General features: G+C 44.5%; 1 protein-coding gene across 1 annotated transcript; it reads left to right on the forward strand.

Annotated features, from left to right (window-relative positions):
* Window positions 1–24,699: 24,699 nt before the first annotated feature.
* LOC122940828 (transient receptor potential cation channel subfamily V member 6-like) lies at window positions 24,700–59,392 on the forward strand. Its single transcript, XM_044297614.1, has 15 exons — window positions 24,700–25,178; window positions 49,424–49,521; window positions 49,635–49,757; window positions 50,137–50,277; window positions 50,404–50,502; window positions 50,730–50,905; window positions 52,849–52,995; window positions 53,090–53,302; window positions 53,391–53,477; window positions 53,561–53,637; window positions 53,730–53,895; window positions 54,335–54,401; window positions 54,969–55,237; window positions 56,304–56,410; window positions 56,692–59,392. The coding sequence occupies exons 1-15, from the start codon at window positions 25,048–25,050 to the stop codon at window positions 56,981–56,983; spliced, it is 2,193 nt and encodes a 730-aa protein (XP_044153549.1). The 5' UTR covers window positions 24,700–25,047; the 3' UTR covers window positions 56,984–59,392.
* Window positions 59,393–72,089: the final 12,697 nt, after the last annotated feature.

Here is a 72,089-nt window from a genome sequence, read left to right on the forward strand (position 1 = left end):
TTCCACATGTTCATGTCCCTCACTTATATCTTCCCGGAGTGTGGGCTTTAGACAGGACTTTACATAAAGGCAGACCTCTCTCCCTCTCCGGTTTTGGCTATCCTTTCTAAACAGACTGTAACCTTGTACATTAACTGCCCAGTCATAGCTATCATCCAGCCGTGTCTCAGTTATTCCCACTATGTCATAGTTAGACTGTTGGTATTCAGGGAAACACAGGGGTTAGGATAAGACCTACCTTCAGGCCCCCCCCCCCCCTCCCCCATACCCCATTTATTCTAAAACAAAAGGACACGGACACCGCTCAACTGTTTAAACTCTCTTTTGCTGGGTGATTGTCGGCCACAGCTCACGTTAAACAGGCACATTTAAACTCCTCCTCCAACCACTCCTTCTGTGCGGTGTGCCAACCCCTGAACACCAGAGGGCACGTGCGCCAACTCAGCTCCGATTATGCTCCTGTTCTCCACATTGCCGCCAGCTGTGACTTCCGAATTCCGCACCAACTCAGGAACCTCGAAAAAGAAAAACAACATGACCAACCAAACACAAGGCAAACCAACACCATCAAAGGGGAGGGAGGGCGGGCCAGCTTGCCTTCTCCGAAAAGAGGAAGAGGCAGGGGTAGAAGGGGGCGTATATATACCCCTAGCTACAACCACCTCCCCTTCCTGCTTCCTGGCAATACCACCCTCCATTAACCCCTCACATTCCTTTCCCAGCACCATTAACCCTGCCTTGCCCAAACCTGCCAACAGAAGAGCAGGGGGCCTGCCTATAACCTAGGAAGGGTAAAGGGGACACCACCAGTCCCTCATCACCCTCCCTAAACTGTCGGGTGCTCTCCATCCAGCCATGTGTCACAGTGTAGGGGGAGGGGAGGAACACCTAGCTCTCTTACATTTAGACCATTTTCTACCCCTATAACAGGCGTATAAAAAAAATAAATGAGGTGCGCCCGCCAGGCTGTCCCGTTTCCTGACTACTTTTTTAGACCTGCTGTGAGCAGGTAAAAGTCGCAGAGGACTTTTGCGCCACATTCTGCACCAGAAATAGGTCTAATATAAGCATATTTCTGGTTAGTAATTGACCCCCTGTGTTTTCATATTCAGGTAGATAACTTATTGAACACACCTCGTATATAGTGCTGAAACCCTCTTTAGGATATGGATATTAATTTCCAAGGTTGATTCTAGGTCATTTAGATCTCTTAACCCCTTAAGGACTCAGCCCTATTTCACCTTAAGGACTTGGCCATTTTTTGCAAATCTGACCAGTGTCAATTTAAGTGCTCATAACTTTAAAACGCTTTGACTTACCCAGGCCGTTCTGAGATTGTTTTTTCGTCACATATTGTACTTCATAACACTGCTAAAATTGGGTCAAAAAAGTGAATTTTTTTGCATAAAAAAATACAATTTTTACCAAAAATTTCGAAAAATTAGCAAATTTCAAAGTTTCAGTTTCTATACTTCTGTAATACATAGTAATACCCCCAAAAATTGTGATGATTTTACATTCCCCATATGACTACTTCATGTTTGTAGCATTTTGGGAATGATATTTTATTTTTTGGGGATGTTACAAGGCTTAGAAGTTTAGAAGCAAATTTTGAAATTTTTCAGAAATCTTCAAAATCCCACTTTTTATAGACCAGTTCAGGTTTGAAGTCATATTGTGGGGCTTAGATAATAGCAACCTCCCAAAAATGACCCCATTCTAGAAACTACACCCCTCAAGGTATTCAAAACTGTTTTTTCAAACTGTATTAACCCTTTAGGTGTTTCACAAGAGTTAATGGCAGATGGAGAAACAATTTCGAAATTTCTATTTTTTGGAAAATTTTCCAATATAATCAATTTTTTCCAGGAGTAAAACAAGGGTTAACTGCCAAACAAAACTCAAAATGGGTTGCCCTGATTCTGTAGTTTGCAGAAACACCCCATATGTGGTCGTAAACTACTGTTTGGCCGAACGGGAGCACATAGAATGAGGGGAACACCATATGGGTTTTGGAAGGCAGATTTTGCAGGACTGGTTTTGTTTATACCATGTCCCATTTCAAGCCCCCTGTTGCACCCCTAGAATAGAAATTTCAAAAAAGTGACTCCATCTAAGAAAGTACACCCCTCAAGGTATTCAAAACTGGGTTTAGAAACTTTGTTAACCCTTTAGGTGTTCCACAAGAGTTAATGGCAGATGGAGAAACAATTTTGAAATGTCTATTTTTTGGAAAATTTTCCAATATAATCAATTTTTTCCAGGAGTAAAACAAGGGTTAACTGCCAAACAAAACTCAAAATGGGTTCCCCTGATTCTGTTGTTTGCAGAAACACCCCATATGTGGTTGTAAACTACTGTTTGGCCGAACAGGAGCACATAGAAGGAGGGGAACACCATATGGGTTTTGGAAGGCAGATTTTGCAGGACTGGTTTTGTTTATACCATGTCCCATTTCAAGCCCCCTGTTGCACCCCTAGAATAGAAATTTCAAAAAAGTGACTCCATCTAAGAAAGTACACCCCTCAAGGTATTCAAAACTGGGTTTAGAAACTTTGTTAACCCTTTAGGTGTTCCACAAGAGTTAATGGCAGATGGAGAAACAATTTTGAAATGTCTATTTTTTTGAAAATTTTCCAATATAATAAATTTTTTCCAGGAGTAAAACAAGGGTTAACTGCCAAACAAAACTCAAAATGGGTTGCCCTGATTCTGTAGTTTGCAGAAACACCCCATATGTGGTTGTAAACTACTGTTTGGCCGAACAGGAGCACATAGAAGGAGGGGAACACCATATGGGTTTTGGAAGGCAGATTTTGCAGGACTGGTTTTGTTTATACCATGTCCCATTTGAAGCCCCCTGTTGCACCCCTAGAATAGAAATTTCAAAAAAGTGACTCCATCTAAGAAAGTACACCCCTCAAGGTATTCAAAACTGGGTTTACAAACTTTGTTAACCCTTTAGGTGTTTCACAAGAGTTAATGGCAGATGGAGAAACAATTTTGAAATGTCTATTTTTTTGAAAATTTTCCAATATAATCAATTTTTTCCAGGAGTAAAACAAGGGTTAACTGCCAAACAAAACTCAAAATGGGTTGCCCTGATTCTGTAGTTTGCAGAAACACCCCATATGTGGTTGTAAACTACTGTTTGGCCGAACAGGAGCACATAGAAGGAGGGGAACACCATATGGGTTTTGGAAGGCAGATTTTGCAGGACTGGTTTTGTTTATACCATGTCCCATTTGAAGCCCCCTGTTGCACCCCTAGAATAGAAATTTCAAAAAAGTGACTCCATCTAAGAAAGTACACCCCTCAAGGTATTCAAAACTGGGTTTACAAACTTTGTTAACCCTTTAGGTGTTCCACAAGAGTTAATGGCAGATGGAGAAACAATTTTGAAATTTCAATTTTTTGGAAAATTTTCCAATTTAACCCTTACTTTATTACTGGAAAAAATGGGTTAACAGCCAAACAAAACTCAAAATGAGTTGCCCTGATTCTGTAGTTTGCAGAAACACCCCATATGTGGTCGTAAACTACGGTTTGGCCGAACGGCAGGACATAGAAGAAGGGGAACGGTTTTTGGAAGGCAGATTTTGCTGGACTGGTTTACTTACACCATGTACCCTTTCAAGCCCCCTGATGCACCCCTAGAGTAGAAACTCCATAAAAGTGACCCCATCTAGGAAACTACGGGATAAGGGGGTTGTTGTTTTGGGACTATTTTAGGGGTAAATATGATTTTTGGTTGCTCTATATTACTCTTTTTTGAGGCAATGTAACAAAAAAATTCTAAAATTGTTTCTACATTCGCTATTTAGTTTGTGGAACACCTAAAGGGTTAACATAGTTTGTAAAGTAACTTTTGAATACCTTGAGGGGTGTAGTTTCTTAGATGGGGTCACTTTTTTGGAGTTTCTAGTCTAGGCTACATCAGGGGGGGCTTCTAATGGGACATGGTGTCAAAAAAAAAACTGTCCATCAAAATCTGCCTTCCAGAAACCGTATGGAGTTCCCTTCGTTCTATGCCCTGCCGTGCGGCTATATAGCCATTTACGACCACATATGGGGTGTTTCTGCAAACTACAGAATCGGGGCAATAAATATTGAGTTTTGTTTGGCTGTTAACCCTTGCTTTATTACCGGCAAAAAGGATTCAAATGGAAATTTTGCCCAAAAATTGTTGTTTTGGCACCGTTTTTTTTTTTATATTTTTAACACCGTTCATCCGAGGCGTTTGGTCAAAAGTTATTTTTATAGCGACGACTTTTACGCACGCGACGATGCCCAATATGTATGGCTCTCAGACTTTGGAGACACTAAGCAGGCATCCTAAAACTGCGGCCCACCAGATGTTGTAAAACTGCAATTCCCACCATGCCCTGCTGATGGCTGTAGGTTTTTCTGGGCATGCTGGGAGTTATAGTTTTACAACATCTGGAGGGCCGCAGTTTGAGGATGCCTGCACTAAAACTAATATTTTTTTGGGGAAAAAAAAATGTTTTCGTGTCTCCAAAGGCTGAGAGCCATAGTTTTTTATGTTCTCTAGTGGACTGTTGGGGATTATAAAATTTAGTACTCCATGGAAGTGTGATACTCCCTGAAGCAATCGATAACGCAGAGGCCCGGATGATCGGGGCACGTGTCGCACTGAGTGGTGGTGTCCTTCCGTATCCCCCTCCTGCGACACACTCTGCACTTTTTTTGGGTTCGTCCCTTCTTTCCAGTATGGGGGACCACACCTGGAAAGTGTTGGCCAGGGACGATCCGGGCGCCTCCAGTTCCCGAGGTACTCCGGCCTGCTCTTTCCCGGTCCGAAAAGATCAGGTCCTTGAGGACTGCCTCATAGAACTGGAGGAATGTCCCTGTGCTGCCAGCGCTTCGGGATAGTACAAAAGAGTTGTACATGGCAACCTGCACCAAGTAGACCGCAACTTTTTTGTACCATGCCCGGGTTTTGCGCATGGCGTTATATGGCGTGAGGACTTGATCAGAGAGATCAACTCCTCCCATATACCGATTGTAGTCGACGATACAATCGGGCTTGAGGACCGTTGCCGTGGTACCTCGCACAGAGACTGGGGTGGTGCCGTTACCGTGGATTGTGGACAGCATAAGGACATCCCTCTTGTCCTTATACCTGACCAGCAACAGGTTTCCACTGGTAAGTGCACGGGTCTCACCCCTGGGGATAGGTACCTGGAGGGGGCAGGCAGGGAGGCCGCGTTGATTTTTCCGCACGGTCCCACAAGCGAACGTGGATCTGGCGGCAAGGGACCTGAACAAGGGAATGCTGGTATAAAAGTTATCCACGTACAAGTGGTAACCCTTATCCAGCAGTGGGTACATAAGGTCCCACACGAGTTTCCCGCTAACACCCAGAGTGGGGGGACATTCTGGGGGTTGAATACGGGAATCTCGCCCCTCGTACACACGAAATTTGTAAGTGTACCCTGAGGTACTCTCACAAATTTTGTATAGCTTCACGCCATACCTCGCCCGCTTTGTGGGAATATATTGGCGGAAACTGAGTCTCCCCTTGAACGCAACGAGAGACTCATCAACCGCGACCTCCCTTCCAGGTACGTAGGCCTGCTGAAATGTGGCCCCAAAGTGATCGATGACCGGCCGTATCTTATACAGCCGGTCATAGGCAGGATCACCTCGGGGTGGACATGCTGCATTATCGGAATAATGCAGACATTTCCGGATGGCCTCAAACCGGGGACGTGTCATGACTAGAGTTGAGCGAACACCTGGATGTTCGGGTTCGAGAAGTTCGGCCGAACATCCCGGAAATGTTCGGGTTCGGGATCCGAACCCGATCCGAACTTCGTCCCGAACCCGAACCCCATTGAAGTCAATGGGGACCCGAACTTTTCGGCACTAAAACGGCTGTAAAACAGCCCAGGAAAGGGCTAGAGGGCTGCAAAAGGCAGCAACATGTAGGTAAATCCCCTGCAAACAAATGTGGATAGGGAAATTAATTAAAATAAAAATTAAATAAATAAAAATTAACCAAAATCAATTGGAGAGAGGTTCCATAGCAGAGAATCTGGCTTCCCGTCACCCACCACTGGAACAGTCCATTCTCAGATATTTAGGCCCCGGCACCCAGGCAGAGGAGAGAGGTCCCGTAACAGAGAATCTGTCTTCATGTCAGCAGAGAATTAGTCTGCATGTCATAGCAGAGAATGAGGCTTCACGTCAGCCACCACTGCAACAGTCCATTGGCATATATTTAGGCCTAGCACACAGGCAGAGGAGAGAGGTCCCGTAACAGAGAATCTGGCTTCATGTCAGCAGAGAATCAGTCTGCATGTCATAGCAGAGAATGAGGCTTCACGTCAGCCACCACTGCAACAGTCCATTGGCATATATTTAGGCCCAGCACACACACAGGCAGAGGAGAGAGGTCCCGTAACAGAGAATCTGGCTTCATGTCAGCAGAGAATCAGTCTGCATGTCATAGCAGAGAATGAGGCTTCACGTCAGCCACCACTGCAACAGTCCATTGGCATATATTTAGGCCCAGCACACACACAGGCAGAGGAGAGAGGTCCCGTAACAGAGAATCTGGCTTCATGTCAGCAGAGAATCAGTCTGCATGTCATAGCAGAGAATGAGGCTTCACGTCAGCCACCACTGCAACAGTCCATTGGCATATATTTAGGCCCAGCACACACACAGGCAGAGGAGAGAGGTCCCGTAACAGAGAATCTGTCTTCATGTCAGCAGAGAATTAGTCTGCATGTCATAGCAGAGAATGAGGCTTCACGTCACCCACCACTGCAACAGTCCATTGGCATATATTTAGGCCTAGCACACAGGCAGAGCAGAGAGGTCCCGTAACAGACAATCTGGCTTCATGACAGCAGAGAATCAGTCTTCATGTCATAGCAGAGAATGAGGCTTCACGTCACCCACCACTGCAACAGTCCATTGGCATATATTTAGGCCTAGCACACAGGCAGAGCAGAGAGGTCCCGTAACAGACAATCTGGCTTCATGTCAGCAGAGAATCAGTCTGCATGTCATAGCAGAGAATGAGGCTTCACGTCACCCACCACTGCAACAGTCCATTGGCATATATTTAGGCCTAGCACACAGGCAGAGCAGAGAGGTCCCGTAACAGACAATCTGGCTTCATGACAGCAGAGAATCAGTCTGCATGTCATAGCAGAGAATGAGGCTTCACGTCACCCACCACTGCAACAGTCCATTGGCATATATTTAGGCCTAGCACACAGGCAGAGCAGAGAGGTCCCGTAACAGACAATCTGGCTTCATGTCAGCAGAGAATCAGTCTGCATGTCATAGCAGAGAATGAGGCTTCACGTCACCCACCACTGCAACAGTCCATTGGCATATATTTAGGCCTAGCACACAGGCAGAGCAGAGAGGTCCCGTAACAGACGATCTGGCTTCATGTCAGCAGAGAATCAGTCTGCATGTCATAGCAGAGAATCAGGCTTCACGTCAGCCACCACTGCAACAGTCCATTGTCATAAATTTAGGCCCAGCACCCAGGCAGAGGAGAGAGGTCCCGTAACAGACAATCTGGCTTCATGTCAGCAGAGAATTAGTCTGCATGTCATAGCAGAGAATCAGGCTTCATGTCAGCCACCACTGCAACAGTCCATTGGCATATATTTAGGCCTAGCACACAGGCAGAGGAGAGGTTCATTCAACTTTGGGTAGCATCGCAATATAATGGTAAAATGAAAATAAAAATAGGATTGAATGAGGAAGTGCCCTGGAGTCCAATAATATATGGTTATGGGGAGGTAGTTAATGTCTAATCTGGACAAGGGACGGACAGGTCCTGTGGGATCCATGCCTGGTTCATTTTTATGAACGTCAGCTTGTCCACATTGGCTGTAGACAGGCGGCTGCGTTTGTCTGTAATGACGCCCCCTGCCGTGCTGAATACACGTTCAGACAAAACGCTGGCTGCCGGGCAGGCCAGCACCTCCAAGGCATAAAAGGCTAGCTCTGGCCACGTGGACAATTTAGAGACCCAGAAGTTGAATGGGGCCGAACCATCAGTCAGTACGTGGAGGGGTGTGCACACGTACTGTTCCACCATGTTAGTGAAATGTTGCCTCCTGCTAACACGTTGCGTATCAGGTGGTGGTGCAGTTAGCTGTGGCGTGTTGACAAAAGTTTTCCACATCTCTGCCATGCTAACCCTGCCCTCAGAGGAGCTGGCCGTGACACAGCTGCCTTGGCGACCTCTTGCTCCTCCTCTGCCTTGGCCTTGGGCTTCCACTTGTTCCCCTGTGACATTTGGGAATGCTCTCAGTAGCGCGTCTACCAACGTGCGCTTGTACTCGCGCATCTTCCTATCACGCTCCAGTGCAGGAAGTAAGGTGGGCACATTGTCTTTGTAGCGTGGATCCAGCAGGGTGGCAACCCAGTAGTCCGCACAGGTTAAAATGTGGGCAACTCTGCTGTCGTTGCGCAGGCACTGCAGCATGTAGTCGCTCATGTGTGCCAGGCTGCCCAGGGGTAAGGACAAGCTGTCCTCTGTGGGAGGCGTATCGTCATCGTCCTGCCTTTCCCCCCAGCCACGCACCAGTGATGGACCCGAGCTGCGTTGGGTGCCACCCCGCTGTGACCATGCTTCATCCTCATCCTCCTCCACCTCCTCCTCATCCTCGTCCTCCTCGTCCTCCAGTAGTGGGCCCTGGCTGGCCACATTTGTACCTGGCCTCTGCTGTTGCAAAAAACCTCCCTCTGAGTCACTTCGAAGAGACTGGCCTGAAAGTGCTAAAAATGACCCCTCTTCCTCATCCTCCTCCTCCTCCTCCTGGGCCACCTCCTGTTCCATCATCGCCCTAAGTGTTTTCTCAAGGAGACATAGAAGTGGTATTGTAACGCTGATAACGGTGTCATCGCCACTGGCCATGTTGGTGGAGTACTCGAAACAGCGCAACAGGGCACACAGGTCTCGCATGGAGGCCCAGTCATTGGTGGTGAAGTGGTGCTGTTCTGTAGTGCGACTGACCCGTGCGTGCTGCAGCTGAAACTCCACTATGGCCTGCTGCTGCTCGCACAGTCTGTCCAGCATGTGCAAGGTGGAGTTCCACCTGGTGGGCACGTCGCATATGAGGCGGTGAGCGGGAAGGCCGAAGTTACGCTGTAGCGCAGACAGGCGAGCAGCGGCAGGATGTGAACGCCGGAAGCGCGAACAGACGGCCCGCACTTTATGCAGCAGCTCTGACATGTCGGGGTAGTTGTGAATGAACTTCTGCACCACCAAATTCAGCACATGCGCCAAGCAAGGGATGTGCGTCAAATTGGCTAGTCCCAGAGCTGCAACGAGATTTCGCCCATTATCACACACCACCAGGCCGGGCTTGAGGCTCACCGGCAGCAACCACTCGTCGGTCTGTTGTTCAATACCCCGCCACAACTCCTGTGCGGTGTGGGGCCTGTCCCCCAAACATATGAGTTTCAGAATGGCCTGCTGACGTTTACCCCGGGCTGTGCTGAAGTTGGTGGTGAAGGTGTGTGGCTGACTGGATGAGCAGGTGGAAGAAGAGGAGGAGGAAGCCGAGAAGGAGGAGGTGGCAACAGGAGGCAAAGAATGTTGCCCTGCGATCCTTGGCGGCGGCAGGACGTGCGCCAAACAGCTCTCCGCCTGGGGCCCAGCTGCCACTACATTTACCCAGTGTGCAGTTAGGGAGATATAGCGTCCCTGGCCGTGCTTACTGGTCCACGTATCTGTGGTTAGGTGGACCTTGCTACAGATGGCGTTGCGCAGTGCACACTTGATTTTATCGGATACTTGGTTGTGCAGGGAAGGCACGGCTCTCTTGGAGAAGTAGTGCCGGCTGGGAACAACATACTGTGGGACAGCAAGCGACATGAGCTGTTTGAAGCTGTCTGTGTCCACCAGCCTAAATGACAGCATTTCATAGGCCAGTAGTTTAGAAATGCTGGCATTCAGGGCCAGGGATCGAGGGTGGCTAGGTGGGAATTTACGCTTTCTATCAAATGTTTGTGAGATGGAGAGCTGAACGCTGGCGTGTGACATGGTTGAGACGCTTGGTGACGGAGGTGGTGGTGGTGGTGTTGGTGGTACATCCCCTGTTTGCTGGGCGGCAGGTGCCAACGTTCCTCCAGAGGCGGAGGAAGAGGCCGAGGCGGCAGCAGCAGAATAGGCCGAGGCGGCAGCAGCAGAAGAGGTAGCAGGGGGAGCCTGAGTGACTTCCTTGGTTTTAAGGTGTTTACTCCACTGCAGTTCATGCTTTGCATGCAGGTGCCTGGTCATGCAGGTTGTGCTCAGGTTCAGAACGTTAATGCCTCGCTTCAGGCTCTGATGGCACAGCGTGCAAACCACTCGGGTCTTGTCGTCAGCACATTGTTTGAAGAAGTGCCATGCCAGGGAACTCCTTGAAGCTGCCTTTGGGGTGCTCGGTCCCAGATGGCGGCGGTCAGTAGCAGGCGGAGTCTCTTGGCGGCGGGTGTTCTGCTTTTGCCCACTGCTCCCTCTTTTGCTACGCTGTTGGCTCGGTCTCACCACTGCCTCTTCCTCCGAACTGTGAAAGTCAGTGGCACGACCTTCATTCCATGTGGGGTCTAGGACCTCATCGTCCCCTGCATCGTCTTCCACCCAGTCTTGATCCCTGACCTCCTGTTCAGTCTGCACACTGCAGAAAGACGCAGCAGTTGGCACCTGTGTTTCGTCATCATCAGAGACATGCTGAGGTGGTATTCCCATGTCCTCATCATCAGGAAACATAAGTGGTTGTGCGTCAGTGCATTCTATGTCTTTCACCGCTGGGGAAGGGCTAGGTGGATGCCCTTGGGAAACCCTGCCAGCGGAGTCTTCAAACAGCATAAGAGACTGCTGCATAACTTGAGGCTGAGACAGTTTCCCTGGTATGCATGGGGGTGATGTGACAGACTGATGGGGTTGGTTTTCAGGCGCCATCTGTGCGCTTTCTGCAGAAGACTGGGTGGGAGATAATGTGAACGTGCTGGATCCACTGTCGGCCACCCAATTGACTAATGCCTGTACCTGCTCAGGCCTTACCATCCTTAGAACGGCATTGGGCCCCACCATATATCGCTGTAAATTCTGGCGGCTACTGGGACCTGAGGTAGTTGGTACACTAGGACGTGTGGATGTGGCAGAACGGCCACGTCCTCTCCCAGCACCAGAGGGTCCACTAACACCACCACGACCATGTCCACGTCCGCGTCCCTTACTAGATGTTTTTCTCATTGTTATGGTTCACCACAACAACAAATATATTATTTGGCCCAATGTATTGTATTCAAATTCAGCGGGATATAAATTTGAGGCCTAGTATTTAGGCGCTGGGTGACCGGTATGGATTTAGTGACAGAATTAGACTTGGAAATGCACAGAAGCGTGTGTGTGAAGTTATTCTGAATGACCCAATGTGCACCTTGAATATTATATACCCTTTTTGGGATAGATTTCAAATAGCTCTGATATAGCAGGAACCACTAAATTATGAAATTGCTAAATTGGGAATTGTACTTCAACCCAGAACAAAAAATGTGCTTTGACGGGCACTAAATAACTTTCCCAGCTACAACAGTACAGCGGTAACGAGAGATTGAGAGGGATTTAAATTTGAGGCCTAGTATTTAGGCGCTGGGTGACAGGTATGGGTTTAGTGACAGAATTAGACTTGGAAATACACAGTAGCGGGTGTGTGTGAAGTTATTCTGAATGACCCAATGTGCACCTTCAATATTATATACCCTTTTTGGGATAGATTTCAAATAGCTCTGATATAGCAGGAACCACTAAATTATGAAATTGCTAAATTGGGAATTGTACTTCAACCCAGAACAAAAAATGTGCTTTGACGGACACTAAATATCTTGCCCAGCAACAACAGTACAGCGGTGGGTAACGAGAGATTTAGAGGGATTTAAATTTGAGGCCTAGTATTTAGGCGCTGGGTCACCGGTATGGATTTAGTGACAGAATTAGACTTGGAAATGCACAGAAGCGTGTGTGTGAAGTTATTCTGAATGACCCTATGTGCACCTTCAATATTATATACCCTTTTAGGGATAGATTTCAAATAGCTCTGATATAGCAGAAACCACTAAATTATGAAATTGCTAAATTGGGAATTGTACTTCAACCCAGAACAAAAAATGTGCTTTGACGGACACTAAATATCTTGCCCAGCAACAACAGTACAGCGGTGGGTAACGAGAGATTTAGAGGGATTTAAATTTGAGGCCTAGTATTTAGGCGCTGGGTGACAGGTATGGGTTTAGTGACAGAATTAGACTTGGAAATACACAGTAGCGGGTGTGTGTGAAGTTATTCTGAATGACCCAATGTGCACCTTCAATATTATATACCCTTTTTGGGATAGATTTCAAATAGCTCTGATATAGCAGGAACCACTAAATTATGAAATTGCTAAATTGGGAATTGTACTTCAACCCAGAACAAAAAATGTGCTTTGACGGACACTAAATATCTTGCCCAGCAACAACAGTACAGCGGTGGGTAACGAGAGATTTAGAGGGATTTAAATTTGAGGCCTAGTATTTAGGCGCTGGGTCACCGGTATGGATTTAGTGACAGAATTAGACTTGGAAATGCACAGAAGCGTGTGTGTGAAGTTATTCTGAATGACCCTATGTGCACCTTCAATATTATATACCCTTTTAGGGATAGATTTCAAATAGCTCTGATATAGCAGAAACCACTAAATTATGAAATTGCTAAATTGGGAATTGTACTTCAACCCAGAACAAAAAATGTGCTTTGACGGACACTAAATATCTTGCCCAGCAACAACAGTACAGCGGTGGGTAACGAGAGATTTAGAGGGATTTAAATTTGAGGCCTAGTATTTAGGCGCTGGGTGACAAGTATGGGTTTAGTGACAGAATTAGACTTGGAAATACACAGTAGCGGGTGTGTGTGAAGTTATTCTGAATGACCCAATGTGCACCTTCAATATTATATACCCTTTTTGGGATAGATTTCAAATAGCTCTGATATAGCAGGAACCACTAAATTATGAAATTGCTAAATTGGGAATTGTACTTCAACCCAGAACAAAAAATGTGCTTTGACGGACACTAAATATCTTGCCCAGCAACAACAGTACAGCGGTGGGTAACGAGAGATTTAGAGGGATTTAAATTTGAGGCCTAGTATTTAGGCGCTGGGTCACCGGTATGGATTTAGTGACAGAATTAGACTTGGAAATGCACAGAAGCGTGTGTGTGAAGTTATTCTGAATGACCCTATGTGCACCTTCAATATTATATACCCTTTTAGGGATAGATTTCAAATAGCTCTGATATAGCAGAAACCACTAAATTATGAAATTGCTAAATTGGGAATTGTACTTCAACCCAGAACAAAAAATGTGCTTTGACGGACACTAAATATCTTGCCCAGCAACAACAGTACAGCGGTGGGTAACGAGAGATTTAGAGGGATTTAAATTTGAGGCCTAGTATTTAGGCGCTGGGTCACCGGTATGGATTTAGTGACAGAATTAGACTTGGAAATGCACAGAAGCGTGTGTGTGAAGTTATTCTGAATGACCCTATGTGCACCTTCAATATTATATACCCTTTTAGGGATAGATTTCAAATAGCTCTGATATAGCAGAAACCACTAAATTATGAAATTGCTAAATTGGGAATTGTACTTCAACCCAGAACAAAAAATGTGCTTTGACGGACACTAAATATCTTGCCCAGCAACAACAGTACAGTGGTGGGTAACGAGAGATTTAGAGGGATTTAAATTTGAGGCCTAGTATTTAGGCGCTGGGTCACCGGTATGGATTTAGTGACAGAATTAGACTTGGAAATGCACAGAAGCGTGTGTGTGAAGTTATTCTGAATGACCCTATGTGCACCTTCAATATTATATACCCTTTTAGGGATAGATTTCAAATAGCTCTGATATAGCAGAAACCACTAAATTATGAAATTGCTAAATTGGGAATTGTACTTCAACCCAGAACAAAAAATGTGCTTTGACGGACACTAAATATCTTGCCCAGCAACAACAGTACAGCGGTGGGTAACGAGAGATTTAGAGGGATTTAAATTTGAGGCCTAGTATTTAGGCGCTGGGTGACAGGTATGGGTTTAGTGACAGAATTAGACTTGGAAATACACAGTAGCGGGTGTGTGTGAAGTTATTCTGAATGACCCAATGTGCACCTTCAATATTATATACCCTTTTTGGGATAGATTTCAAATAGCTCTGATATAGCAGGAACCACTAAATTATGAAATTGCTAAATTGGGAATTGTATTTCAACCCAGAACAAGAAATGTGCTTGAACGGACACTAAATAACTCGCCCAGCTACAGCACTAGGGACAGATTTAGCTGGATATAAATTTGAGGCCTAGTATTTAGGCGCTGGGTGACCGGTATGGATTTAGTGACAGAATTAGACTGGGATATGGCCAAAAAATGAACAGACTATTGCTGGTTAAATGCACTTGGTGTGACAGCTTCACCCTGATGTAGGCTTTAGCCAAAAAACAACCACACCATTGAGGGTTAAATGCACTTGGTGACAGGCGCAGCTTGCCCCTGATTTTGTATATGGCCAAAAAATGAACAGACTATTGCTGGTTAAATGCACTTGGTGTGACAGCTTCACCCTGATGTAGGCTTTAGCCAAAAAACAACCACACCATTGAGGGTTAAATGCACTTGGTGACAGGCGCAGCTTGCCCCTGATTTTGTATATGGCCAAAAAATGAACAGACTATTGCTGGTTAAATGCACTTGGTGTGACAGCTTCACCCTGATGTAGGCTTTAGCCAAAAAACAACCACACCATTGAGGGTTAAATGCACTTGGTGACAGGCGCAGCTTGCCCCTGATTTTGTATATGGCCAAAAAATGAACAGACTATTGCTGGTTAAATGCACTTGGTGTGACAGCTTCACCCTGATGTAGGCTTTAGCCAAAAAACAACCACACCATTGAGGGTTAAATGCACTTGGTGACAGGCGCAGCTTGCCCCTGATTTTGTATATGGCCAAAAAATGAACAGACTATTGCTGGTTAAATGCACTTGGTGTGACAGCTTCACCCTGATGTAGGCTTTAGCCAAAAAACAACCACACCATTGAGGGTTAAATGCACTTGGTCGCAGCTTGTGCTGGCGCACCACAAGACACAAAATGGCCGCCGATCACCCCAGAAAAATGAGACTGACAAACGGTCTGTGCAGCCTAAAAACAGTGAGCAATTGAGGATCAGCAGCTCAATGATCCACAGCTGCAGATCGATCAGTTAATCAAGTCCTTTGGAGGAGTTAATCTGCCTAATCTCGCCCTACTGTCGCAGCCGCAACCTCTCCCTACGCTAATCAGAGCAGAGTGACGGGCGGCGCTATGTGACTCCAGCTTAAATAGAGGCTGGGTCACATGGTGCTCTGGCCAATCACAGCCATGCCAATAGTAGGCATGGCTGTGATGGCCTCTTGGGGCAAGTAGTATGACGCTTGTTGATTGGCTGCTTTGCAGCCTTTCAAAAAGCGCCAAGAAAGCGTCACAAAAGCGCGAAGAAAGCGACGAACACCGAACCCGAACCCGGACTTTTACGAAAATGTCCGGGTTCGGGTCCGTGTCACGGACACCCCAAAATTCGGTACGAACCCGAACTATACAGTTCGAGTTCGCTCATCCCTAGTCATGACCATACTGTACAGTGGGGTCTGGTATAGGACGTCCCCACTCCAGTATTGCCTGACACTGGGTTTTTGGACTAGACCCATATGCAGCACGAGGCCCCAAAATGTCCTCATTTCGGCTGCACTGACCGGCGTCCAGCCACCGGGTCTAGACAAAATTGAGCCTGGGTTTTGAGCGACGAACTGTTGGGCGTACAGATTCGTCTGCTCCACCATCAGATTCACCAGTGGGTTACTGAAAAAAAAACTAAAATAGTCTATTTCAGTAAACCCCACTGTGGGAATCTGGATTCCAGGATTGCCAGCAAAATCCGGAATCTCAGGCTCAAAGTCCACTGGGGGACACCAGCTAAGTTCATCGGCAGGGGGCTCCGGTGAACTTATTTGGTGGGCCGGGAAACCAGTACGAACCCCAGGGCGGCTCGTACTAGGGTGGGCCACAGGATCCCTAGCATGTGGGGCCCCTGGCTCCGCCTGGCGGCGTCTCCGCCGCCTTGGTGGCTCATCGTCATCCGATGATGATGAGGAGGATGCGGATGATAAAAGGAATGTGGGGTCATCCTCATCCTCACTGGGGCTCTCAGAGTCGGAGGCAATCTGGGCATATGCCTCCTCGGCCGAGAACACCCGGCGGGCCATGGGTGTGTGTGCGTGTAGGTGTGCGTGTGTGGCAAACTTTATTATATGTGCGTGTGTGTGGGGGCAACGGGTGTTCGCGTACTAAAAAAGGCAAGAAAAAAAGGGCAAGTGTTAGGAAAAAAAGTTAAAACTTGCTGATCAGCGGTACAAGGCTGATCAGCGGTGGGGTGGTGGGGCGCTAACAGTGGGGTGGCGGGCGCTAACAGTGGACGGACGCTAAAAAGTGCCGACCAGTCAGTGCACGCAGAAAAAAAAAAAGGGGGCTGGTGGTGAAGTGGGGGGGGGGGAAGGGGCTGGTGGGGGGTGGGGGGACTGGTGGTGGTGGGGGATGGTAGGGGGGGCAAGTGGCAGGGGGGAGGCTGGGGTCTGATAGATGGATCAAAAAAGTTAGGAATAAAAGTTTTTTTTTTTCTTCTAACTTTTCCCTTCTTTCCCTGCCTAACGGTGCCTCTCCCTCACTGACCCTAACCTACCTGGGTGGCGATGGGTGCAGGAGGGTGATGGATGGCGATTAGGGGGACACAGGAGCTGGTGCTGGACGATGCTGCCGGGTGCTCGTGCAGAACAGGAAGAGATGGGGAGAGAGGAGCGCAGGAAGTTTGAATCTCGCGCCTCTCTCCCCTGCACCAATCAGCACCCTGGACAGCAGTGTTCAGCACCAGGGCCAGCACCGCCTCCTCAAATCCTCGGACTGCGATTGGTGGTGTATAATTACGCCACCGATCGCAGTCTTTTTCCGGTTCATCGGGTCACAGGACACCCGAATGGACCGGAAACGCAGAAAACCGCAGGTCTGAATTGACCTGCGGTTTTCTGCGATCGCCGATACGGGGGGGTCAAATGACCCCCCCCTGCGTTGTTACGGGATGCCGGCTGAATGATTTCAGCCGGCATCCCGTTCCGATTAACCCCGTAGTGCTCCGTTCCGTGCTTACGTTCTGCATCTCCGGATTTGCGGACTCATCGAAATGAATGATGCCAAATGACAACGGAACGGAGCCAGTGTATTGCGGATCCGCAAATGCGGTCCGCAATATGGGAACGGGACACCAATGGTCGTGTAAACGAGCCCTTAGAATGTTGTTGGTCACAAACTTGCCTATAAGGCTGCCTTCACACTCTGTGGATTTTGTTGCAAAATTTTCCACGACTGAAAATGAGTTCCATTCATCTGGATAGGGCTTGCAGAAATCCATGTGCTTGCTTATTCGAATGAATGGAACGGATTTTAATTTGCAGAAAAATCGGCAACTATTGTAAATTAGCAGCTTGCGAAGGTTCCCTAATGCAGGCTGTAAAGCTGACTGCTAGGCATCATAGGAAGCACCCCTGCCAGGAACCCCCCTCTCCCCCCAGGGTCATGCAGTTCTCCGTCTTCGTCTCCCCTGCCCTGTTTCCCTCACCAGTGCACTGAATCTGATATGTAAATTGCCAAGCGCAATTTTGTGTGATTTTGTAGAATTCTTCTCTAGTTTGGGGCAAATTTTTCCTACTCATCCCTGAGAACATTGAAAGGTTATAACCAACTTGTTGGAAGTTTTCATTATGCAGGTCTGTAGAGATTCTGACCAGATTAATACCCAAATACGTTATCACAGGGATCAGCAACCTCCGGCACTCCAACTGCTGTGAAACTACAACTCCCAGCATGCAAACATGCTCAGCTGTTCTTCTAACTCCCATAGAAGTGAATGGAGCACTCTGTGAGTTGTAGTTTTAGAACATATGGAGGTTACTGATCCCTTTGTTAAAATATTAGATTTCCTAGCAAAAGGGAATCTGATCTTCTAATCTGTGTTTTCTTAGGAAAAACAGGAGGAAGGAACGGCTGGTCTCCTGGAACACATACAGAAAATTTGTTCATGTATTTTTGAAATTTTGGATAGACCATCAATATCAAATCATCAGACAACCCCTTAAATACATTTGAAGAGAAGATTAACCCCTTCCCTACCACCATATGGCTATTTATGTTGGCGGTTGGGACATTAAAGATGGCACCCGCTCCTGAGCAGAACAGGCATCTTAGCCATAGGGTGCCTGCTGTTTCACGGACAGTTAGCACCTCAGATGCCATCTTAATGCTGAAACTCCGTAAGCACGTGGGATCGGGGGAGCCAGAGTGTGCTAGCAGCAGCCCCTGTACTCTTGCCTTGTCTGTGGCAGGGTTCTATAGAAATACATTAAAGCCCTCATAGACTCTGATGCCAATACCCTAAGGAAACTATTAAATAAAAGTGTAAAAAAAAAAAAAAAAGTTTTCATAAATATAAAAATTCTAATCATCCCCTTTACCCCCCATTCACATCATAGGTATCCAGGCGTGCAAAAATGGCAGTACTATTGAAATATAAAAAATGTAATCCCATACTTAAAAAAGGATAAATGGCTGATTCGTCATTTTTCGGTTGCTTCTCCTCCCACATAAAATTTTATAAAAAGTTATAAAAAAAGTCGTACACACCCCAAAATTGTATCATCGACTCGTAAAAAATAAGTCTTTACACAGCTCCGCACACATAAATAGAAAAAAGTTATAGGGGTCAGAATATTGAGACTAAAATATATATTATATTATTTTATTTTTTCCAATATAAAAACGCAATAAAAAAAACATGGTAAATAGAACACCATAAAACAAAAAAACTGCTGTGGAATTGCATTTTTCTTTCCAATTTCACCCCATTTATAATGTAAATAGTGCCATTAGAAAGAGTATCTTGTCTCGCAAAAAAACAAGCCATCATACAGCTATGTGGACAGAAAAATAAAAAAGTTATTGTTATATGCATTGGCAAGGCTGGAAGTAATTTTTTTTAGTGAGATAAAAAGTTTCAGTTAAGGGGCAGAATAAAAAAATAAAAGAAACATTACTCACCCTACTGTATCATTTCCCCATGGCTGTCTTTCGGCCACTTACCAGATCCCCACTGATCTCCGATCTCCGGCACTGGCAAGAGATGGCATCTGATACCTTCTGCCGTTTTCTGTATGTCAAGCCACAATTAAGAAGTCGGCAAGTCATCGTTGGAGGATTGGCAAGGTAATTATTGTTTCTTTTACTTTATTTACCCATTCTACCCCTTATTTAAAACTTTTTACCCCACTTGACAAGCCCTGTAAAGAATGAGGCCATTATTCTGTTAGGACAACCACGGCCTATACACTCACCTAAAGAATTATTAGGAACACCTGTTCTATTTCTCATTAATGCGATTATCTAGTCAACCAATCACATGGCAGTTGCTTCAATGCATGTAGGGTTGTGGTCCTGGTCAAGACAATCTCCTGAACTCCAAACTGAATGTCAGCATGGGAAAGAAAGGTGATTTAAGCAATTTTGAGCGTGGCATGGTTGTTGGTGCCAGACGGGCCGGTCTGAGTATTTCACAATCTGCTCAGTTACTGCGATTTTCACGCACAACCCTTTCTAGGGTTTACAAAGAATGGTGTGAAAAGGAAAAAACATCCAGTATGCGGCAGTCCTGTGGGCGAAAATGCCTTGTTGAGGTCAGAGGAGAATGGTCCGACTGATTCAAACTGATAGAAGAGCAACGTTGACTGAAATAACCACTTGTTGCAACCGAGGTCTGCAGCAAAGCATTTGTGAAGCCACAACACGCACAACCTTGAGGCGGATGGGCTACAACAGCAGAAGACCCCACCGGGTACCACTCATCTCCACTACAAATAGGAAAAAGAGGCTACAATTTGCACGAGCTCACCAAAATTGGACTATTGAAGACTGGAAAAATGTTGCCTGGTCTGATGAGTCTCGATTTCTGTTGAGACATTCAAATGGTAGAGTCCGAATTTGGCGTAAACAGAATGAGAACATGTATCCATCATGCCTTGTTACCACTGTGCAGGCTGGTGGTGGTGGTGTAATGGTGTGGGGGAGGTTTTCTGGGCACACTTTAGGCCCCTTAGTGCCAATTGGGCTACCTGAGAATTGTTTCTGACCATGTCCATCCCTTCATGACCACCATGTACCCATCCTCTGATGGCTACTTCCAGCAGGATAATGCACCATGTCACAAAGCTCGAATAATTTCAAATTGGTTTCTTGAACATGACAATGAGTTCACTGTACTAAAATGGCCACCACAGTCACCAGATCTCAACCCAATAGAGCATCTTTGGGATGTGGTGGAACGGGAGCTTCGTGCCCTGGATGTGCATCCCTCAAATCTCCATCAACTGCAAGATGCTATCCTATAAAAATGGGCCAACATTTCTAAAGAATGCTATCAGCACCTTGTTGAATCAATGCCACGATGAATTAAGGCTGTTCTGAAGGCAAAAGGGGGTCCAACACCGTATTAGTATGGTGTTCCTAATAATTCTTTAGGTGAGTGTATGTCCTGTTGAGGAACTTGGAAGTCATAGAGGGCGATCCTCTTCCCTCTTTGAGCCAGAGCAAAGCTCTGCTGACAAGCGTGCCAAAAAAAACAGACAGAAATTGGAACGGAAATACAAACAGGTAAAAATATGTAAAAACGCACCTTCCATACCAAAATGAATAATCATTTGTGAATGCTCAGGAAGGTAAAGTCAGATGAGGGGGGTCACATAGAAAATATTGACCTAACACGTTAAAGAAATTGAATGAATCGGTTTCCCTGGAACTGGATGTCCACTTTTGTGTGCATTGATGCAGTAGAAAAACACAAAAGTTGCAAAGTAAAAGTATTATTTATGTGACAATTCATGTTCTAGGGCAGGGGTAGGCAACCTCCGGCACTCCAGCTGATTTGAAACTACAACTCCCAGTATGCATACTTGCACTGCTCTTCTAAGAATAGCTGGACTGCTGCAGGTTGCTGATTCCTGTTCTAGGGCATGAAGCCATAAACCTTCCCTGAATTCACAAATTGCACAATAATCTTGGAATAGATTCAAATTTCAAAGTCAATGAAACTTTTACATTTTAGAACAACCAGATCAAGCAAATTTTTTTAAATGTTCTTCAGATGCGATTTGCACAAATTCTGTTGTTAGGATCCATCAAAAGTGCTTGGATTGTCCTAAAAAGTTGTGTATGACACTCTGGGGTCTCCTAGGGCGGTATCCGATCCCTTTCAAGCATTTTAAAGCCGAGATAGCATTAGTAATGTTGGTGGCAACAAACAGCCTGTTTAATAAAGCACTGCGCTGTCGGAATTTTTTATGCTTTTTTCAGGTTATGAAATTCGTTTACGCTTCGTTAACTGGTAAAAGGTGAATTGCGTTATGGTCTCCGTTACCACGGACCATAGCACAATTCTATGACGGAACGCATTCGGAATGCATTCATTCTGTCATAATAGAAGTCTACGGGCTGCATAATGGATCCGTCCCGTTTCCGTTATGCAGGAGAGGACCTTTTACCAGTAAGCGAAGCGCGAACGAATTTCAAAATATGAAATTCGCTCATCTCTACCTCTCATGTCACATCCATGTTAGACTATGACAAGGCAAAACAGGCAAAGGATCTGTTTACACAAGGTAATACCCCCACCCCATTTATACTGTAAGGTGCCTATAGGTTTCGATGTGCAAACATCTGACAGAGGAATGCCCACCATACCGTACACCAGGCTGACATCGACTGCAGATTTCTGGTTTCCTAGGTGCTTTCTCTCTGCCGCCCTGTGCGATTCCACTCCGCACAACTCTCAGACTATTACCAGCTGTGATACTAGTGATGTTCTGCCGCCACCTCATGTCTTCCACACACGTCTCATATTATTACAGATGCATCGCAAAACCCCAGCAATAATACATGTGAACAACGTTGTAGAAGGTTTTGATATTGTGTTTGTGTATGAGACATCTCTGCATATTGTCTACTTCCGGGGGTTTATTCTGTATTGTATGATTAGAATTCTGTCCAGTGCAATCTGCAATACTACGAAGAATTCATATTATTATTGTTGTTATTATTACTACTATTATTATATATTTGTTTTTCTATCAGATTTCTACATATGCATACATATTTTTGATACATTAAAGATAGAGACGAAGAAAGAAATGGGTTGATAGATGTAGACATGTGACTACTTCAACAAGAAGATAGAAGATAGATAGATATGAGATAGATAGATAGATAGATAGATAGATAGATAGATTGATTGATTGATAGATAGTGTGACACAGTGAGAGGCTTGATCTGGGAAAACAGGTATTGTCCTCCCAGCATGTGCTGCTGAGCTGATTTACAGCCAGGTGAGGTCAAATACTGGACCAGATTTTAAAAGCCCATCCAGGTTTTGGCAGCACCTGGCTGTCCTTAAATAGGCAGCTGTGCTCAGAAGCGAGGTCTCTGTGTTGGGATCTGGGAGCCTGGTGTCTGGATGAAGGCTTGCTACCTGTTTGGTATGAAAACAGGTTGGTGCTGTTATGGTCAAGGACTCTTTGAGGCAGAATTGCCGCATGGTGTGAATTACCACCAACACCGCAAGGTGACTTTGGTTGATTGTGACTGCTTGTTTTGTCACTTGCCTAAAGTGTGAATAAAACACTGAACTGTTTGGTCCAAATAACTTGTTGTTGCCTCTAAACTGCATCTGCTAATCCTGTCTACCAGAGCGAAACCCCACAATAGATAATAGATAGATATGAGATAGATAGATAGATAGATAGATAGATAGATAGATAGATAGGAGATAGATAGACATGAGATAGATACGATAGATAGATAGATAGATAGATAGATAGATAGGAGATAGATAGACATGAGATAGATACGATAGATAGATAGATAGATAGATAGATAGATAGATAATCTGTGGTATGTATACAGTGTGTGAACAATTTCTTCTCCCAATTAAACATACAGACGCAGCCAAACTAAACTAACGTTCTCTAACTTTACAATGGATTCAGTGGCTTTTGTCTGGAGAGAACAGTGTGACTTGTATCTGCAGAATGTCCACCATTGTCTCCCACTTCTTGCTACTTTCCTCCTTCGCTGCCTCTTTTCTGCGCCTTCTGCCTCCGCTCATGGATGTCTTTCTATTCTCCAATGTCTGTACGGAGACGACCCCTGTAACAGACCTGCTATGTATGTGAGTGAGGAAATGGAAAACCCCTCTAAATACAACTACATAAACCCAGTGTCGGACTGGGCTACCTAGGGCCCACCAGTAAAATATATTTTGGGGGCCCACCGTACGGATACATTCAAATATAATAAATAATCTAACAAGTTTTTATATGAACAGAGGCTGGTTGAGGTGCTGTACATAGAATATATGTATGGGGTGCAGTAAGTCTAATGTGTTATGTGCCACTTGTGCAGGGGGTGGGAGACTAGGGGCCCACCTTGCTCAGGGGCCCGCCGGGGGATTCCCCTGTACCCCTGTGGGCCAGTCTGAGCCTGCATAAACCCAATGCAAACCCGTCTTCTCCCAGTAGAGAACTTTCTAAGTGACTTCTGATGTTAATTAGAGATGAGCGAATCGAATCCCATAAAGTGGAATTCGATCTGAATTTCAGGATAAATTCGATTCGGCTCGAAGCCGGTTTTCCTCGTGCTTCGTGGTGGCGAATCGATGTAACCTGAAATAGTTTTTTAACCTCCTCCATTTGCTCGCGACGGGCCGCCAGCCGCCATCTTGATTTAAGATCTCGGCCGAAATCCTGTGCGTGGTGATGTATGACGTCACCACTCACCATGTCGGACGGCGTGATGACGTAATTTTTTGGGAAAATTCGGCGAATCAGCCGAATCGAGCTCTTGAAAAATTCGCTCATCTCTGATGTTAATGTCCTTAAAATTAGAAGCAGTTCTGTGAGATGAGAAACAGCAAAAACAGCGCCCCCCTCCGTGTCTGTGGGCTGCTCTGGTACTGCTGCTGGAACCGTCCTCATCCTGGACAACTTCTTTCCTTTTGATTGCAGGGAATCAGCTTTTATCATAGATGTAGCAGAGCTGATATTGCTATTTGGCATCATAACTTGTGCCGACCCCATTGGCGAGGTGGACAAAACATACGAAACCCAGCGCTGCTACATCTATTTGCCTTTTCTCACTTACCACCTCATGTTAAATTGTGGTTTGTGCCTTGTCAACCAGTAAAAAAAAAAAAAAACACCTCCCACCTTTGCTGTTTTTTTTTTTTTTTTTTTTGGGGATCCCATCCCCCATCTCTCCAGAAACAAAGCAGAGTGACCCACCTTCCCTCTGCTATTTGCTGTGGAGGGCTGTGTTTGCTATTAAACAGAGCAGCTATCTCTTTAATTGTCTCAGAGGATGTGTGATCATTGCTCTCACCCACAGGTAGAGGAGAAACCTCCCAAGTCTCTGCCTCCTTGCTAATTACAGCATGAGAGGAGATAGTTCTAAATGTAGTCCTGCATCCAGTCCTGGGTCACAGCTCTCCAAGAGCCCGAGCTCCTCAAGGAACCCACAGGAAACCTTGTTTTTAAATCTTTCACATTGTAACAAACTCCAAGGATTTTAGAACTTTGAGATTCTTTTATTTACAAATTTTCATTCCAGATTTTACCCTGAACTTTTTACAAATGTCCCTAATTTTAGGGCACTTTATCTAGTGTTTTGTTCCTTGAAGTGGGTCCAGACCCCTCATGAGTGACCGACCAGGTGTAAAGGAATGAAGTAAAGGCATCTGAGATTGATTTGCCACCACGGTTCGTGAGTCAGGAGGAGAAGGAAAAAGGGAAGCAGATTCTTTAATTATTTTTTTTAGGGTGACCCTGATTTAGCGATGGGGCTCTTCTACTGCGACAAGTCCGTTGGCATCACTAGTAATGTATGGAATGGGATTAAGTGCCAGATCCAGAGTCGAGCACCTGAGTGGCTGGAGCTGGACGAGATCCACATGTTACAGCAGAAGCGGTGAGTAGAAAACTGTCGGGCTCCTTTGTAAAGGGCTGGTATGTAGCCTAGCATTTTGCTTCTATTTGATTGGGCCCAGGAGCATGCAATCTAATTTCATATACAGGTTGAGATGTATTTGACAGGAGGCAACAGATCAATAGGTACTGGCCATGTGGGAGGTAACAGCTAGCTAGTTAAGGCTAGGTCTAGACGACGACGACGACGACATCATCTGTCGCGCGACAGATAGGGCACGACTACACTGCAACATTTTGTTGCACAAATGTTGCGCAACAATTTTTACAATGGCAGTCAATTGTGTCGCACTGCAACATGCGACTGAGACGTGCAGTGCAACACAATAGACTGCCATTATAAAAATTGTCGCGCGACAAATGCATCGTGTAGACTTAGCCTAAAAGTGGTGGTCTGCAATCTGTGGCATGCTGGGACTTGTAGTTACTCTGCGTCCATAGTGCCAAAAGTTGTAGACCAGTGATGGAAGGCTGAGTTTACGTGACCGTTTAGCTTTCCGTTCTTCTGATCCGTCAGAAGAAGAGGGGAAAAAAAAAACGGATCCTGATGCAAAAAAAAAATAAATACGGAACAGACACGGAAAAAAAAATACATTCGTGTGCATGAGCCATTATGGCAGGATCCTGTAAAAAAAAATTGATAAATTGGATGCAGTTGCATCGGTTGGGATCCGTTTCAGCCATTTCTATCTGAGATCCATTTTGCAGTAAATGGCTCAAACAGGTCCCAACCAGTGCATTCAGTTTTTTTATTTTTTTTTTGTTTGTTTTTTTACAAGATCCTGTCAAAAACGGATTCTATGCAAAATGGCTCATGCACACGAATGTATATATATTTTTTTTCCTTGTCTGTTCTGTTTTTTTTTAGCCCATATGAGGAACCATTCTCTTCAATGGGTATGAAAAAAAACGGAAATGACTCCATGTGCATTCCCTGCCCGTATGTCCGCTTGTCCATTCCGTAAAAAAAAAAATAGACCATGTCCTATTATTGTCCGTTTTGTGGACAAGGATAGGCATTGTTACAATGGATCCACAAACAAAACGGATGCAATACGGACGACACACAGATGTCATCCTTATTTTTTGCAGATCCGTGTTTTGTGGGCCGCAAAGTACATATGGCCCTGTGCATGAGCCCTAACTGATGCAACAGGATCCGTTTTTTTATCTTCTGATGGATCAAAAGAACGGAAATCTAAACGGGGATCTGAACTCAGCCTAAAATGTTTGCTGGACTTCAGGATTAGCATGCACTGAAACTGAAACTGCAGGCTTTCAAGAAATGATGGGGGTTGTAGACTCACAGTAGCTAAACGGTCATCAATTTAGGAGTAGAGATGAGCGAACTTCTGTTTTCAAGTTTGGCGTACAAGGTTCGGGTTATCTAAGAATTCCGTTATGGATTCTGCTACATGGACCATAAGTAATAGTCCGTGGTAGCGGAATCCATAATGGAGTTCCTAGATTACACAAGGCTGATTGACACCTGTGAGCCAAAACCAGGTGCGGGTCAGAAAAACAGAACTGGTTCCAAATCTTTCCATTATTCTCTATTGCTGTGTAGGAACCATTCCTGGTTTTGGCTCGCAATCACTGAAGGAAATCACTGATCAAACACTGTGGGTCATTTGTTAATGTAAAACTGGCATAATATGGACCCGGTTTTAGAACCTTTTAATGCCCATGTGACAATATTTTGTCGTAGGCAACATTTTTACACCATCCTTGCCACTTGGGAGTGGGACCAGGCTAGGGCTGCGCTATCGGCCCCTGCGCAATCACTTACATTTACACAATTTTTAGGCCTAAAAGATTATAAAAAATCCATTTCACTCAGGGAAGGGAGTAGATTTTTCACTCCATCCATACGGACAGCTGTAAGATGCGCTTAATGTGGGAAAAACAGCCAGTCTTTGTAAATGACCCCCACTGACTGCGTGTGCGTGAAAATCTGCAGATTTTCACAATGATCCCAGCAGAGGGTAAGGGAACGTTCAGGTTTCTGGATGCAGTTTAGGAAATCCAAAATCAGGAGTGAATTTTAAAAAAAGTAGTTGTGTATGTCCTTTTGTCCTTTTCTGAGTCACTCCTGATTTTGGCCGCCTGCAGACCTGTCCACGTGGCCGTACCCTAATGCGCAGTCGGACCTCGTTCAAACTTCAGTGATTCACGGACGTGTGCTGTCTGCGTCCTACATGGACTGCACTCAGATCCATTGATCTGAATGTGTTTGTTCACACTTCAGTGGAAAAATCACGGGAGCTTGCACTACTTTGGTCCGTGGAAAAAAAAACGCTGACCCAACATGGATGGCGTCCATGTGGTGTCAGGGGTTTTTCACAACCACTGGTAGAAGCAGCTCTGGAAATTTACATTTTTAGCTGATCAGCGTCCTTGGAATACGGATGACACATGGAGGGTAAATAAAAAAAAACAGACACAAATGTTTCACTCGCATCTTCACGGATGAAACACGGACTGATTTTCCACAGACGCCAAATGGACACGGAAATGTGAACGAGATCTAAGTGTTTGGTCAGTGATTGTGAGACAAAACCAGGCGCGTGCCAAAAACATAGAACGGGAGCAAATCTTTCCATCAGGGCACATGACCATTGGCTGTTTTGCGATCCGCAAAAGAAGGATACCGGCCATGTGCATTCCGCATTTTGCAGAACGGACCGGCCGGCCCCTAATGGAAGAGTCCAATCCTTGTCCGTAATGCGGACAATAATGGGACATTTTCTTTTTTGCAGAATGGCTATGCGGACATGGAATGCACACAGAATCATTTCCGTTTTTTTTGTGAAATAAAAGAAATGGAACACACAAAAAAAATTAAAAATATGTTTGTGTGCATGAGCCCGTATACCTTATCTCTGTGTAGTCTCCATTCCTGGCTATGGCTCACAATCACTGACCAAACACTGACTGTGTGAATGAGGCCTTATACGGCAGCTCTGTGAGGTCGGATTAAATTGGCTGATAAGTGTACATTCACATTTGACAGATTTTACCTTTTATGATGCCAATGTAGACCAGGTTTTTCTAACCTATGGCTATTCAGCTGTTGCAAAACTACAACTCCCAGCATGCAAGAGCCACAGTTTTGAGACTGCTGGAGAGCCACTGGTTAAAGGCAACTGGTCTACATTATATGTTGGCATCATAAAGAGTTTATCAAATTGTATAAAGTCTAGAGAACTCTCTGTGGACGTCGGGCTGATACATTTTACCTGCACTGATGCACGGTAATGAACTTGTCTAGACCGAATGCAAATGTTAAACTCTTTACAATGCCAACATATGGATGATGTAGGTCAGATGTCTCTAACCTGTGTCTCTCCAATTGTTGAAAAATGTCAGCTCTTGCATGTTGGAAGTGGTAGTTGTGCAATAACTGGAGCTCCTCTTGGAGACTGATGGTGTAGGACCAGGCATGCTCAACCTGCAGCCCTTCAGCTGTTGCGAAACTACAACTCCCAGCATACCCAAACAGCCTACAGCTACAGCAGGGCATGGTGGGAGTTGTAGTTTTACATCAGCTGGAGGGCCGCAGGTTGAGCATGCCTGGTGTAGACAGTAGTGTTGAGCGAACTTGTATTTTAAGTTTGGCGTCTAACATTCGGGTTATCGAAGAATTGCATTATGGATTCTAAATGCTATTATGGTCCGTGGTAGCCGAATCCATAACGCGATTCTTCAATAACCCGAACCCGAACTTTAGATGCCTGAACTTAAAACACAAAATCGCTCAACACTAGTAGACAGTAATCAGCACTGCTTGCCTACAGATGATCCCTCCATATATGACCTCACTGCGTCTAGAATCTACTCTATGTATTGATACAATGTGTTTGATATGTTTAAATGAGGACTCGGATATTGTGGCATCACTAGAGAAGTCACCTCCTGCCATTGTGTGACCACGTGTGGAAGGCTCTGATCCGTGGCGCCAGTAGATTGTAGTTTTTACCGTACAAATTGTCACATTATGCAAATATATCTCATTGAACTGAATCATGGTCCTCGAGGAAACTCCTGTGCCCACTAGCTCAGAAATTCCGATATTCTGGCACTTGTTCTTTTCTATGATAATCTAGAATACTTCATAGGGTCCAGGATTAAAGGGAAGTTACTATTGTGTATGTTTGGGCAAGACAAATTGCAAAAAATTGGTTTCTTGAATGTTGGTCTGTGCCTTTAAATGTCATTGAGAGCTCTTCATAAAGTTCCTCTTGGTTCTCGATCATTGAGGTTCCCTTGCAAACTAAGCTCATAAGTATATCATACAAAAATAAACTGACTGTAATATCAAATTCCTAATGTAAATGCTTAAAGGGGGTCTTCCCCATAGACTATCCCTAGTTGCTAGAAGAACCCCTTGTTAAGAAGCGTTTCCCCGTACTGGGACCTGAAGCGATCAGATGTAATCACTGAGGAAATCAGGCAGTAAGTGTTTGGTTTCTCTGCAGCACCCCCACAGGAGAAATGAAGCATTGCACCATGCCCATTCATATCAATGTGTTGTCTACACAAGGCAAGACCCAAAATGGCTTCTGCAGGGCAGCTCCATGTGACAGGAATTCCTCTTACAAAGTGATACTGACTTGTATATTAGGCAATTGCAATTGTTAGTTATGCAATTCACTCATCAGAGTAAAAAGCCTCCTAAGCAGGACAGGGTGTGTACGATCCTAGTACTTGGAAATTCGTCTCCATTTCTGTTTACCGAGCTAAATAAAAGTCTAAGAAAATGCCTTGGCAACCTGAAGTATGTACCAGCGTCTCCATGCCACCAGCCCAATTAGAGCTCCAGTGATGAGTGTTAGAGAAGGAATGGAGATGGCTCGATAGACGGTGATCTCTGGGCACAGAGAAAGATAACAGCACCTAAAGGAAGTGGATCTCTTACTATTCACACGTGGCCATAGAAGAGACTGTGCTGACCATTGCCAGGTGGAGATAAGGTTAGGAGAAAGGGAAAGAGAGGAATATTTAGAAATCACAACTACATACAGCAATGAGATTGCAAGTGTGGTAATCCCTGTATAATCATTCCATTCTAACATAAATGCTCTAATCATCCCGAGATTCAATTACTCCTCACTCTCACTGCGGCTTCCAAAAAGACCCCTTTGCTGCTCGTCTGGCAGCTGCTGCTGCTCTTCTGCTCCTCCTTCTCTCTGACTACTTCTCCCAATAACTTTTACAGCTCCTCTTTTTGCTCCTCTCAACCTACTCCTTCTCTTTTCTCATGCTCCTTTCTTCCCCACCTCTTTTATCCTTCCTCTTTTCTGACTGCTCCAACTCTCCTCTCCAGCTTCTCCTTTCTTCAGTTCTCCTCTCCAGCTTCTCCTTTCTTCATCTAACTCCTCTCCAGCTTCTCCTTAACCTCTCCTCTCCAGCTTCTCCTTTCTTCATCTAACTCCTCTCCAGCTTCTCCTTTCTTCATCTAACTCCTCTCCAGCTTCTCCTTTCTTCATCTAACTCCTCTCCAGCTTCTCCTTTCTTCATCTAACTCCTCTCCAGCTTCTCCTTTCTTCATCTAACTCCTCTCCAGCTTCTCCTTTCTTCATCTAACTCCTCTCCAGCTTCTCCTTTCTTCATCTAACTCCTCTCCAGCTTCTCCTTTCTTCATCTAACTCCTCTCCAGCTTCTCCTTTCTTCATCTAACACCTCCAGCCCCAGTGTTCTGTTTTTTTCATGTCTCCTCTCTAACCCTGCATGTCCTTCCTTCCTCTTCTTCTATTGTTTTGCTGCTCCTGGTCATTTCCTTATTCTCTGCCTGCTGCAACTTGCTCCTCTCCTACTGTACCTATTACTGAACATCTGAATTTTTTAGCAATAAACTGAGATTTCCATCAGCTCTGGTCTTTCACTTTTACATGACCACAAGTGTAAGTGATCTCTTTTTGAGCATTTTTTGGGATCATCATGGCAATGTTCATTAGAAGCGGTTGAGTATAAGTAGAGATGATCGAATCGAAGTTGAAAAGTGGAATTTGATCCGAATTTCAGGAAAAATGTCCTGACACTTCCTGGTATCGAACCGCATTTTTTCCTAAAATGGCTGATGCACGTGTCAGGACATGGAGCAAAGAACTTGAACACTTTTTTTAATTTGCTGAATAGAATTTCAGGGAAAGAGCATTAGAAGTGCAGGGAAAGGATAGGGAGGGTATTAGGGTATTACAGCCATTAACAGGGTGTATTACTAGGAAATATTTATATGTCTTATTAGCCCTTGTGTGGTGCAGTTATATGTTCTAAAGCCTTTTTTGGCTTGTATTAGTGGCAAAAGAAAAGTTATTTGCTGTTGTGTGGTGAAGTGAGAAAATTGCAGCCTTTTTTGGGGTGTATTAATTTCCTTTTTATTTACTTATTTGATTTAACAGTATGTCAGACAGAGAAGTGCCAGGCCCTGCACAGGGGAGTGGCAGAGGCCTAAATGTTTCTGGTGCAGGTCGCAGCAGAGTAAGGGGGCGTGGGAGCAGTGGTCACTTTGAGAGGCCTGAGCTTCCAGTGTCAGCTAGCGGACAATGGTTCACTCGCTCTCGACTAATGGTTGACTCGGTCATCCACTTCGTCCCAAGTGACATTAGACACCCCCAGCCAACAGTCGTTGGGTTCGTCAGACACAACCCTTAGTTGGCATGGCCTGGGAGCAGGCCCTGTGCCCTCACCTGTCCTCAACCTGCCTCTGTCCTTTTCTGTTCCCTCAGCCAGAGAAGTATTATATGCTGTGGGCTCAGCTCCACTATAAAGCGAGGACGAGCTACTAGAGGACAGTCAGCAGCTACTGGCCAGCCAAGATCTGGAGGAGACATCCGCCCCTTCCTCTGGTAGACGGGCAAGTAGTGATGAGGAGAGTGGTGTGGGATCTGGTGTTGCGAGTCGTCAGGCTCCTGGCTCAGAGACCGTTGAGGAGGACATCAGTGAGATGTGCAGACAGTACTCAATGATGATGTAGCCGATCATAATTGGGAGCCAGGTTACAAAGGGGCTTCATCATCATTGGGAAAAGAGGTAGGCAGTTTGCTCGTGAGGCAGCTCGCGGGGCCAGCAAGTTGGTAGCTTGGTGGGAGTCAGCAGGGTGGCAGCAGTAAGAGGTCGAGAGCCAAATGTGCCTGGGGTAGACCACCTGCTTCGCAGGAGCCTACCTGCCCGGAAAGTAGTGATGCAGGGGTTCATGGAGGCAGCGGTGATAAGTCAGTCAGTGCGGTATTGGGGGTAAAATCATCTACTCGGCGGTGTGACATTTGCCGAATCTGTGGGCAGAAGGTTAAGCATGGCCAAGGTGCCAATGTGGGCACCACTGCCCTGCGTTAGCATATGCAGTGTCACCATAAAGTGGCCTGGGAGAACAGTGGCTCCAATGTGGTGGTCCAGCCTTCCGCAGCAACTGCTGAATCACCCAGTGGCGCGCACCTGATTTCGGGCAGTCAAGGCTCCACCACCTCAGTCTAAGGGAGCTGCCAGTCTTGATGCTCCTGCTCCTCGCCCTCCTACTCCTCGTCAGTCATTCCATCAGCAATCGATCACCGAAGCAATTTCCAAGAGACAACAGTATGCGTGCACTCATCCAACGGCGCAGAAGCTGAACGTGCTCCTGTCCAAATTTGCTGGTGCTGAAGTCCATCCCTTTCCAAGTGATAAACTCTGGACCTTTCAGAGAACTGATAGGTTGTGCCGAGCTTCGGTGGAGAGTCCCAAGCCGTCATTTCTTTGCCAAAAAGGCAGTACCAGCCCTGCACACACATGTAGAACAGAAGGTGGGCCAGTCTTTGAGCCTGTCGGTATCTGCCAAAGTGCACGGCGTCGCCGACGTGTGAAACTGTAACTACAGTCAAGGACAATATATGTCCTTTATGGCCCACTGGGTAAATTTCGTTCCTGCCCTGCCAAACCAGCATTTTGGCCATGTTCAGCCTCCATTTTCTCATGCTGTTGTCCGCCTCTGCCTTTGCCTCCTCATCTTCCACCGTGTCTTCAGCCGCCACTGTAGGGACAATTCACAGTGCTCCTTCAGCATACCACATGTGCAGGGCACAGTGGTGTCGCGCTGTTCTGCCTCTCGTTTGCCTGGAAGAATGGAGTCATACAGAGGAGGAACTGATCTTTGTCCTTCATCAAGAAATCGAATCCTGGCTTTCTCCGCGACTACTCAAAATCGGAACCACTGTGACGAACAATGGGAAGAACATGGTGTCGGTGCAGCGTCAAGGAGGGCTGAGCCATACACCCTGCATGGCGCACATGTTCAATCTGGTTGTCAAGTGGTTCCTGAAGTCTTCCACCCATCTGCACAACATCCTAGAAATGGCCAGGAAACTTTACATGCACTTCAACCACTCATACAATGCCAAACACACCCTTTCTTGAGCTGCATCGGCAGAACGTGGTCCCGCAACATAGGCTGATATGGAACGTTTCCACCCATTGGAATTCCACCCTCCATATGTTGGACCGACTATATGAACAGAGGCCATAAATGATTTCTTGATGACCCAAGCGGACAGGAGTACTCCCCTGTGTAATTTCAATATCAGCCAGTGGCAGCTCAGGCGTGACACTTGCCGTTTGCACAGGCACTTTGAGGAGACCACGTTATTTGTCAGTCGCCAGGACTACGGGATGAATGATGTCATTCAACTGCTTCATTTCCTGGAACAGATGCTGGTACATCTGGCTGGTCAGAGGACTTGAGATGTTGCGCCTACTTCTCGTGGCCATATGAGCCCTGTGAGGGGTGAACGGGAGGAGGAGGACATTGGAGCACCAAGCAATGTGTAGCGAAATGGGTGGTCTTTACTACATAGGTGACAGGAGAGGAGGGTAGGAAGCAAGAGGGAGATGAGGAAGTCGAGGCAAATGACCCAGGCACATCGTGGCAGTATGCAGTGGAGATAGAGGCAGGGAGTCCCTCTGAGTCATTTGCGCAAATGGCCCGATACATGCTCACTTGCTTGGGTAGTGACAGCTGAATTGTCACTATTCAGCAGAGGGATGACTTCTGGCTCTCCACCTTGTTGGACTTTCACTACCGGTCCAAAATGGGGGCCTTTTTTACACCCGCTGAGAGGGAGGACAAACTTAACTACTATAGAGACATCCTATGTAGTCAGTTGGCCGCTGCCTATCTGCTTGATCGTCCATCCTCTCGCAGGACTGACCAGGGGGCCCTCTGTGCTCTAGTTCCACTGCCATAGTTGCTGTGGCGGGGTGGGGGGTAGGAGCAGTACCAGCTCCATCAGCAGCAGCTTGACTCTAGAGTCGATGATGAGCAGCTTTCATAACCCACCTAGTGAAGAAACTACTCACCATCAGCTAGACCTGGAGCAGAACATGAACAAGCAGATGGTGGCATACTTGGACAGCACCCTGCCACCCCACATTGAAGATCTGCTGAACTACTGGGCAGCCAAACTGGATTTGTGGCCGCAACTGGCAGTTTGCCCTGGAAATGCTGTCCTGCCCGGCCAGTAGTGTAGCGGGGGCGATAGTTATCCCAAAGAGAACTCAGTCTGTCCACCGAAAATGTGGAGAGATTGACCTTTGTCAAGAATAATCAGGCGTGGATCAGCCTAGGATTTCCACCCACCAATGCCTCATGCATCAGATTATATCATCCATGCTGCCTCACCCAAACCTTGACAAGAGACAGATTTCTTCTGGTTTCCTGCTTCAGCTACTATTCTGATGCTGCAACCCACCTGATGCCACACCTCTGATGCCAAGTGCTACTTCTTACACCCACCATCGTCAGCGGGTACTGTTATTGCCACCCACCGCCCCACCCTGTCACTGGGTCACCCTGTGATCTCCTGATGCTGCTGCCACCTCCACACTATGAGATTGTGCCACTCTGTGGTCTCCTCATGCTGCTGCAAGCTCACAACTCTGTCTTTGGGTCATTCTGTGGTCTCCTCATGCTGCTGCGGTTGCTGCCACATCCACACTATGTCACCTTGCCAGTCTGAGGCCTCCTCATGCTGTTGCTGCCACCTCCACACTTTTTCATTGTGCCACTCTGTGGTCTCCTTATGCTGCTGCCACCTCCACACTATGAGATTGTGCCACTCTGTGGTCTCCTCATGCTGCTGCAAGCTCACAACTCTGTCTTAGGGTCATTCTGTGGTCTCCTCATGCTGCTGCTGTTGCTGCCACATCCACACTATGTCACCTTGCCAGTCTGTGGCCTCCTCATGCTGCTGCCACCACACCACTATGTCACTGGGCGACTCTGTGGACTCCTCATGCTGCTTCTACCTCAACACTGTCAATGGGCCACTCTGTGCACTTGCCAAGCTGTTCTCTCACCCTCCCCACTCAATGACTGGGCCACTATTTTGGCCTGGTTGACATCATCACTTATTTGACCCTTCTTCTGATCTGTCAGAAGGAAGGAAAAATGAGACGCACATTGGATCCTGTCTGTGTAGCAGCTGTAAGGCCTGTATGGTCCCATTAGAATTGGCTTATAATTTGGTAGCCAAAAGCAGGAGTGGGTACAATACACAGAAGACATGCAAATATTCCATTCACAAGTCCTCTCTGCTTTGGATCCACTCCTGTGTTTTTTTTTTTTTTTTTCGCTTTAGCAATACTGATGGATTACTGACCAAATGCTGACCGAGTGAAAGCGGATGCTCAACAGACAGGATTTATTTTTTGGGGGGTTATTGTTCTGACTGATCATAGGAAGGGCAAAATTATCAGTGACGTCAACACAAACATACTGCTTGCTGACACCCTTCCCACTCTGTCGGGGGGCTCTAAGAAATTCTGTAGACATCTATGTGGAATCAGCTGACGACGGTGTAAAAGGAGTGCGCTTTTTTACGCTATAGTAAGATCTTGGGCCTCTGCACGGTTCTTTATTCCTGGCGCTAACATCGACATGTAAGGCTGAGTTCACACTTGAGTTATTTGGTCAGTTTTGGCCCCGTGACTGCCCAAATAAGTGAAGCGTGCAGTGATTTTAAGAGTGACGCCTGTAATCTGCGTGTCATACTGAGTCACAGTATTGTTTTACTGCCACAGCAGACTCCCTATGCGTGTTACTGCAAGACAGTGTTCTACACCACTATACAGGCTCTCTGCAGCCAGGAAATAGCAGTTTTTTTAACGCAATTCGCCACAAATAAATTCAGATCGAATCAAATCTTTTCGGAACATTTGGCGAACCAGCCGAATTGAATTTTTGCGAAATTCGCTAATCTCTAAGTATAAGGAGTTGTTCATAAAGGGGCACCTAATATTGTCCGGTTTGTGGAGGCTCATGCAATGAATAATTTCATGCAGTAGATGGGGGGAAAAAATAATATCCACCAGCATCTGGAGGAGAAATGTAAATTGTGCGATACCTGGCTGGCACACTGCGGGATCAGCTGATTGCCTTTGTCTGCCAAGATGGTTGTAAAGATAAGCTCGGAAGCTTTAAATGAAGTGAAAGTGTTTCAGGAGTTCAACATGGAAGTAATTACCTGTATGTTTGTGGGAAACCTGAGCAGCTGAGGTTACGAGAGGACAAAAAGCAATGTCAAAAATGTAAAACATTTACAGGAATGCAATGGATCTGTAGATTTCATAGAACTACAACTCCCAGCATGCTGGTGGCAAAAAAAAAAAAAATCTAGTATCAAGGTGAGCAACCTCTGGCACTCCAGCTGTTGTGCAACTATGACATCCAGCATGCACACTTGCTCATTTGTTCTCAGAACTCCCATAGAAGTGAGTTCAGCATGTTGAGAGTTGTAGTTTCATCTGGAGGATGTCGCCATAGCGAAGATACTGTACGTGCTAATGGACTACACATTCCAGCATATCCTGTACTGTAACCACAAGGGCCAGACTGAGGGGTTTGGTAGATGGTTGAGACCTGAGGGGCCCAGCGTGGAACCACAGCTTAAAGCCTCATGCACACGACCGTTGTGTGTTTTGCGGTCTGCAAATCGCGGAACCGCAAAACACGGATGGCATCCGTGTGCGTTCCGCAATTTGCAGAACGGCATGGACAGCCTTTAATATAACTGCCTATTCTTGTCCGGAAAGCTCGGACAAGAATAGGACAGGTTATCATTTTTTGGGCGGACCACAGAACGGAGCAATGGATGCGGACAGCAAACTGAGTGCTGTCCACATCTTTTGCGGCCCCATTGAAGTGAATGGACCGCATCCGAGCCGCCAAAACGGCGGCTCAGATGCTGACCATAACAACGGCCATGTGCGTGAGGCCTTAATTTAAGGAATAAAACGTTCCTTCCGATTTTTATTTTTTTCCCCCCACTAATCTTTAGTCTCTGGGTGGTGACCGTTTGGGCTACTTACTGGCCTCACTGCACAGGCGCTTTTTTTATTGTAGAGGGTAATATAAGCTTTATCTAGACAGAGTTCACACACATTTTATAATGGGCCAGTTGAAAGTTATAAAATCTGTGTTATCCATTTTATAGGCCTAGATGACGCCCAGTATTGGCCCGTTTCAACCATCATATTTTCTTTTATATGAGGGCAGAAAATATTTTTAACATCAGGTCACCAGAAAAGACCCAGAATAGAGATGAGCAAACCAGGCAAAGTTTGTTTCTAGTACATAAATGTGTGTTCCTCAGCACTATATATGCATTTTCTTAGGGGTACTTTTCCATCATGGAGAGCCCATGTCTCTTGTGCTTGTAGAAGGAGAACTTGCTTGCATGTTTCATTGAGAGAGATGTAAGATTTGTAGGATATTGTAATTCTCTTGTCTCAGTTGAAGGTGACTTTGGAGGTGTCTTTGAAGTTGATGCAAAATAGGGAAATAAAGTTGATGAAGGTGTTGTCTGTCTTTGGAATGCTGATGATGTATTCTTAGATAAATAGGGAGGATCTGAGATGGTAGGAGCTATAATTATACTTGCTGCAAAACAAAGGCCCTAAATCAGAGAAAAGCAGATGAGAACATTTCTAGTTGCAAGGCCTTAGGGGGAACCTCTGGATGGGTACTATTTCTATTATGAAGACCACTTGATGCACGTGACGACTATTGTAGCAGGGGCTGACTGGCAACTTTTGGCCCAGGGGGCAAGTAACACCCAGAGGCCCACTGAGCCCCCCTCCTGCTTTCCAATTTCCCCTGCCTCCTCCTGACCCCCCTTGCCACTTTCGTCAGCCATGTAAATTACAACACAGGAAAACAAAATAAACTAGGGATGCTCCGATATATCGGCCGCCGAAACACATCAGCCGAAAATGGAATTTTTGGTATAATGCCGAAAGTGTCATTTTCTGGCTGATACAGTGTTGCATCTGTGTATTCTCTCCTCCCTGCTGTGTGCTTCTCTGTGTCGCCCCCCCCCCCCCCCATGACACTTGAGGACTTTTGCAGAAGAAACTGTATATTGTGGGGCACGGTATATGCTTTATGTGTTTAACATACACAGTTACATATTTCATATGAAAACTTACAATTACTTGGCTTGGCCCTTGGGGATCTCGGACACCACTTCAACACTTTGGCCGGGGGCTCGGCGGAGCTGATGTGTTTTATCCTAATGAGAAAAATATCATAATAAGGATTTGGAGAAGAGGCAGAGAGATAGCAGAGCAGGGAGAGGCCGGTGCTGCTACTAAGGGGCTCAGACCATGGGGGAGTAATAAAGCCCACCATAATGCCCCCCCCCCAGTAGAAATAATTCTCCTTATAATAGACAGTGCAAAAAATACCCCCTTGTAATGTCCCCAGTTGAGCTAATGTCCCCATAGTGCCCCCTATAATGTGCCAGTAGCCATAGGCTGCCCTATAATGTGCCAGTAGCCATAGGCTGCCCTATAATGTGCCAGTAGCCATAGGCCCCCCTATAATTTGCCAGTAGCCATAGGCCCCCCTATAATGTGCCAGTAGCTATAGCCCCCCATATAATGTGCCAGTAGCCATAGCCCCCCTATAATGTGCCAGTAGCCATAGCCCCCCTATAATGTGCCAGTAGCCATAGCCCCCCTATAATGTGCCAGTAGCCATAGCCCCCCCTATAATGTGCCAGTAGCCATAGCCCCCCCTATAATGTGCCAGTAGCCATAGCCCCCTATAATGTGCCAATAGCCATAGCCCTCCTATAATGTGCCAGTAGCCAGATAGGGCCCCCCTATAATGCGCCAGTAGCCATAGCCCCCCCTATAATGTGCCAGTAGCCAGATAGGGCCCCCCTATAATGTGCCAGTAGCCCATAGGCCCCCCACTATAATGTGCCAGTAGCCAGAGAGGGCCCCCCTATAATGTGCCAGTAGCCAGAGAGGGCCCCCTATAATGTGCCAGTAGCCAGATAGGGCCCCTCTATAATGTGCCAGTAGCCTATAAGCCCCCCCCTATAATGTGCCAGTAGCTAGATAGGGCCCCCCTTATAATGTGCCAGTAGCCAGATTGGGCCCCCCCTATAATGTGCCAGTAGCCAGATAGGGCCATCTATCAGTGACAGAAATTAGAAGAAAAAAAAAAAGTCAGTCAGTCAGACTTATACTTACCTCCTACCTCCAGCACCTTCACTGAAATACTCCCGTCCTGCCTCCAGCGCTGCTGTCGATGTCCATACTTTACAGCCGCGCAGCGGCTCATTCAGGCGGCGCGATGACGTCATTGCGCCGCCTGCGCCGGTCCTGCTGCCACTCTGATAGGGTGCCGGCAGCACGCCTCCCCTGCTCCCCGTCTCACTCCGCAGGCCGCAGTACTGAGCCTGACAGACTCAGTCACAGATCATTCCGGCCCAGCCGGCCGGCCAGGACAATGAGCTAACAGAGAGGCCCGGGGGGCAATTGCCCCCCTGCCCCCCGGCCCAGTCCTCCCCTGTATTGTAGGCTAGACAACACTCCTCTGGATTTCTGGGTAAAATATATGCAAATTATCATGTTTAACATCTGCCAGTGTCAGATAGGTTTAGGAAAGCTAATTTGAATATCTTTCCCAGCAACCCAGAGGGGGATCACATGGCCTACAATACTCTCTATCTCTCTATATCTGTCTATCTCTCTATCTCTATCGTCCGCCCAAAATGAATCACCAAAAATTTAGGTTCTACTGAATCCCGAAATGACAGAACCAGTCCACTTATCCTTAACCCAGAATAGAACCTACTAATTAAACGGGTTTTCTGAGATACTTATACTGATGACCCATCCTGTCCGGCGGTGGTCCGACACCCGGGACCTCCACCGATAAGCTGTTTGAGAAGATATTGGTGTTAACAGAAGCAAGCACAGTGCCGTACATTGTATAGTGGTTGTGCTTGGTATTGTACTCAGCCACATTCACTTCTATGGGGCTGAGCTGTTCTTAGGCAATGCGACCAATGAACGTATGGTCACATGGCCTAGGTGACCGTACCTTTGCCTTCTCGAACAGCTGATCGGTGGGGGCCCCGACTGTCGTACCCCCCCCCCCCACCGATAAGTATAAAAATCTCAGAGAACTCTTTAAGACTATAAGGGATATTTCTCAATCCCTGCACATCAGAAAACTGTTTGTACTGCTGGTGCAGATTTCAGTTCTGGCACGTGGACCAGCAATGAAGCTTCGCAATTATTAAGAGGTGTGTACGTCCTAATAAGGCCTCATGCACACGACCGTGGTGTGTTTTGCAGTCCGCAAATCGCGGATCCACAAAAAACGGATGCCGTCTGTGCGCATTCTGCAATTTGGTGAACGGCACGGACAGCCTTCAATATAAATGCCTATTCTTGTCCACAAATCGCGGACAAGAATAGGACATGTTATATTTTTTTTAGAGGGGCCCCGGAACGGAGCAACGGATGCGGACAGCACACTGAGTGCTGTCCGCATCTTTTGCGGCCCCATTGAAGTGAATGGGTCCACATCCGAGCTGCCAAAACGGCGGCTCAGATGCGGACCAAAACAACGGCCGTGTGCACGAAGCCTAACTGTGATGCATCTGATGCCTGCAAGGGATAGATGAAGACTGGCAGGCAAAATATTGATCTTAACCCCTTAGTCAACAGCCTGTTTTTGGCCTTACTGGCCAAGCAATATTTTTCACATTTTCATTATCACAATCTAAGAACTATAGCTTTTTTTTTTTTTTTTTTCCATCAATAAAGCCATATGAGGGCTTGTGTGTATTTTTTATTTTTGTTTGTTTTTTGCAGGACAAGTTGTTGACCACTGCACATGCACCAATGACATCATCCTCTGCCCGAATGAAGCTGAGGGTCTCCCTTTCAGGTGGAGGAGGAGATCACCAGTACAAGCGCAGTTGTTCTCTGCAGTGCTTGGGAAGAAAAAATAGATTTACTGCACATGCGCCGATTGTGTAATCTACAATACACGAGATTGCAGGGCCAAACATGATACCTGTCCATGTCAATCAAGCAGAGGGGGTCGGCTATCTGTGCAGAGCTCTGGTGGTCCGAGGGGAAAGTGCCCATCCACAGTGCACCCAAGACATAGTTTACGCATTAACAAAAAGTGAAATTACTCAGGAATGGCACAATGGATCTGCGTAATTGAGGCATCATTTCACTCGGCAGAATCAACCCTGCCAAGAATTTTAATATGGTTGGTCCTGCTAAAAGATGCTCTTTAAAAGGGTTGACCCATTAAAGCAACTTATTCCCTGTCTACAGGGTGGAGGATGTGTGTGACCAGTAGGGTCCGACCGATGGAGACCCTGTTGATTACAAGAACAGGAGCCCATGTTCTCATATATAAATGGAGCGTCAGACACACGTGTGTCCGCCTGTATTCAACTCTATGGAAACAAGTGAACATAGGCCTCCATTCTCATGGTCCCCCGCGGGTCAGACACTTATATCCTGTCTACAGTTCTTGTAATCAAACTACCCCTTTTAAGTCGTCCTTTAAAATTATCGTAATACAAAGACCAAGCCCTGTTCTGTATCTCTGTGCATCACTTTTTCCCTGTGAAGAATAGAAACCCGTCCAGCCTCCTTTCTATATAATTTTCTGGAAAATAGTAATTTACATAGCTGGAAGATGTTCAGATGAGCCGGGTCATTACGTGAGGTAGACTACTGATTGCGCAATGTTTTTGGATTAAGTCGCTGTACAAAGACACGATTAAAACCTCTGCGAATGATGCAAGATACAAGAGCGGAGCTAGTATTAACCCTTTGGTGACGGATGGCCATATCTCCCCAGTGCTCATTAAGGAGTTTCCGTGCCCTCAAAACACGACAAACTGGGATGATTAGGGCTTACTGATTCTAGGGGCCCATGGAAACTTTTTTTGTGGCCTTATGCCCATGTGCAGCGTCACTCCTCCTTTAATAATGGCCTCCCCACCAGTAATTTGCAATCCATCCCAATTACCGTAAATTGCACTGTACACGTAATATATCAAGGTAACCTTTTTAGGGATATTCCTATCTGATAAACAGTAGTTCAGGCATATTGCTAGGATATGCCATCCCCTCATGACCTGTAGGCGTTGTACCCCTGGGATCCCCCTTTCATCCTTCAAGTAAATGGGGCCAGCTGTAATTCCCTGCACAGCCAGGTGGCGGGGCACCACTGATAAATCTGCTAAATCGGTCCTGTGGACACTTCATCCGAAGCTTGGTGGAGACCTCTCAGAATGAGATGGCCCATCCTAGAAATATGCCTTAAAGGGGTTGTCTGTTTGTCCTATATTGATGACCAATCTGAATAGGTCATCAATATCAGATCAGTGGGGGTCCAACTGCCGGCAACTTTTATGAAGACAATGCAGTGCTCGTACAAGCTCTGTGTTCTCACTCTTTACCTGCTCGTTGTTATCGGATCGCAGCGGCACGGAGTGTAATTACAGCTCCTCCGTCCCATTCACTTCCATGGGACAGCTCTGAAGTGAATGGGACGCAGGCGCCGTAATTATACTGCTTGTTGCTGCAATCTCGACCGAGAGCAGGTAAACGTGAGGAGAACAAAGAAAGTTCAACATACAGAAGTGCACTGCAGATTATCATCATGCAGCAGATGATAAAATAGTACATAGTATCAGACACAGTCCCAAGTGGATTACATAACTGGTAAATCTGGTAGCACCCAGGTGACATCTTCTCTGATTGGAATAATTTCCATTCCTGCTCCATTGGCCCCAACCTCCATGACAACTTCTCTCAAGGTCTGCAGAATTTGCCACTCGGACATCCTTGTTTCTGCAGCCTCTACAGCAATATGATCTCTTCCTTCAATATTGATATCCTGCTGCTACCACCAGCTGCTGAAACTCACATGTGACTGGATCAGCCATGTCTCCTTTAAATCTACGCTAAGCTTTTCACCAGAAGAGAAGTATTTACCCAGAATGGATCAGTTTTCAGGCCAGATTATTACAGAACTAATATTATTAAAGTTGCTACATCTGGTCTTGACTCCTAACATTCCGCACAAGTGTTTACAAAGAGCGATGTATGAGAAGACTAAATATTTACTAACCTGAAATGTCCATTAGATGTCACCTGTTTTGCATCAGTCCACCACTCCATTGACTTCTATGAGACTGATGGAGAGCCATCTATACCTGCCCCATGGGAGTGAATGGAACGGTAGACCAACATGTGCACATCAATCCATTCACATAGGGCAGGGATGGCCAACCAAAGGCTCTCAAGCTGTTGCAAAACTACAACTCCCAGCATGCCCAGACTGCCTACAGCTATCAGCCTACAGCAGGGCATGGTGGGAGTTGTAGTTTTACAACAGCTGGAGAGCGGCAGCTTGGCCATGCCTGACATAGGGGACTTGGGGACCTCTTGTTCATGGGATCTGATATTTATCACCTATTCTGTGTATAGGTGATAAGTAATGTTTGTTGGATAACCCCTTTGAAGTTGCATATATGTCCTATCACTTGATTACTCCATTTAGATTTGGCAAACTAATAGATTTTGTTTTTCATAATCAGTGAATCCATTGTCATTGTTTTTACTGGTATGTAATCCATCAAAATCTCATTTTTTTACTTACAAACGCCAGTAGATCCAGAGGAAGGCAAATACCACCGATCAGATTGTCATAGACTGAAATAAACTCCTTCCTGATCCCTACCGGAAACTGGACGGGTCCTGGACTAAAGGTGGCCATATACATTGGTAGTGTTGAGCGCGAATATTCTAATCGCAAATTTGTATTGCAAATATTGGCACTTCGAGAATTCACGAAAATCTAGGATATAGTCCTATATATTCAAAATCGCAAATATTCTATATATTTTTTTTTTTTTTAATCAGTACTACGGCTTCTTGCTTGTGGGCCAATGAGAAGGCTGCAATGTCTTTGTCTGAGCTTAGCAACATCCCTGGCAACCAATAGGAAAGTTTCCTACCCCTTACTATATAAGAACCTCCCCAACAGCCATTTTCTGCTCTTTTTATTTATTTATTTTTAGTTCTGAGAGAGAGCGAGAGCAGTGTCATTGCTGTGCTCTGTGCTTTCATCTGGATCCTTATTCAATTACATTAGATAGTTAGTTAGTTAACTCATAGATATATATATTACAGATAGTTAGTGGGAGATAGTCAGTGTAGGTTAGATAGTGATATAGTGTAGCTGATAGGTTCTGCTGTCCATAGATACATGCTACAGACATAGTGCTGTAATGTCACAAGAATACTTAGTGCACCAATCAGTAATATCTACTCAGACCTGCTAAAATGTGAAGTTTCATGTATTGCGAAAAAAAATATGTGCATCATTAGTGCTGATTTGTGCAATCGGGAATATATTGGAGCACTACATCTCCATATAAAGCTGTTATGCCATGCATGCGAAATGTAATCAAAAACAGTGCTGTAATGTAAAATTACTTACAGTGATCAGGAGTTCTTTCTCACACTCATGAAAGTTGCTTCTAACCATTTTCTCCAGTCTCGGGAAACTTCTAGCAGCTTGACAAATGTAGCAAAAGTGACCCACGCCTGTATTGCAAACTATATTGCCGATTTTCGCAATCAAGAAAATGACTGGGGATTTGCGAATTTATGGCGAATATTAAGCCATAAATTCGCAAAATATTGCAAAAACGAATATTGCCTATGCCGTGCATCACTATACACTAGATAGAAGTTGGTTGATGGTTTAGAAACAGTTAAAAAACATCTGGTGAACATTAGTTTTACGGACACAGTCACACAGATTAGTCCATATTGGCCGTTAGTCAGTCAAAGAAAGATCATTCATGGATGAAAGATCTTTTGTCTGTTTACCAGATGAAAAAAGCAAGGCTGACCTCTTTTCTGACCATAATGGTCTGTTATTGGTCAGCTAAAACGAGTGGTCATAGTTAAATTTCACCCAATGAATGATTTTGTTTTTGTTGAAATCATCCATTTTGATCAACTTTAGACTAATGCGTATGGCCAACTTAAGATTCTACGTTACTACCAGTAGCCCTGTATATTGTGTTTTCTCATGGAAGATGTCAAACCCTACCTTTTTAGGTGGTTCATGACATTGGGTTTAAGTGGGGATCCAGCTTCTCATGGAATAAAAAAGGTTCTTTATTGGCTCATCATATAAAATCCACCAAAATCACAGGAAAATGACATTAAAGTGACTCGTTTCAGGCTACAAAATCCAGCCCTTCATTGAGATCCAGCCCTGTCTTGATGAAGGGCTTGATTTTGTAGCCCGAAACGTGTCACTTTAATGTAATTTTCCTGTGGAAGCTGGATTCCCCCTTTTTCCATTGGATATTATATAAGGCCCAGTTCTGGCCTTTTTTCCGTTCTTCGTGGATTGAAGATAGAGGTGAGAGCTGCAGCCACTTTAACTATTGTTTATGACATTGGGTTTGGAATCCATTTGTATTGTATATTTATATAAAGATACCACTCACTCAGCATCTGCTTCAGTAAGATAAGTCAATTCAGTTCTGAGAAGACAGGAATCTTTTCTACCTAAACACAAGGACCCTAGTGTACAACCCATCACTGGCAGATGATCCACTTGTCTTCTTTCATGAACATACGCCAACATCTTCAAAGAAAATAAAATAATGTGGCCAAAACCAAGACCTGTCCACACTTCCATATTTTATATGTACGGGGCTGGTGATATGTGTTATCTGCATTGTAACTCTGTTCTATGACTCTGTTGGTGGTGTATGACTTTATTTGGTATTTCTGAGCGTAACATGCTCTCTTTTGCTTGTATATCACTTTATATGGTCACTAACTTTACACACAGCTTTACATAAAAGTACAAGTGACCATAAGAAACTTTGTAATATTTCTTATCAGTGAGAAATGTCTACTTCTCATGTTATTAGCTTTTTACCTATCTCCCACCACCACCACCAAGTCACACTCCTTGAGATGCTGTTGAGGATGTGAAAAGTGTTGTGAATTTGAGAAACCCCTCAAGCACTACACAAAAGTGGAACAATTTCTCCAAGTTGAGGTCATAGACCTGTAAGACGAATTAGAAGAAATATCTAACTACTGGCCACATCAAAGCCATCAGATGACGTGGGAAGGGTTAATTGACTATAAGAGAGTGATGGTAGACCAGCAGATGACAAACCTCATTATTATAATATAATTTAGTGGTTTTATGTAAATTTTTCTCCGGATAAACAAGTTCCGGCTATTTTTACCTTGGAATTGAATGTGTGTGCTGTAATTCAGAGCAAGCAGGAATCCAAAAATGTCCAATAAAGGCTCCTGCTCGTGGGTGACCAAGTGACTAAAGTCAGCAGTCAGCTGTCTCCAAAATGGCCGACTGCTTCTCTGACCGCTATAACAAATCCCTCAATAATAGTCATGTTCTGTTTTGGCGGCTGTTCACATCTCGTTTTTGCACATACTTTTAGACATACAGTAAAATAAAGTGTCCAAATATATGCAATTTTGTCATTATCTATCTTATTTTTAACATATAAGCTTGACAGATGTTCATATGTTTATTTCCGGGTTTTTTACAAATATATATTTTTTTTAAATAAAGATTTGAAGTATATCAAAGTAGGTAGGAGGTATCAGGATAAAAATAGATGTGTTTAGCGGATGATAAAAGTATTGTCTTATGTTTCCATCTGTCTCCCATTCACTTCAAGGTAACAAAGTATACGTTCCTATATGTTTTTTTTATTATTATTATTATTTTAAATTATTTTTTGGCAGGACAGAAAAGCGTTGTATGCCATGTTATTCCATCCTTCAAAAAAAGGACAGAAACGTAGACCGTGACAAAAGTATGCACTTTTGAACGACATTTGCCCAATTATACTCTATGGGTCCATCAATCCATACATTTCTATATGTTTTTTTCTGTTTACAAAAGTACTAACTGCAAGGGTTTTCAAATGTCGCGTAGTAAACTCTATTAGAAAATGTTATGATATAATTTTGAAAAATTTTATGATTTGAAAAAGTTTTTGAAGGAACCTTCTACCCTATATTGCACACTATCACGTGATACACAGCAGTTCCGTATTTCAATATTAGGTACAGCAAAATGTTAACCAAATGCTAATTCCCCCTTACCTTCCAAAAAAAAAAAAACATTAAACATCTACCGCAGGTAGAGAATTTTTAAACAAGCAGGAATCTTAGGTAATTCCATGCTGCCGGCTACTACAATAAACCAACAAGAGGTTCTCTTATCTTATCTTCTCCTGCCTAACACTATATCATACACCTGGGTCAATGCCAGAAACAATTTTGCAATGAAACATGTAATAACTCATGCAAGTAATTAGTAAGGACATGCACTCAAGAAAATACTAATAATCACTTTATAAATTCCATTTCAGTTGTAAAATTTTTATAATTTTTTATTTATTTATTTTGGGGGGGGGGGGGAAATCACAAATGGTTAATTTAGTTATTTTTCACATTAATATTTAAAATCTTTCATTCTTATCATCATTTACACATGGCTCAAATTTTAAGTCGGTGTCAGACTGGGGTTCCTGGGCCCGCCAGAGGAAATTATCCTCGAGGCCCAATCCCTATATCCTCCATAAATTTTAACCCCTTCCTGACACAACCATTTTTCAGAGCCTTTTTTTGCTAATCTTACATGTGTCACTTTTTGTGGTAATAACTTTTTGGAATACTTTTACTTATCCAAGCAATTATGAGACTGACACGTCATACTTTATTTATAAAGAATCCAAAATAGTTTTGTAAATGTGTGTGTGTTTGTATATATATACACCTAACTCCAATTAGCTCTTGGAGATGTCATTAGTCTAGGGGTTCACATACTTTTTCCACCTGCACTGTGAATGTTTACATGGTGTGTTCAATAAAAACATGGTAACATTTAATTCTTTGTGTGTTATTAGTTTAAGCAGACTGTGATTGTCTATTGTTGTGACTTAGATGAAGATCAGATCACATTTTATGACCAATTTGTGCAGAAATCCATTTCATTCCAAAGGGTGAATATACTTTTTCTTGCAACTATATATATATATATATATATATATATATATATATATATATATATATATATATATATATATAACATTTTTAAAGACTTAGAATTTTAAAAGCAATTTTTCAAATGTTCAAGAAAATTTCCAAAACCCACTTTTTTAAGGACCTGTTCAGTTCTGAAGTGAATTTGAGGGGCGTACATAATAGGACTGACTGGCCAATTGTAGCAATCGGGGTTTCAGGCGGAGATACAACCTGCCTGGGCCTTTTATCTAAGATATCTGCCTCCTGGTTTTTCTTTGGGCTGTGCTGATCCAGAACTTACTTTCTGCAGTGCCGTATATGGACATCATGTTTCGGGAAGGGTTTACCGTTTTTTTCAATCAAAGAAATAGGTCCTAGTGGCAAGTGACTGGCTCCAAAGGCAGCCAAATAGGTTTTGTCTCCGGGATGTTTGGGGTCCATTATGTTATCGGGGCCCATGAGAGGTACTGGTACTCTGTTGGGCCAGTCTGACCCTGTTCTTAAGGTTTAGGAATGTTTGAGAAGTTGTTAGCCTTGAAAATTTTTCTAAGATCAGAAAGTGAAATTTGTAACCTACTAGATAAAATATCTGTTTTTCTAGGGTTAGTGGTGTGGGATACTGTGGTATGATTCTGTATTTGTCCCTCACTGACTAGATCCTACAAGGCTGAAGTGGTAGGCCTTTATAATTCCTGATGACCATATCGGCGATGGTTCTCCAAAGTGTCTTTTCTTTAGGGCTTCAAGTTTCTTAAGGATGCGCCCATGATTTCTGCGATTGTTTAATCACTTTTTGTGATGCATTTGTCTTTTCTTTCCCAGGATCCGAGAGTCTCCTTTACTGAGTGCAGTCAAAGACAATGACATTGGGGCTCTCAGGAAACTACTGGAATGCCCATCAACTGACCTGTATGTGAGAGGTAGGTGGGTAGAGCTGTTTGTAAATGTAGCCAAAAGCAAAAGTGCAGTTGGCAGTCAGAAGCAATCAGAGTCTTTGAGACTTATGTCCATTATGTTGTTCTGTCTTTATCAGGAGCGGTAGGAGAGACCGCACTTCACGTGGCTGTTTCTTATGATAACCTGGAGGCTGCTAAAATAGTTCTAGAGGCTGCACCAGATCTGATTGACCAACCCTTCACCTCTACCCTTTATGAAGGTCAGATACTTGCCTTGAGTTTATGACAAATCATGATTGTTTCTCAGTGAAATCCACTGAGATAGTAGGGGCCTCCAGTATATTTTTGTGAACCTTTTTCACTTTTAGAATGTCTTTTTATAGGGGGCATACAATTGAATTTTTTTTAATTTTTTTTGTCTCATACTAAGTCCCAAATCCTCAGTTTACCTTCACACAGTCATAGAATTACATGATAAAATTCTATATATCTGTAACCACAACCAGGGGGATATTGCATGCATGTTTTATCATGACAGCGGTTGTCCAGTGGGAAAAATGTTGGAAAAATGGAAAAGGGCTCATAGTGTGTTTAAAAACAATATTTTTTTATATATACATATACTTTTTTTTATTATAGGACAAACAGCACTTCATATTGCAGCTGTCAATCAAAACGTCAATTTGGTGAAACTACTGATTGAAAAAGGGGCTGATGCCTGTTCCCCCCGAGCCATCGGCACCTTCTTCTCTCAAAACTCGGGCAACCTATTTTACTTTGGTTAGTGCAACTCTCGGCACCAAGCAATTATTTGTTTTCTTAAGCTTTTTCCTAGGTTTCAAAAAAATCTCTCAAATATCACAAATGTCTTTTGAATATCCTCTCTTCCTTTCTGTTTGCTTTTAGGGGAACACATTCTGTCTTTCGCTGCTTGCACTGGCAACGAGGCCATTGTCCGTCACCTTATCGAGAACGGAGCCAGCATTCAGGCTCAAGATTCGCACGGTGAGGACTCATTTTTAAGACTGTATCATGATAATGCTCTGTTCAATATGGTGGAGCAATCATGGATAACTGTCGTTGTATCTTACCGTTTATAATTATTGTTGCTGTAGTTTCTGGAAATAAGTGGTTTTCACCTAGTTGTTGCTTTGGTGTCCAATGTGTCTTTATCTGATTATATCTGCATCAGTAAATATAATTATTATCTATAATATTTTTCTGTTTTGTAGGTAATACCATACTCCATATTCTGGCCCTACAACCTAACCAGACCTTTTCCTGCCAGATGTTCGATCTCATACTGTCCTATGATGACAAAGAAAACAATGATGTGGACCTTCTAACAATCCCTAATTATATGGGTCTTACTGCCTTCAAATTATCTGCTGCTGAGGGAAATATTGTTGTAAGTAGAGCTTTTTGAATACTGTAAAATAAAAATGTATCTTAAGGGCAAATGCAAACAGCAGAACCCTGCAAATGAAACCCATTTAAGCTCCTGGATAGCGAGTCATATTACCTCCATGCCCTGCTGTACATGCTCAACTGGTCTTCATGTGCTTCTAGAAAAAAAAGTTTTCCTGTATGTAATAGGGTCCGATTGACCTTGCCACATTAGTTTTCCTGCTCTGTATATATGGCATTCCTACTGTAGTAAAATGACCAGTATTATGACCATGCCTGTGTGAATGCCCCCCCCCCCCCACCACCACCCCACCCGAGTGAATATGCTTGTAGTAACATTTGGGATATTGAGTCATATTGTGCTGGGATACATGAGATATTTAGAGGTGCCATTTCTAGCTTCTGTGGAACAATCTAATACAAATGTTCCTGTCCTGAAGGATGTGGACGTCTATAAAGTACATCTGGTAGCTATAGAGATACTATTCAAAAACTTGGCTAAAATGAGGGTAGTGCTCAAAAGAAAACAGTTGCTAAACCTGGTGCTCGTACCCCAAAAAGCTTTAAAATTTACCATGCACACCATCTCTCAAGATACCACATAATGTGAGATTTTATTGTGCTATTTCTATTCTAATGCAGCCAAATCCCTCACGCTTATGGTATTTTTTAGTATTGGTGTATATTGACCAGGGGCATAACTAGCAAAGACTGGGTCCCATACCAAATTTTTTAATACCCCCACTCCCCCAGCAACTTTCCCACAACCCCACCTCTTGGAGCTAGACAAGACTGCTCATGCTTGCCATAGGACCCCCACCCACTCAGTAGTAATGCCCCCTTAGTGGCAAATTCTTCAAAATTTCGACTGCTTTGCCAAATTTTACAAAAAAATTTGCTTTGTCACGCAATGCATTTTTTTTTGTAAGTGGCGGGTGTAATGATGGTGAACGGCAATTGAACCCTTTAGATGCCACGTTTTATCTCTGATCGTGGCATCTGAGTTCAATATTAAAGCATTCTAGGGGTTGCTCGTAAAAAAAAACAAAAAACATTCAATTAGCTCATCCATTTGAACATGATGAGGCTGCTCCGGCCATCTTGCGTGAAATCACACCACGATGGCCGACGTGGTGAAGTCATATGTCACAGCGAACAAGATTTTGCGAGGGATGTTTAAGCATGCCAGTTATGAGTGATTGTTTTTTCTGCCTGGATTTTGTGCAGAAAAACTGTAGTGTAATACAGTACCAGCAAAGTATATAAGGGTACTTTCACACAAGTGTTTTTGTTTTCAGGTATTGAGTTCCATCACAGGAGCTCAATACCGGAAAAAAACTGATTAGTTTTATCCTAATGCACTCTGAATGGAGAGCAATGCGTTCAGGATGCATTACTTCAGTCCCTCTTACATTTTTTGGACTGAGAAAATACCGCAGCATGCTGCAGTTTTCTCTCCGGCCAAAAATTCTGATCACTTGCCGGATCCTGCATTAATTTACATTGAAGTGTATTAGTGCCGGATCCGGCATTAAGTGTTACGGCAAAATGGATCCAGCTTTCCGGTCTACGCATGCGCAGACGTTTAAAAATGCTAAACAAATTAATACCGGATCTATTTTTCCGGATGACACCGGAGACACGGATCCGGTATTTCAATGCATTTGTCAGACAGAACCGGATGCGGATGCCATCAGTTTGCGTCCGGTTGAGACGCAACTGCCTGCCGGAATCCTCTGCCGCAAGTGTGAAAGTACCCTAAGATAAGACAAATCTAATGTACACTTAGTTTTGTTTTTCTTAGTTGCGGAAATTGATTTCTTGTGATATATAATTTTATTTATTCATTTTTTTATGAATCTCCAAAATCCATTAGAAGAACCTTTTAGAAATGCTTGTCTAGAAACATGACTTTACTGTTTATTCTCAATCTTCACTTCTCAGGTGTTTCAACATCTATTAAATAAACGGAAACAGATCCAGTGGAGTTTTGGCCCAGTGATATCCGTCTTGTATGATCTTTCGGGGATAGACTCTTGGGGAGAAGAGCAGTCGGTGTTAGAACTTGTGGTGTCTTCCAGAAAGAGAGCAGTACGTATATCTGTTCATCAGGTTTAACATGTTTGTTGCCCTGGCATGATGTGTGCATTCTTTAATATGGTCTTGCACTTAATATTTCTTATAGGCTCGCCATATCCTTGACCTTACACCTGTGAAAGAACTTGTCAGTCTGAAGTGGAGGAGCTGTGGACGACCATACTTCTGGTTTTTGGCGGCAGTCTATGTCTTGTATATGATCTGCGTGACTATGTGTTGCATTTACAGACCTCTTAAACCCATTCCACATAAGTCGAACGTGTCTAGAGATGCAACCATCTTAATTCAAAAACCTCTTCATGTAAGTGAACATAGAATGCATAGAGGTTTTGGAGTTTTGTTTCCTCTTTCATTTATTTATGACTGATCTCTTTATTGGATCATGACAGGAGTCGTACAGGACCTACCAGGATGACCTTCGTCTTGCAGGGGAACTAATTAGTGTTTTGGGGGCAATTGTTATACTACTGCTTCTGGTAAGAAATCCTCCCAAGTCTTCGTGATTTACCTTTTGGTATGTGGCTACTTCTAAGAAGTTTATTAATTTTTTGTTTTTTAGATTCCTGATCTGCTCAGGGTTGGAGCCACAAGATATTTTGGACAGACTGTCCTTGGTGGTCCATTTCACATAATCATGTAAGAACATTATAGTTAGTTGGGGGACATGTTTTTGTCTATATGCCTTTTGGTTTAGATTTATTATCCATAATCTCCTCTTGCTTTCATAGAATTGTTTTTGCCTCTATGGTATTGGCAGTTTTGGTCATGAGGTTGACCAACAGTGATGGTGAAGCCATTCCTATGTCCGTGGCACTGGTGCTTGGCTGGTGTTACATCATGTATTTCACACGTGGTTTTCAGATGCTTGGACCATTTACCATCATGATACAAAAGGTAAATCTAATAAAGATATTTCACTATAGATTTTACCCATCACAAATACTGTATAAATTAATTTCACAGAAATTTTCTATTTTCATTTGCCTCCACCAAAAGCACAAGAATACATCTTAGTAGAGATTCAGATTTTTAATTACAGAGCAATACTTCCCCCAGACATTGGGGTCCCTAAATAAGGGGATCTGCATTAGACCATGGACACAACTCCTGCATCTCTGAGGAATAGGGTCAGCACACAAGTGCAATTATCTCAGAATAGGAGCTTTCAAGGTGCAGGACCATTTTGATGGTTCTCTTTCATAAAGTTCCTGGCAATCTCCTGTTGACCTATTAAGTAATTTTGAATCTGGAAAAGAGACACTCGTTTTCCATGTACCAAAAGAAAGTCTAAGTGAATACATACTGATTCTGATCTTCTAATTCTATTTTTCAGATGATATTTGGAGATCTGTTGCGCTTTTGTTGGCTAATGGCTGTGGTTATTCTTGGCTTTGGTGCTGGTGAGATTCCATTTTTTGTCACTTTATGAATTTGGTTGCGGGTCTTTGTCATGAAACTGAGAAATATTTCCTCAATTAAAGATTCAAGTAAAATCTTTGTAAAATACATCCCTCCTGCTTAGTCTAGTTCAGATTTTTTTGTGATGACTTAAATTCCACAACTGGCCTTTTCTTTAAGTGGACCATCTCCCTAAAAGGCAGTTTTTACAGCAATTTAAAGAAATGGAGCCAAAGAGGTTTCATTGTACATCAGTAATTCCCTAAGATCCCAGATTTTTGCATTAATGACAGACGGAAATTGAGGAGGAAAAAAAAACAGCATTCACTAATATCACTTTGAGTGATATGAGTTTCAAGTTTGCCTATTCAAACTGTTTTTGCTGCGGGATTTGAGAGTAACCGATTTGACATTGATGTCCTTTGCTGAGTATAGACCATCAATATCCTAAACCTGGAAAACTCCTTTAAATTTGAGCTTGTGATTCCAAAGCTGCAAGGGAGCAATTCAATTAATGGACATCAGATTGCTGAACTGCAAATTCCTCATGTTATTCTTCTCCTCTCTAGCTTTCTTTGTGATATTTCAAACTGAAGACCCTGAAGAACTGGGACAATTTATGTCATACTCTATATCTCTGTTCAGCACATTTGAACTCTTCCTGACCCTCATCGATGCTCCGGCAAATTACGGTGTAGACTTGCCATTCATGTTCAGTGTTATGTACTCGGCGTTTGCAGTAGTCGCTGCTCTTCTGATGTTGAATCTTCTCATTGCCATGATGGGGGACACACATTGGCGTGTGGCTCATGAAGGAGATGAGCTATGGAGAGCTCAGGTAGGTTGTTGCATTAAGTCCAGTTTCTCAAGAGATAATCTCACTTATGTGTCTTCTCTCCCTTGCCATTTGCACCACAAACAGAAGTCTGGGTAATGGTCTTCCACAGATATTGATATTGTTGTGGCATCAATAAGTGTTTCCTTTCACACTGTAAGGGCTCATCCATGGTCATAATATGGCTTTATTGGCCCAGGGCTGTAATATGACACCTATAGGAGTCTATGGAACCATACTGTACCTCCATGGAAGTCCAATTTAAAGTAGCATTGTATAGTGGCATATGGAGTTCCTGTTCCTCTACAGTACTGAGATGTAGGCATTGTGTTTTCTGCCATATTGTCTCATGTGCTTGATGTCATCAGAGCTCTTTCAGTTGAGGAATCTAAGACACGTCCATGTTCTAGCTTCAAAAACATGAATATTTTTGCAATAGGCAGCACACAGATGGCATTCATAGTGTGTCCTTTTTTTCTCATCAAGACATTCACTTGAATGGGCAAATTTAGTTAGAGATCACCCATCCTCTCTGAAGTAAAGATTATATTTGGTGAGGATTATTACCAGGAGGATTGAAGATTTATTTATACAAGAATGGACATTTTGGCTTTTTTGCAGATTAAGCGTGTTTTTTCCCATGTGGCTTTCCGTGCAGAAAAAATCCCAGCTTAATACATTACCAGCAAAATGTATGAGATTAGACAAATCTTATGTACACTTTTTTGTGCTGAAATTGACCTGCTGTGCAGCATGGTTTGTGATTTTAAAAAAAATAAGTTTTTTTTTGTGTGTGTCTGTGAATTTTACCCATTTAAATGCAAGAGTGAGGTCCTCAGAAAATCCACATCACATCCGCTCCAAAAACTGCAAGTAACACATGTGGTTTTTGGTGTGGATCTGGTGAGGGAAAGGCACAGAAATCCATATGAGAACTGCACAGATTTTTGTTTTGAAGAAATGTGATGCAGACTGGCATATGGAATTCCACTTTTGATGACTGCTGCCCATTGTCTCCTTTGTGGAAATTTCTCACTTTTATCTAATTTTGTTGTATGCATTTTTTCAGGTTGTAGCCACAACTATAATGCTAGAAAGAAAAATGCCAAAGTCCCTTTGGCCTCGTATCGGCATTAGCGGCAAGGATTTCGGTTTAGAAGACTCGTGGTATCTCCGGTAAGTGACCAGTGTGCAAACATAAAACGTAAATCATTTCAGTGTATTGTATGGTATGTAAGCTTCATATGGCTTTGGCTGGTTCAAAAAGAAGTAGAATAACTCCTTATTCACACGATCAGTGGTGTGGCAATATACGGGCCCCGGCTGTTTTTGTACCGATTGGCTATTTCCATAACTCCGGCCACCCCTTATAATTTGAATTCTGGTTTGAGCCATGGAATGGAAATAATCTTTATAGTTAAATTGACATCTATAATTTTTATCTTCTCATTTGACAGAGTCGAGGAGCGCAAAGATTTAGACAAGCTCAAAATTACAAGGATTACAGATGCCTTTAAAAATAATGAGGATGATGAAGATGCAGAAATTGAATCTTTGGTAATGGATCTCCCTGGAGATGAGCTCAAGACTAAGAGGGTGTCTATAAGTGAAACTCCCGCTTTGCTCCGAAAATTTTCTCAGAGAAGATCGAGCAAAGGTTGGCATATTCTTAAAAGAGCCTCAACTGGCCAGCTACAAGGCAAAGTCAACTATGCCCTTGATATCGATGAGGATGTGTACGATGTGTAAGGTGAATGCTTCTTTTATACTGAACAGACTCAAAGCTCTGCTGGATCTAGGTTTAATCTGTCTATACAAGGAAAACTGATCCTTACTGCTTTGTATTATTTCAAAACTTGGGTAACCTAGGCTTCACTAAAAGAAGAAAATCCATCTGACAATGTTCAAACTGAGTATATCTCATGAATCTTGGAATGTCTATGGCTTATGAGGAGCAAGGAATCTTCCCTGAGCAACATGAGGTTTGAATGTGACTCATCGTCCTTGGATAACCCTGGCTACTTGAAGAACATCTTGCCGATTATTCTATCTAGATTTATGATGTTGGATTTGTTCTTGCAAACACACCCAAATCCTAATTCAACTTTTGATTAAAAAACGTTAAGTAATTTAAGCTGTTCAACGGAGACTTTCACTAACCCACCTAATGAATTAAATCTTACAGTCAATCTCGGAATGCCATGAATTCTTCATCACCATGGTCTTACCATTATGTTTAAGTAAACATTCCCTGGTGCCATAATCCATGGATGGAGCTACTGTATAATGGAAAGAACTTGACCATAGGCTGGCATGTTGTATCAGCAATTAGCACTTTAGGTAAACTCTTTCGAGAAGACATTCCCAATGAAGGAGGCATGACTGTCTTTACATCCTTTTTCTTGTTACATGAACTCTTAAAATAGATTGAGAGGTTAAGATTTTGGGAATGTCCCCCCCCCCCACCCATATGCTTGAGATTGATGGCTTGATTGTCAGAATCAGTTTCCATGTACATGAGATTTTACCGAGTATAGACAGGCCATATTAATCATCTAAGTTCTTTGTAGTGTTTTAGAAGAAAACCAAACCACCAGGTGTCTTTCCTTGATACAGGACATATTGTGTGATGTTTTAAAAAGTAAAAACTGAACTAGAACTCATACACATATGTAGCATAAATTAATGTATATGTAGCAGACCTATCTTGTGAGCTCTCAGCGGGCATGAAAACTTTTAGTTTGCCAATTACTTTAATGCTCATGCTTAAATGGTTGTCCGCTGACTGCTCATTTGCCCAACAGCTATCCCTCCAGACCAACATATAAACATGCATGCTCTGCTTAGGTTAGGTTTACAGGTTTTCTGAATGATGAGAGGTTCCTCACACCTCCATAAAGTATCTGGCATCACACGACTAATCATGGTCTATCGGGGTCTATTATATATAGAGAGAGTGTTATCCTTATTAGTTCAACAGGGGTTACCGATCTATTCCGTGCGATGATGATCCCGTCCTTCTGTCCTCCACCTATCCAGAGGATAGGTCATCAGTAAGAAGATATCATAAATTCCTTTTAAAGGCTAATCAATAAGTTATTATTTTTCATCACTACCACCCCAAGGTCTTCGTCTTCTCCTTGGACATGAGGATCCAGCTGCTTCTCTTTTAGGAGAACATAGCTATGTAGACCATGGGATTTTCCACCACTCCCCATTCTTGATTGCTGTTATGGTGCTCATGTATAGGAATGTCCTGTGCCGAATTAGACCACCAATGATGATAGAACCAACCTAAGCTCAGCTCCCATCTCCATAGATCCTATACCAGTCCAATGGGATACCTTTTTCATATGTCCACCATTGGCTAATGTTGGAAATCAACTGGGGAAATATGATATTTTAATAAAAATGATATGACCGGTATAAAGGTTTTGTGTAAGTAAGGTAAACACTTAGTTCAGGCTTGTGATAGTCTGATGCTAGTGTATCTAATCCTCGGCACATGTGTTTATAGTCACGGATTACTGATCGGAGAATAATCTCATTAATCCATACACGATGCTCCCCAGAGCTAATATTTACTAATGGCTCTTCTTATAGTACAGAACACAGCTGTCTTCTGTACTTATTTCAGATGTTTGTTGGTTTTCTGCTGGGCAGGTCAATCTTGGCAGGGTCAATATCTATATAGTGTATACTCATGTGGCATGACTCATTATAGTCTTGGCTCAGTCTATTCTTCTCAAGACTGCTCAGGTATCTGCCCTATATAACCTACAATTATGTAACTGATTTCTTGCTGATGTACAGTATATTGGAACTATAACATGCTTTAAGGGAATTGGACACCACGACCTGGTTCCTTTTAAATGAGGGGCGGACTGGGAACTTAAAGTGGCCCTGGAAAAAAATAAATAAAAGTAGCCCCATTTTGTAGGCAAATTAACAGAAGGCGGGACAACACAGGTAGACCATAGTGCAAAATACCACCCCTGCAGAACCAAATCACACAGTGTGGCACAATCTACTGTCCCAAAAGCTGGCCCTCTGGTGGTCATCAATGGCTACCATCTTCTGTCCTACTTCTCCAGTTGTCTATGGAGCACGGGGCTTAGGAGGTGAGGTGAAGTGAGGTGCACAATTGACACTTTAAGCAAAGCCATTTCGTTTTGCGCTTTTATTTTTTAAATGTTATTTTTGTCAATAAAATTGTATTTTCTATAAATTTTAGTCTGTTGTTTAAAAGGTGCAGCAAGCAGATGGATATTTCTAAGACAATGGAATGCTATAAGGCTTGATTCAAAGGAGTTTGGAATGGACACCCTATAATAGTATCCATATGTCTACCTCAACCATAGATTCCCCATAGCACACCTTCTTAGGGCTCATGCAAACGACTAAAGATGAGCGAAATTTTCAAAAATTAGATTCGCCGTTGCTCCAAATTTTTTGGGGAAAAATTTGGTTCGATATGAATTTATTCGCGCCAAATTATATTACAAAATTGCTATTTCTTGGCTGCAGAGAGCCTTGTAGAGTGCTGTAGAACACTGTGCCTTGCAGTAACACATAGAGAATCTGCTGTGGTAGTAAAATAATACTGTGAGTCCATATGACACGCAGATGACAGGCGTCGCTCTTAGAATCACTGCACACTTCACTTATTTGGGCAGTCCCGGGGCCAAAACTGACCAAATAACTCAAGTATGAACTCAGCCTTACAGGTCGATGTTGGTGCCAAGAAGAAGAGCACTCCTTTTACACCGTCGTCAGCTGATTCCATATCGATGTCAACAGAACCTGTTCTATTAAACGCTTATACAAGTAGAGCCCCTGACAGACTGGAGAGGGTGTCAGCAGTAAGTGTGTGTTGACGCCACTGATTATTTTGCCCTTCCACTGATCCGTCAGAACAATAACCCACAAAAAATGGATCCTGTCTGTGGAACATCCGCCTTCACTCGGTCAGCATTTGGTCAGTAATCCATCTGTATTGCTGATGCCCAAAAAAAACTGAAGTGGATCCAAAACAGAGATGACACGTGAATGGAATATTTGCATGTCTTCTGTGTTTTGTACCCACTCCTGCTTTTGGATTCCAAATCACAAGGCAATTTTATATTATTTTTATTTTTTTTAAACGGGAGAGAAAAAACTTTTAACAAACAGGACATAAATGTAGCACACATAACATACAACACAGAAGGGGCAAAACCACAAGATTTAAAAGAAAAACTGGGGGAAAAAAAGTGCTTCATCAACAAGAATGGATTAACGACCAGTGTCGGGGTGACCACGATGGTAATGCGTATTGATCGTGAAATGTATGGGGTTATGGCTGATAACTGGAGGACAGTCCAGCAAGCACGCCGACTCCAGTCATTCCTACAATTCAGGCTACACAATCACAGCTGTAAGGTAACTGGTCAGAACAGGCAACACCCGAAAATCCTCATAAATAAGCCTTAGTATGTGCAGGTCTCACAGCCGCTGTAACAGAACGGTAAGAAGTGGTATAACAGCACTGCAGGGATCATGTCTGACATGTAAGACGTCCGGGGGGTCCCGAACATTGTGGACAAGGTCAGAGATGAGAGTCGTTCATGTGTTCAATACTGGATGTTATTGATGGCCAGCTCTGTGATTAATCCCAGCACTCGGATTAGGTAGTCCTTACTGAGGAACTTAATTTTTCCTTCACAATGTGCTGATGCCACCGATGCTGTCACCTTGACGAGCTGGGATGCTGATAAGTGGATTCTAAAGTTCCACTTCCTCCAATGTGACCTCGTCCTTTGATTTATAAATAGCATTCCATAGCCTTGAAATCCTCTGCGTGGATGGCATAAGAAATGTCCAATGCGAGGTTCGACGGGCACAGAGAAAACTAGCTTTGTGGCCGACACTGATCCAGACGCTGATATAAAAAAGAAAATGGCTGCACACTATTATACATACAAACAATAGAGCTAAGAAATGGGGGTCATTCTAAATAAAAGTGGTATAATACCTACCATAAATGAGTCAGTGGAAGCTCTTAGCACACATATTTGATCAAACGTGTGTCGGGCCCATCCACCAGGCGTCAAGGTGGCTTCCGCAGATGGGTCCCTAACACTAGTATACTGTCTCTCTTTGGACTTACCCAAGCCTACAATATTAACGGCAGTGTGGGCCCGACACACATTTGATCAAATATGTGCGCTAAGAGCTTCCATTGACTCATTTATAGTAGGTATTGTACCACTTCTATTTAGAATGACCCCCATTTCTTAGCTCTATTGTTTGTATGTATAATGGTGTGCAGCCATTTTGCTTTTTATAATCCTGCTTCATGGATATGCACCTGTGATTCTGAAGGTTCTAGTCTAAATGTTCTTGTAGTACTGATCCAGACACATCATACCCGGTCCACATCGCTGCTAGCCACGTAAAGTTCTGAGAACTGATCACCAGCTTACTGAAACAACTGTCAAAAGTTTCTTTGGAACCACGTCCCTATGATAGCCGTGAGCGCCTCGGAGACAATATACAGGAAGAGCGGGAGGCAAGTAAATGTCTTTGGTAACACAATAGATCATTCTCTGTGTACGTCCCGCAGAACCAACCTGTCCACACAATCCGGTCCTCTGTGCTTGCCTTGGTCAGTGGAAGCTTGGATGAAATCTGTATGAGCACAGCCACTGGATCTCTGTCCTTTCCTTGGAGTCCAGGGAAACAGGAAAATTTGGCTTTTAGGTTTAGCTCTGAGCCCACTTCAATGGCAAGAACCTTCTGCTTCTCGGCAGAACTCTTACAGTCTGGTGTATGAGAAATTATACATCTGTGTCACGCTGTACAGAGTCGTTAATTTCTAACGATAATTTGTTTTCCCTTAGTCCTAACAGCAGCACAGATGGGGTTAACTGCCCCTGTGGACTGGTAGGACCGGCGGAATTTTAATGAGCCCAAGAACCAATAAACGATCTTCAGCTCCCTGAAAGGGAGGAGATCACCCCCCAGCCCACCGTGTTTTTAACAAGCATAATGTATTTAGGGTGGGATATTTGTGTGCTGCTGTTAGGACTAAGGGAAAACAAATTATCGTTAGAAATTAACGATTCCCTTACGTCCTCAACAGCAGCACAGATGGGGAGATAGCAAGAAGAATCCCCTAGGGAGGGTCCTCATGCCTGGCAGAACTAAGAACAGTCTGCCCAAAAGCCGAAAACTCTGCCATCCTAGCATCTATCCTATAATGGGAGATGAAGGTTGACTCAGAGCTCCAGGAGGCCGCCTTACAGATCAACTCTAAGGGGAGGAGTCTTCTCTCCGCAACCGAGGTGGAGACCGCCCTAGTAGAATGGGCCCTCACAAACTCGGGAGGATCTAAGGATTGGGAGACGAAAGCTTCCAAAATGGCCTCCTTGATCCAGCGACTAATGGTGGCTTTAGACGCTTTACGGCCTTTAGACTTACCGGCAAACAGGATAAGAAGATTCTCATCTTTCCTGAACTCACTAGATCTATCCACATAGATCTGGAGGCATCTTGAAATATCCAGCGGGTCTCTAGCTGGAGTATCAGAGGAGGAGGCTGTAAACAAAACTGGTAAAGATATTACCTGATTGATGTTCTGGAAAGTAGGCACCTTAGGCCTGAAGTAAGGTAAAAACTTCAGGAGTACTCTATCCTGTAGAAAAATAATGTACGGGTGATTTGCGGAAAAAGCCTGCAATTCAGAAACTCTTTTGGCTGAAGCTATAGCCAGAAGAAAGACCATCTTTAAAGTCAGAAATTTAAAATTTACCTCCTCCAAGGGCTCGAAGGGGGGAGATGCTAGCCCCCTGAGCACTACTGAAAGATCCCACTGGGGGATAGGTTTCAGTATAGTAGGCTTTAGTCTTTCAGCTCCCTTCAGGAAGCGTTTGATGAGTGGGTCCCGAGAATGTGGCCTGTTGAGACAGGCCGAGATGGCATAAACCTGTACCTTCAAGGTAGCTGGAGATAGGCCTCTATCTAATCCATCCTGAAGAAATTGAAGTATCGCAGGAAGGGGCGGATCTGCAGACGCCACCTGTCTGGAATCACACCATGCCTCGAAGATTCTCATGATCCTGGAGTAGGCCTTCTTTGTAGACTCTGCTCGGGAATGTGACAAAGTTCTCAGGACCGACTCGGAAAGCCCTTCTATGTTGGGAAGGGACTGATCAACCTCCAGGCTGTCAGGTTGAACCTGTGCAGATCTGGGCAGAGGTGAGTGTCCCACGACACCAGGGTCTGCTCCGGGGGGAGTCTCCAGTATTGTCCCCGACTCATCTGAATGAGCTGGGTAAACCAGGATCTTCTGGGCCAAAACGGTATGATGGCTATTACCGAGGCCTGATCCTGACGGATTTTCATCAATACCCTCGGTATCATGGAAAAGGGAGGGAAGATGTAAGCCAGCCTGAACCTCCACGGTATTGACAGAGCATCTATCGCCAGGGGGTTGTCTTCCCTGTAGAGGGAACAGAACCTCATCACCTTGGCGTTGAACCTGGTTGCCATGAGATCCACTTCTGGCATACCCCATCTGTGAACTAGCTGCCTGAAGATCTCCGGATGCAGAGACCACTCCATGGTCGGTAATCCTCGACTTAAGCGGTCCGCTATCATATTGAGGGAGCCTCGAATATGAACGGCAGATAGATGGGAAAGGTTCAGCTCTGCCCACCGAAGAATTACCCCGATCTCTGACAGAAGGGGCAATGATCTTGTGCCTCCCTGTTTGTTTATATAGAGGACAGCAGTCATATTGTCTGACTGGACTTTCACTGCTTTGCCCCGGATCTGAGGCGCAAAGTGAAGGAGGGCTAGCCGGATAGCTCGCATCTCGCGAAGATTGGAGGAAAGATGCCGCTCCAGAGGAGACCAAGATCCCTGAATTGGGGATACGTCCAGGTGAGCGCCCCAGCCTAGAAGGGACGCGTCTGTAGTCAATATGACCCAAGCTGGTTGGGTCATAGACTTCCCTGGTGGTAGCTGAAACCACCATCTGAGGGAATTTCGGGTTTGACCGGACAGGGAGCACAGGGAATCTAGCCCCGCAGGGCTGCCGTTCCATAGGTGTAAGACCTCCGACTGAAGAGGACGGAGGTGCCATAACGCCCAAGGGACCGCATCCGCAGCCGCTGACATGAGCCCCAGCATCTTCATGAGAGTCCGGATAGAGACTCGACGAGGGACATAAAGGACCTTTGCCAGGTCCTGAATCCGCGCTCTCCTTTCTGGAGTCAACCGGAGGGACATCTCCACAGAGTCGACCACGAATCCTAAGTAATGGATTGAAGTCGATGGGCTCACATTCGACTTCTGCCAGTTGATAATCCAGCCTAGGCGGAAGAGAAAGGAGACTGCGACCTGAAGATGGTGGGTAAGGATCGGAACTGAAGAGGCTATGAAAAGCCAATCGTCCAGATAAGGAATAATAGTCAGTCCTTGGAGTCTCAAAGCTCCCACCACCGAAACTACCACCTTGGTGAAGATGAGGGGGGCAGAAGAGATTCCGAAGGGAAGCACGGCGAACTGAAAGTGCCTGCAAACCCCTGAGATCTGGACCGCGATCCTGAGGAGTTTCCGGGAAGCGGAATGGATCGGAATGTGAAGGTACGCATCCTTGAGGTCCAGAGTAGCCATGACGTCCCCAGAATTGAGGATATGGCTGACTGACCTTATGGTTTCCATGCGAAACCTTGTTTTCCTTATAAATCGATTGAGGAATCTCAAATCGATGATCATCCGGAGATCTCCTGTCTTCTTGGGAACCAGGAACACTGGTGAATAAATCCCTAGGCCCCTCTCCCCTGCCGGTACCTCCTCCAGGGCTCCCTTGGAAATATAGTCCTGAATGTAAGATTCTAGGACCACCTGTTTGGCAGACCCGAAGCTTCGTGTGGCGATGAATCTCTCTGGGGGGAGAGAGATAAGATCTACCCGGTACCCGGCGGAAACTATGTCCTGGACCCAGGGGTCTGCAATCAACCGGCTCCAAGAGTCTTTGAAATGGGTAAGACGGCCCCCCACGGGAATCTGGGGGAGGGGTACGGGAAAATCTAGAGGAGACACTGCAGGGGCAGCAGGGCTTATCCAAGAGCCTCGAGGAGGCCCATAGTCAGGAGGGTTTTGCCTCCCTGGTGGGTTTGCGGGGGCGTCTCGGATATTTACGAGATGGCCCCCCCCAATCTCTGCGCCAAGACTGCTGCCCAGAACGACCTCCGCCCTTCTTTTCCTGTCTGGGGCGTCCCCGATAGGGCTGCTGGGGGAGGCTCTTCCCTTTTTTATCGGAGAGCCCCTCCATTATTTTGTCCAATTCGGACCCGAATAACCTATCTGGTTCGAAGGGGAGCCCACAAAGGTTAAACTTGGATGCGTTATCCGCAATCCACGGTTTCAGCCAGAGTGGTCTGCGGGCAGCTGAAACTAGGGCCATAGTTTTGGCGGCCAGCTTTAGCTGCATCTGGGAGGAATCAACTAAAAAGTCCATAGCCAGGTTGGCTGACTTGAAGGCTGCCAGGATGTCGTCTCTTGATACGCTCTGGTCCACATCCGTCTGGATTTGATTAAGCCTAGAGCGTAGATAGGTGGCTACCTCAGTGGCCGCAATGGAAGTAGATGCGGAGGCGGCGGCCGCCGCGTAACCCCTCCTAAGGGTGCACTCTGCCCTCCGGTCTAGGGGGTCCTGCAGGCTAGACCCATCGTCTGCAGGGACTAGAGTGCGCCGGGACAACTTGGCTATAGCCATGTCCACCTTGGGAACGGAACCCCACGATTCCACCAAGGGTTTAGCCATCGGGTACATGAGTCTGAATTTTCTGGTAAGCACTGGACCCTTCTCAGGCTTCTTCCACTCTGTGCGCATCACAGAGAGGAGGGTCTCATCCGCTCTAAAGACACGCTGTGTCCGACCGGCGGGATCGGAGGACTCCCCCATGTCAACATCCTGGTCCCCCGACCTGATGGACTTGAGTAACTTCTGCGTCTTTTCTGGAGGAAAAAAGCAAGAAGTAGATTCTTCTTCCTCAGAAGAAGAAGACCCCACTGAACAGGGGGTAGGTCTTTCGACCGGTGCGCCCACCTCCATGGGAGTCTGAGAGGGACCTGGTAGCCTCTCATTAAGTAGCTGAACTACTCCCTTGATGGAATCATCCACGTATGTCTTGGTCCATTGGAACATCTCCTGCATCGTGGGTTCCGTGGATGCCGTGCGACAACTCTCACATCTGGAGTAAGGACAGCTGTCAACTAGGGGTGTGTTACATTCGTAACATGCCAAATGCTTCCTCTTGGCCCCAGCCTTCCGCTGATCCTCCTTAGGGGAAGCCATAGTCTGTAATGGAAGAAACAAAACAGGTCATAACACCTACAACATTAGGAGGTGGAGAAAACCAGACCTTAAGGGGGCCCACCAGCACTAGAAGAAATAGAGCTGAAAGAAGAGGAAGTACAAAACCCAAGCAAAGCAATACTGCAGGAATATCACAAAGCACAGGAGAGCTCTGGAGCTAACTTGTGAAAGCAACGCAACCAGAGCACTGACTGATGGGCTCTGGGCGCTTAAAAGGAGGAAACCCCGCCCAATGGGCGGGTTCCTGAAACGAGATCAGCACCACTCCCTTTTTTTTTTTTTTTGTATATGTGCTGCCAAAGCAAACACTCAGAAAAACCAGAGCCTATACTGGCTCTACCTAAACGAAAAATTGTCTCCCCAGACTAATCCTAAGTCCAGGATGTCATTCTAGGGAGCCAGTTTAAGAAAAGGTGAGTTTTATACATCACCGCATCGCTTCGGAAAACCGGAAGTGACGTAGCGCACCTAAGGCGCGTCACTTCCGGGAAATGGCGGCGCCCATAGCGCCGCACACATGCGGTAACGGAGGAACGGAGCACCGTCTACAGATGATGAAAGAAGAGGGGAGGGGACGCCCCCCTCCCCAACGGTACCCCAGACCGAAATCGCCATGATCAGGCCTAAAATAAAGGCACTGAGATGCATAGAAAGCGATCTAAGCTTTAAGGAGGGAAAAAAGAACCCCTAAGCAATCTTCAGCTCCCAAAGAGGGAGCGACACGCCAGTCCACCTGTCCAGAGGACAGAAAAAAACACGGTGGGCTGGGGGGTGATCTCCTCCCTTTCAGGGAGCTGAAGATCGTTTATTGGTTCTTGGGCTCATTAAAATTCCGCCGGTCCTACCAGTCCACAGGGGCAGTTAACCCCATCTGTGCTGCTGTTGAGGACGTAAGGGAATCCATTGTTTTTGAAGGAGCAAGGCAGCCTGTGCCGGATCAAGAGTTTCCTCCAAGGGGGTGCACTGCAGGATTTTTCTTTTAGACAAGCTTCGCAATGCAGACTGTCGATGTGCAGAGGTCAAGCTTCCGAGAGGACACCTTGAGCTGTGAAAATGACTGCTCCTTTGTGCCCATGACATACTTCTGGGGGTTATCACCCCATTGGTTGGTGTTTGCATATCCTTGAAAGATCTGACTGTAAACAGAGATCTTGGCAGACAAATGCATCAAACTCTGACACCATCTTTCTAGGCGCAACGTCTCCATTCTCCTGACCAGCCAATTTTACCAGCATCTGTCCCAGGACATGAAGCAGTGGCATGACGTTGTTTATCACATAGTCCTGGTGACTGACCAATAACGTGGCCTACTCAAAGGGCCTGAGCAAACGGCAGGTGTCACGCATGAGCTGCTACTGGCTGACATCGAAGTTACACAGGGGACTACTCCTGTCGACTTGGATCATCAAAAAATCGTTTATGGCCTTTCTCTGTTCGTATAGTCAGTCCAACATTTGGAGGGTGGAATTGCAACGGGTGGAAACGTCGCATATCAGCCTATGTTGGGGGATGCCGTTCTGCCACTGCAGGTCAAGGAGGGTGTGCTTTGTGGTCTATGAGTGGCTAAAGTGCATGCAAGTTTCCTGGCCATTTTTAGGATTTCCTGCAGACTTTAGGAACTGCTTGACACCCAGATTGAACACGTATGCCATGCAGGGCGTATGGCTCAGCCTCCCTTGACACAACGCCGACGCCATGTTCTTTCCGTTGTCGGTCACCATGGTTCCGATTTTGAGTTGTCGTGGAGAAAGCCAGGATTCGATTTCTTGATAAAGGACATGGAGCAGTTCCTCCCCTGTGTGACTCCACTTGCCCAGGCAAACCAGGTGCAGAACAGCGTGAGGGTGATGAGAGGGGTAGCACATGGCTTGCATACGCTACATGCCTCCAACATAATTCTTGGGTCTCTACATGAAAATGTGTTTGGTGTAAATCGCGCGAGGGGCATAGTTGGAGACATTGACTTCACAAGAAATACATAGCAGCGGAGGTTGCATTTAAATGAAATATTTCACTACTGCGTAATTCGACCCATACAGCAAAAGGAGCTGTATAGTCACCCATACATTTTTCCAAAGAAAGCCTGTATCACATAAATATGTTCACCACTAAGTAGTTTGGTCCATACCGCAAAAGGAGGTGTATAACCACCCATCAATTTTCCCCCAAAAAGCCAGTTTCAGATAAAAAAATTCACCGCTGAATGACAATTAGGTCCTAATTTTTTTTAAATTTTTACACTACACAAAAGGCTTTTCAACAGATAAGCAACGTGAATATATTTTTATTTTGCCACTAATACACGGCAAACTGGGCTTAACATATAATTGCACCGCACAAGGGCAAAAACACGTACTGTAGAAATATTTCCTTGTAATAAACCCTGTTAATGGCTGTATCAAACAGAACTTGCACCCCAATAATAAGAATGGTTTGCTGGAATTACAGAGCTGTATAATGGCAATTTGGGTCCCCAGTCAGTGCTGCAAGGTGTAATAGGATTGTTCCTATTACCCAGGCTGTAAACTCCCCTACTGAACCCTGTTCTACATAAAAGCTGTTGAATGATGCCGTTTTTTAGCACCATTAACTCTTTCCTAGCACTGTCCCTAGCGCCTGCTGATGTCTCTCCCTGCACTAAGTATACTGGTAAATGGCAGAATCTAAGATGGCTGAGGCTATTTATAGGGCTGTGACATCACAGGGGCTGGCTGGCTGCTGATTGGCTGCATGCATGGCATTATGGGTGATTCCGGCCTTCCCAGAGTTCTTTTCTCCATGTCCTCACACGTGCAGCAGCCATTTTAGGAAAAAATGTGATTCGTTACCACAAAGCATGAGGAAATTCGCCTTTGTTGCGAATCAATACACTTTACTAGTACTATGTAATGCTGCGATTTTTCCGCACAAGTTTCACTGGAGTAGGGGGAATATTTGGGTTGGGGGGGGGGGGGACAGAAAATATAAGCTAATGCATATCCACACCACCCCAAGGGTCTTCTTTTTTGAATAAATGTTGAGTTCTGCAGGCAGCTTTAAAGAGCGCCTGACAGAAGGGTCAACCCTATTAAACCAGGCATGCCATCTGGTAGGGTCAATCCTGCTAATTAAAATAATACCTGTCTTGTGAAAATCAGTTGTGATGTCCCTCAGAAGCATTACTTTCATTTATTCATTGCTGTTTTGCTGTGCACCATTATAGCCTTTAAGAGCGGTGGGGTGAGGTTCATGGAACACTGGAAGACCTCCAGCTGGACATCTGGCTTGTAGTCCGGTGTCATACAGACGCCTTCTGATGGCTTTTGTAGACACTGTTTGCCGCCATAGGCTTGGTATATGATGTCTAGTTTAACTTTAGTACCGAATGGATCAATGCACACCATTCTTCTAATCAGACGATCCATCCATACAGATGTTCTCCTCTCTGCACTTCTTGCATTGTTCTTCCAACCACCGGAAAACGCAATGTTGAACAGTGCTGACATCTTGACCTAGGCGCGTTGAGATCTGCAGGAGTGATAAATAGTGTTGTGCCTGAATATTCGTATTGAATATTGAGAAATATCGCCACTTTGAGAATTCGTGAAGATTTAGAATATAGTGCTATATATTCGCATTCGTGAATAGTCTAGATTTTTTTTTCATCAGTAACCTCCCTTATTATTGCTTGTGGGCCAATGAGAAGGCTGCAATGTCTTTGTCTGAGCTTAGCAACATCCCTAGCAACCAATAGGAAAGTTGCCTACCCCTTACTATATAAGAACCTCCCCAACAGCCATTTTTTGTAGTTTTTTGCAGTTCTGAGAGAGAGAGCAGTGTCATTGCTGTGCTCTGTGGTTTGCTGTGTCATTACATTAGATAGATAGATCATATATATAATACAGATAGTCAGTGTAGGTTAGATAGTGATATAGTTTGGCTGATAGGTTCTGCTGTCCATACATACATGCTACAGACATAGCGCTGCGATGTCACAACAATACTTAGGGCACCAATCAGTAATATCTACTCAGACCTGATAAAATGTGAAGTTGCACGTATTGTGCCAAAATATGCGCATCAATTGCCGATTTAAGCAATGGCAAATATATTGGAGCACTCTATCTGCATATAAACCTAATGTAATGTTCCGTCGTGCCAACCATTTTTCTAGTCTCAGAAAACTTCTAGCAGCTTGAAAAATGTAGCAACAAGGACCCACGCCTGTATTGCGCGCATAATACGCGCATATTACATTGCCGATTTTCTTAATCAATAAAATAATAATACAATAAAATATATGACTAATATTTGCCCAAATATTTGTGAAATATTGCGAATTCGAATATTGCCCCTGCCGCTCATCACCAGTGATAAACCAAGGTCTACTTTGCTTTCAGTCTGGCTATTATGTTTCTCCCACATGCCACAGATTGGAGCTATGTGCTTGAAAATTTGATCATCTGCAAATTTAACAACACCTGCTACTTCCTTGATTTGCATATCCTTCTTGGTACTCCGATTTCAATGTTGAGGTGTGTATATGGGAGAGTACACATCACCGTTAGTATTGCTTTCTTCTGATTAGCCAGAAGAACAGAAAAACAAAAAACTTAATAAAACGGGATCCTGCAAAAAAAAATATAAAAAAATAAACAGATCCTGTGCATTAGTTATGCACATTTGATATCCGTTTGAGCCATGAGGGATGCAGGACTTTTTTTTTCTGTCTAAAAATAATGGATCTCGGATGGAAATGGCTCAAATGGGCATAACTGATGCACAGGAACGATTTTTTTTATTTATTATTATTTTTACAGAATCCAGTTTTTTTTTTTTTTTGCATTTGGATCAGAAGAACGGAAAAATAGCGGTGACATGAACTCTCCCTTGATGTGAGATGTTGGGACACAGCGGCTTCTGGTGGCCAGTACCAGAAACATTTTAGAAAAAAATAATCTCGTGTTTGTACAAGCAAAACTGTAAGAGCATTGCCAAGAACTTGTGCCCAAAGGGAGCGTCCGTGTACAATCCCATGTAATGACTTCCTCCCAGTAATGTAGGCAGCAGGCTGACACCAGCTTTTCTCTCGTATAATGTATTCAGACAGTATCGGAATAGTTTGCAAACCTATATTTTGGACAGATCCTGGAATAATTCTGTTTGCTTTCTTTTCCTACTGGAACCGACCCATTTCAGGAGAACCCGACTATTTAAAATAATTAGGAACACTCAGTGCATAAGTGTTCAACCCCCATTACTGTGAATAAAGAGATTTCCCATCTGATAATGTAAGAGCAAATCCCTTGGATGAACCTTGACATTGTAATCAATAGTACATGCTATGCTTTGATTTATACTTATACGTGTTATTTGTATTCTTGTAGTTTTACCAATCAAACAATCCTGTTTTATCAATAAACAAGTTAGACTTCAAAGAACAGTCCTCTTATTTGTAAGACAGGATGGTTTATGCTGAATGTCAGACTGCACACTGTGTGAACGTGT

This window comes from Bufo gargarizans, chromosome 6 (assembly GCF_014858855.1).
Source record: "Bufo gargarizans isolate SCDJY-AF-19 chromosome 6, ASM1485885v1, whole genome shotgun sequence".
Taxonomy (NCBI): domain Eukaryota; kingdom Metazoa; phylum Chordata; class Amphibia; order Anura; family Bufonidae; genus Bufo; species Bufo gargarizans.

Coding starts and splice junctions, on each gene's coding strand:
- LOC122940828 (XM_044297614.1), top strand. CDS start 25,048: ATGGGGCTCTTCTACTGCGACAAGTCCGTTGGCATCACTAGTAATGTA. Junction 53,478..53,560: donor TTGTTATACTACTGCTTCTG/GTAAGAAATCCT, acceptor TTTGTTTTTTAG/ATTCCTGATCTGCTCAGGGT. Junction 53,896..54,334: donor TTACCATCATGATACAAAAG/GTAAATCTAATA, acceptor TCTATTTTTCAG/ATGATATTTGGAGATCTGTT.